This window comes from Octopus bimaculoides, chromosome 15 (genome assembly GCF_046866305.1).
Source record: "Octopus bimaculoides isolate indiv1 chromosome 15, ASM4686630v1, whole genome shotgun sequence".
Taxonomy (NCBI): Eukaryota; Metazoa; Mollusca; class Cephalopoda; order Octopoda; family Octopodidae; genus Octopus; species Octopus bimaculoides.
Window position 1 is genome coordinate 10,004,467 of NC_142942.1, and position 55,000 is coordinate 10,059,466.

General features: G+C 37.3%; 2 protein-coding genes across 4 annotated transcripts in view; both read left to right on the top strand.

The window, feature by feature from the left end:
• The first annotated feature begins 16,056 nt into the window (after nt 1–16,056).
• Nucleotides 16,057–41,049, top strand: LOC106876870 (putative neutral sphingomyelinase). 3 transcript variants are annotated; one of them, XM_089363404.1, is made up of 8 exons: nt 16,057–16,720; nt 21,374–21,476; nt 24,666–24,742; nt 28,370–28,553; nt 30,172–30,375; nt 32,324–32,453; nt 34,911–35,030; nt 36,689–41,049. In XM_089363404.1, the coding sequence occupies exons 1-8, from the start codon at nt 16,686–16,688 to the stop codon at nt 37,021–37,023; spliced, it is 1,188 nt and encodes a 395-aa protein (XP_089219530.1). In that variant the 5' UTR covers nt 16,057–16,685; the 3' UTR covers nt 37,024–41,049. The 3 variants fall into 3 exon arrangements, with proteins under 3 accessions (XP_089219530.1, XP_089219531.1, XP_089219532.1); XM_089363405.1 differs by lacking the exon at nt 16,057–16,720 and adding an exon at nt 17,229–17,820; XM_089363406.1 differs by lacking the exon at nt 16,057–16,720 and adding an exon at nt 17,847–18,401.
• Nucleotides 41,050–49,294: 8,245 nt separating this feature from the next.
• The window catches only part of LOC106876858 (putative neutral sphingomyelinase), a 16,394-nt gene continuing 10,688 nt past the window's right edge, over nt 49,295–55,000 (top strand). The window contains exons 1-3 of the mRNA XM_089363407.1: nt 49,295–49,476; nt 52,355–52,457; nt 54,247–54,323. Of these exons, the coding sequence (XP_089219533.1) occupies nt 49,442–49,476; nt 52,355–52,457; nt 54,247–54,323 (215 nt within the window). The 5' untranslated portion in view covers nt 49,295–49,441. The remainder of the gene's footprint in view (nt 49,477–52,354; nt 52,458–54,246; nt 54,324–55,000) is intronic.

Sequence of the window (55,000 nt, forward strand, 5' to 3'; positions counted from 1 at the left end):
CCAAGTTTCCAGCTTGAGGATGGTTTCTTCCTTTCTTCCTATAAATCTTAAAGGTCCAGAGAAATAAAGGGTCACAGCCAGTGCTCATGGCTTCCTTGATTAAATGGTAAAAATATATAAAGTCTCTTAAAAGTCTAACTGCCATAGGGCTGGTTACCAAGTTTCTCTGATGTATATATTCCTCTGTGGATGAGATGCCAGGCTGTCACAGGTTTACTCATTTTTACCAGTTGAGTGGATCAGATCAATGTGAAATGAAGTGTTTTGCTCATGAACACCATGCATTACTTGGTCCAGGAATCATGAGTCCAACATCCTAACCATTAAGCCATGTGCCTCCACTCTGTTTTGTCTGCTTTACTTAAGAGAGGAAGAGCTGTATCTATGACCTTTGTATGGACTCCAAGATTGAAGAACTAGTCCAAATGCTTGCACCAGAGTAAATACCATTAACATCACAAAGTCCCCTGACCAGCTTTGCTTGGGCTAACCCCTGAAGCTTCCATGCATACCTTGGCACTCTCTTTCTCAACCTGGCACAGAATGTATGTTACTGGATTAGTGCAACATCCAGTTGCAGGCTGTAGATTAAATCTACCCCTAAAAAACAAGTTAATAAATCCCATCAGATGAAATTCCACGTAATTTTCATCTACCTAATGTCACTTGTTCCAAGATTTGGTCCAAGTCTTGGACCAATCCAAAGCTATAGTAGAAGACATGTTCCAAAGGTGCTGCACAGTGGGACTGAACTTGAAACCATATGGTTGGAAAGTGAACCTTTAAGCCTCATGATCATGTGGTCAGGCTTGAACTTAGTTCTTCAAATTTCCCAATTGTTCATCATTTATCTAAACAGTTGGGTGATCTACTTCCACCAACTCCTGTAGTACTTAGCTTATAACCAATTACTGTAGAACATCCCTGGCTGAGAAGAACTATGAGCAAGGACATTCCAGCCATGGCAGTCCTTTCTTTTCAAACTCTTGACATGAATTCCAGCATGTCAGAATTATCACTTGCAAAGAATTTTCTAGATTCAGATTTGTATTTTCCTGTTATTTTCCAAAATGTCACAACGATAATGCTTTAGTAATGGAAAAAAAAAAAAGACATGACGAACAGGAATAATCAGGGAAAAAATATTCCAAGACAAATGGTACTTAATTAATAATCATTAATTGAAATTGTGTGATGGACTCACACAACAAAGGTATCTTTGTTACAAAAACACTGTTTGTATACCAAATTCTGGCGACTGTGCAATATTTATATCCCAAAGCTCAATGAAGTAATCAATTCAACCAGCTTTCTGTTTGAAGGTCACCATATCCAATTTTTACAGCCAATAAAGCGTCATGATGGAATCCAAAAATATTCATGACTGAACCATGAATGCAGCTTTTGATAAACAAATGGAATGGAAGCACAAACTGTTCAACGTAAACGAATTAGCACAAAGGATGTATAAACATTTCAAATGCTTTAGGAGCTACATACACTCATCGTAGATAAAGCCCCTTTGCCCTTCATCTGCTGAGCAATTTTCTTGTACCCACAGCTTGTGTACAAAATGTTGTATCCAATAGATGAAAACTGGCTTGATATATCATTCCTAACAAATAAACACAACGAAACATTAAAATGAATGCAAAGTGTATTTGATCTCTTTTGATTAGCTTTGTCCTTTTGTTTTCATTCATCTGACCACGGAGATGCCAACAGGACAGACCATCTAATTAGAGCTCAAGAAACAAACATAAGTCCAATATCACTAAATGTACCAACAGATTTTGGTACACTATTATTGCACATAGACTAACCTATGGACATTAACTCATTCGTACCAAACACTCCAACAGGTTAAGGAATGTCGATATCAGACACTGATTCACATAAGTCACCAAGCATGTGAAGCATCTGGTCTTATGGCACTTTAACATACATTGTATTGCATATCTCATTAATGTCTCTTTAGGAGATGATGATGATGGGGATAGTGGTAATGAGGATGATAATGAGGACAATGACAATGACGACGATGACAATAATGATGATGACGACGATGATGATGATGATGATGATGATGATGATGATGATGATGATGATGATGTTTGAAGATGACGTTTGAGGATGACGATGATGACGATGACTACATCGACGATGATGATGGCAACAACGATGATGGCGACAACAACGATGACGTTGATGACGATGATGATGATGCCACCGCTGCCTACAGTGATGATGGTGATGGTGATGATAGTGATGTTTGATGATGATGATGATGATGATGACAATAGTGGTGATGAGGATGATGATGATGACAATGGTGATGATGTTTGATAACGACGATGACAACAACAATGATGATGACGACAATGAATTTATTAAAAATTCAAATACCGAAATTGTAAAAAAAACAGAAAAAAATTGTTAAATCAACGTCAAAATAATAAAAGACAGCCTTTAATCGAAGATCAGTGAGAGAACAACATGACTGACTCCTATCAACGGTTACAGTGGTACTGGAATTTCATCAACGACTCCAGTCAATTAATCAATTAATCAATCAATCAATCAATCAATCAATCAATCGACCGATATTTTATTTACCTCACACAAGCGCGATAAATATTGACATTTGTTTGAATTTGATCAATCAGAGAATGGCTTTCCAATACATAATTAACCTCATTAGTTTCTAGAGTGAGATTAATTATTATTAGCCTGTTTTGACGACTTGTTTATGTAAGTGAAGCAATATTTCAATTAAACACTTACATTGAACAGAATGCTGTGAAATCAAGCAGAGGAGATGGAAGGGAGAAGGGTGGAGGTGTGTGTGTGTGTGTGTGTGTGTGTGTGTATGTGAGGGTATTATGTGGTTGCTTGATTTGCTAGAAATGGCAACCAAGATAATTTCACTTAAATTACACTCCTCCCACCGGCCCTCGTGCTGTCTTATAAATGGAGGAAAGGACCATAGGGCAATGTTATAATTATAGGTACACTCATCATCATCATCATGACGACGACTACCACCACCACCACTACGACTACAACGGCCACCACTACCATCATCATCATCATCATCACCACCACCATCACCAGAACCATCACCAGAACCACCACCACCACCACCACCACCACCACCAGCCAGCCAGCCACTGCCACCACAGCCACTGTCACCACCACTACCACTGCTGCCACCACTGCCACTGTCGCCGCCGCCAACACCACCACCACCACCACCACCATGATCATCAGTATCATCATCATCATCATACGTCTACTTTTCCATGCTAGCATGAGTTGGAAAGGTTTTACTGAGCAAATACTTTACAGCCAGACGTCCTTCTTGTTGCCAAAACTTTCATCCCCTTCTTATGACAATGTGGGGGACATACAGGACACACAGTGTACCAACTCTAAGACCAGATACATACAATATAGTCATAGACACCTTTAATCTGAGAAAGGAGGAAAAAAACAAAGGACACTAGGCAAGAATGCGTTTGATCATAAGCCAGCTCAACTGAAAGTGACCGGGGGTCAAGCTGCAATAACAACAACAATGATGTTGTGGAATTTTCTAATAAAAGGTTTTCTTTCTGTTGCTTTTGATAAACTTCAAAATAAGTTTTAAATTGCTTATCGATAATTATTTCTAGAATAGATGCAAGGCTGCGAATTTCGGGGCAAGATTTTGTCAATTAATTGGATGCAGAACTTGATTGGTACTTGTCTTTATCAAACTCATTAGAACAGAAGAGAGAAACATCATCGTCATCGTCATCATTGTCATCGTTGTCGTCGTCGTCGTTGTTGTTGTTGTCATCGTCATCATCGTTGTCGTCATCATCGTCGTCATCATTGTCATCATAATCATTATAGTTATCATCATTATCATCGTCATCATCGTTGTCATTGTCATCATCATCATCATCATCATCATCATCATCATCACCGTTGTCATCATCATCGTCATCATCATCGTCGTCAACATAATCATCATTGTCATCATCATCATCATCATCATCGTCATCATTGTCATCGTCATCATCATCGTCATCATCATCAGATTAATCAACGGAATACAATGTCTGCAAGCTGATGAGTACCTCATATTCCCCTTCATTTTCTTATTGCTATATAAATTTAGAGTAAATAAAACCCCTTTTACCCGCAACCAATTATTGCACTTGGTATAATACTAGTGTAGCAATAATTGGGCACCCTGCCAGCAGTATATTGGATATATATTATCCCTTAGTGGGTTGAACCCTCAACCCCTAACTCTCTTGGATTATATATATATATATATATATATATATATACATATATATACCATTTCATCATTGTTTTAATGTCCACTTTTCCATGCTTGCACGGGTCAGACAGGGGTTACAGAGTCAGATTTTATACAGCCAGATGTCCTTCTTGTCACAAACCCATACCTGATTTCAAGCAAGGTCATTTTTTTCCCCCCGTGGTCAGATGTGCTTTCTCAGAATATTGGAAATGAATGCCATTCATTTAAAACAATCACACAATGTCGAGAAAAAACACACATACACACACACACACACTAGTTTGTATGCTATGGGCTTCCTTCAGGTCCCATCAACCAAATCCACTTACTAGACTTTGGCTGGCTCAAGAGCTGTAGTAGAAGAGACTTGTCAAAGGCACCATACAGTGATACTGAAACCAAAGACATGAGGCTGGAAAGCAAAGTTTTTACCACACAGCCATGCTTGCTCCTATTCATATCTGTGCCAAAACACTCGATAGAATATCACTTGATGAAATGGTAAGCATATAAGTATATGTATATGAGTATATGAAATTCCTATAAGTATATATGAATTTATGTTAAGTTACCTATTGAATTATGTAATGGAGTTGCGTTTGAATTAAACCACTTTTGAAGCATGTGTAGTGATGTTTTAATGTATCCATTTGTGTTTGTTTACTACACACACACACACACAGACACATATTTATTACAATTTAGCAGAAGCAACAGAGTGGCTCAAGGTCCAAGAGTTTCATGCTTTGACACTTTATATCTATCTATCTATCTATCTATCTATCTATCTATCTATCTATCTATCTATCTATCTATCTATCTATCTATATATATATATATATATATATATATATATATATATATATATATATATATATATATACATACATACATATATATACATACATACATATATATATATATACATATATGCACACATATATATACACACACAAATACACACATATATATATGTGTGGTTTTATTGGTTTTGTACATACATACATACATATACATGCATAGACAGACACACACACACACATGCATGCACACACACGCACATGTATGTATATATGTATGTATGTATGTATGTATGCATGTATGTATGTATAGGCAAATCAAAAAGACAAAAACAACAAAAGGACATACACAATATTAGGTTGACGCTCGGTTTAAAATGAAATATGCACACACACACACACACACGCACACACACATACACACATATATCTATATATATATATATATATATATAGAGAGAGAGAGAGAGAGAGAGGGAGAGGTGTGGGAGGAGAAAGAGAGAAGCAGATGATAGATACATAACTAGAGAAACAGAGCAATGCTAGCACATATATATATATATATATATATAATGTAGCTGTCCTTAGAGCTTTATGATTAATTAATTCAATATCAGAACATATTTGGAACATGTATTCTCTGCATGCTGTAAACAGAATTTATTTTAAAGAATCACAGGAAATACATTCTTACTCGAAATTAATTAAATCATACTCTCAATTTAGTTAGTGGTTTTAAAATAATTTATGATTATAACCTTTAGAGAATACATGCTGGAAATATGTACTCTTATAGAATTAATGATATCTTATGGTGTACATTCTACCATACTGTAAGTGTGTGTGTGTGTTATCTCTTTACTACCCACAAGGGGCTACACACAGAGGGTGTGTGTGTGTGTGTGCACGTGTGTGTGTGTGTGTGTGCACGTGCGTGTGTATGCATGTGTGAGTATGCATGTGTGTGCATGTGTGCATGCATGCATGTGTGTGTGTGTGCACACGCATGCGAGTATCTGTGTGCATGTGTGTACGTGAGTGTGTGTGTGAGAATGCATGTGTGTTCGTGCATGTGTGTGCATGCATGTGTATATGTGTGTGCATGTGTGTACGTGTGTGTGCATGTGTGTATGTGTATGTGCATATGTGTGTGAGTATGTATGTATGTGTGTGTTTATGTGTGTGTGTGTCTTTGACTACCATCATTATCATTTTACATCTGTTTTCCTTGCTGACATGTAATATAAATGCATTTATATGCATACATACATACATACATACATACATACATACATACATACATACATACGTACGTACGTACGTACGTACATACATACATACATGTATATTGGGTCATCCCATAAATAATGCAGTTTTTTTTTTACTTCTTTTATTTTTCAAAATTAAGATAAACAAAGTTCTTTTTTAATCTAAAATATACTCTCCTTCATTTTCTACAATGCTCTTCCATCTGTCTGGTAGACTTGCAAGGACCCTCTTCCAAAATTCACTTGTCTGTGATGAAAAATACTCCTCCAGTACTATTCTGGCCTCGTCTATAGAATTCGTATTTTTTCCGTCCAAATGATTTTGAAGGCTGTGGAATAAATGATAATCAGATGGGCAATGTCCAGCGAATATGGTGGGTGGAGCATCATTTCCCATTCAAACTGCTCTAACCTCTGGAATCTCATCCTCACTGTATGTGGCCAAGCATTATCCTGATGGAAGAACAGCTTTCATCTTGAAACCAAAGATGGCCAGTTTCTTCTAACACTGACTTAAGCCACTCAAGCTGCAGTGGATCTCCTTTGTTATCATTTGGTTTGGTTTTAAAAGTTCAAAGTGGACTAAACCTTTCATATCCCACCGAACAACTAACAGCACCTTATGTGGATGATGATCTTCTTTAGCGTGGGGTACCAGTGTTTCTCCTTTCCCTAGCCACTGTCTTCAGTGCTTGACATCTTTATAGAGAACCCATTTCTCATCATGAGTCATTCAGTCCAAAGAAAGTTCATTCAGAGATGTGACAGCAAAGAAGAGCACACATTCACTCTCTGTGATTAAACTCAGAGAGTTTGTGAGGAACCCATTGACCCAATCTGCTGACTTTTCTGATGGCATGCAGGTGTCAATGAATGGTTCAATGACCAAATCCAAGCTTCTCTGCTAGTTCCTCAACAGTTATGATGGGATTTTGTTCCACCAGGGTTTGCAGGACATCCTCATCAAGCTCTACAGATCTTTCAGGATGAAACTCGTCTTCTAGGCTGTAGTCCCCAATTTGGAATTCCTGGAACCACTGTTGACACTAGCTTACACTTAGTGTCCAATTCCCATATAACACAAATATTCCTTGCACTTTCTGTTGCATTGTTGCCTTTATTGAACTCATAAAGCAAAATATGCCGAATATGCTCCTTTGTCACTTCCATTATAACCTTGAAAAAAAAAAGGTGTTCAAATTGAACTGCACTCTTCAAAACCTGCACTAAGAATACAGACAAGGTAAAATTACTACCTGCTTTTATAGCAAGTTGATACAGGTAGTTTATCCCGTCCCCTTCCAACTTTTAGTTCATGCAATTGGAAAAAACCACATTATTTATGGGATGGTCCAATATATATATGTGTGTGTATATATACATATATATATATATATATATATATATATATACACACACACACATATATGTATATATTGTAATTGTCACTAAATGTGACTAGGGTGTTAGGAAACACCTACATTGCTAGAAATAAGAGCTAAACCACTCTAATGTTGTAGTTAGCACATATGAATGAAAACTTATACACTAACTGGGATCATAATCACCTAAAAAGGTGCCAGTTGAGAATTCTTAAGACTGACGTCAGTTTTGGCAATTTCTGTTGCCTCATCTGTTAAGCCAGTTCAATTGTTTGACTTTTTCTAGACTTGTTTCACCATTAGTATTTATGTTTTCACCATCCAAATTATTGAATGATTTAGTAATTTGCTAATGTGTATATATAAAATTAGTATAAACAGCGGTTTGCAGTGTTTCACCAAAATGGAGAATTATAATTATCACTAAACACCACATAAAAAGCATCTGTGCTGGTGTCACATGCTGGTGCCATGCTGGTACCACATAAAAAGCACCCAGTACCCTCTGTGAAGTGACTGGCGTTAGGAAGGGCATCCAGCCATAGAAAGCATGCTAAAAAAAGACAACTGGAGCCTTGGGCAGCTCTCTGGCTTACCTGCTCCTGTCAAACTGTCTAACCCATGCCAGGATGGTAAATGGATGTTAAATGATGATGATGATGATGATGATGATGATAATGATGATGATGATGATGATGATGATAATGATGGTGTTGATGTTGATCATGATGACAATATGCCAAAATAGTTGAGTGGTTGTAGACATGCCTTATGATCTCTCTCTCTGATTTCAACTGAGTTGTTTTGGCGGAATTCTAATGTCTTCCAAGACAGATACAACAGAAATGTTATTGATTCCTATATTGTGAACTTAATTAAGCTAAGCAATTACCTCCATCATTATTAATTACTGCTAAAATCACAAACTTCTTCCTGTTTCTAGAAATCATATATTAATTATTAATATCATTTCAAGGTAGCGAGCTGACAGAATCCTTAGCACAGCAGGTAAAATATTTAGTGGCATTTCATCTGTCTTCATGTTCTGAGTTCAAATTTTGCTGAAGTCGGCTTTGTGTTTTATCCTTTTGGCGTCGATAAAATAAGTACCAGCTGAGCTCTGGGGTCAATGTAATCAATTTATCCTCCACTGAAATTGCTGGGTTTGTGCCAAAATTTGAAACAATATTCTCAGTATCCCCTTAAACCCTAAATTCTGTCCAGTGCAGTACATAACTTCACTTATGTCTGCCATCAGGTTTGTAATGCTTCATAAAGTTTTTTTATATGGCTAGGCACAGGCCTGGCTATGTGGTTAAGAAGCTTGCTTTTCAACCATGGGGCTTCAGGTTCAGTCCCATTGCATGGGTATCATGAAAGACTTGGTTGGAGACCCAACCTTCTTTGTTCCTTTTGCAGGGTTTAGAAAAACTAAAGGACCACTGCAATAGGTGTGTGAATCTGAGAGGAGAATATGTTGAATAAAATCCTAATTAACTGATAAAACTCCTGTATTTTCTTTTACCAAAAGTCAGGAACTTTTCGGCACCCCCCTTGTATACACATATACACACACATATACATATATATACCCTTACATACATACACACACATCCATACTTATGTTCATACATACACATACCTGCATACATACAAACATCCGTCCATCCATCCATCCATACACACATACATCCACCCGTACATACATCAATTAATCCATCCATCCATCCATAATGATTCATTAGTAATCACTCTCCAAATTTTTGAACATCTCCTCATCTCCATCTCATCCAAATGTTCAGCTTAAAAACAACAATAACAATAATAGCAACAACAACAACAACAACAACAACAACAATAACAACAATAATACCAACAACAACAACAAAAATAACAACATCAACGTCAACGTTAATAGCAACAACAACAATTATAATTCTAGTAATTACAGCAATAATTAATTAATTAGTCAGCTTTGTAGTTAATTCTTAATTACTTTTAAAAAATATATAAAAAAAAACAAAAAACAAAATATAAAAATTAAAGCACTTTTACATAGATTATGTGATGATGTTTTAGCACCAGCATGGAAACAGGGACATTAAAGTGATGATGACGATGACGCCAACGATGATGATGATGATGATGAAGACAACGATGATGATGATGATGATGATGAGGGTGATGAGGGTGATGATGATGAAGATAGACTTGATCATGATCATCGTTATTGTGATAATGATAGTGATGGTGATGATGATGATGATGACAGTGGTGGTGGTGGTGATGGTGATGGTGATGATGATGATGATAACGACAATGATAACAGTGATGATGATGATGATGATGATGACAGTTATGATGCTGACACCCTCCTGCCTTTGCTATTGAAGTTGATAACGACCATGATGACGATGATGACAAGGATGGCAGCAATAATGACGACATAGATGATGAGAATAATGATGACAACAAGAATAATGATAATGATGATGATGGTGATGGTGATAGTAGTGATGGTGGTGATGTAACAGTGACGAGGACAACAACAATGATAGTGATGATCATAATGATGATTCCGATAATGAAGATAATCATAAAGATATTATGTGTTGCGTGGGCTGTATTATGTATTTTAGCTCGTTGCTAAAACCGCTTCTAGTTAAATGACCATTGTCATGACGTGGTGATGGAAATATTGTTAAATATTTCTCTGTTGATTAACAGTTTAGACATGCATCTGCTAATGTTGTATATTAGCAGATGTGTTGCATGCTTGTGGACAAGCAGTTGGAGCTCATACTATGTATGTATATATCTATATATATATAAAATTAAGAATGTATATGTGTGTGTGTGTGTGAATCCCTAAAACTCCAGAACTACACAAACAATTTCATTCAAATTTTACACATGCCTTACTTAGGGTCCCGGTTGAGTTTTAGTCAAAAAAAAATTTTAACTTCTTGCATACTTCCAGCCCACAGCAACATCATATCTCCTCCAGTATTTAAGTATTACATGTCAAAAGTGAAACAAAAACACTCATGTCATTCGAACCGGAATCTCAAAAACATTGTCCTCTTACATCTCATTCTCATTTAAGTACCACGACAGGCAGATAAAAATTATTTGTATATATATATCGTTTAACGTCCGCTTTCCATGCTAGCATGGGTTGGATATATATATAATTCCAAGAGAATTAGAGGTTGTGAATCCAACCAACTAAGGGATAATATCTATCTAATATACTGCTAGTAGAATACCCAATTATTAATAGACAAGTGTTTTTTCATTGCGTGGCAATTACACTACTGAATGTAAATAAATGGGTGAGGGTGAAAAGTTGTTTTGCCCTTGGTTTATACGGCAATAAGAAAATGGAGGGGGATCAAGAGGTGGTATTGATCAACTTTTAGACATTATATTATGTCTATTTATTTATTTTTAAAGAAAAACAATTATAACAATATACATACATGTATAACATATTATGCTTTACATATATAAAAATACCAGTAATTATTAAAATATATAATGTAGAACATAGAAAGAATACTATGTTATATCTATATCTATATAGCTGAGTCTGTGAGTGTCTTCAGGTGTCTTGGGGAAATTTCGAACCTGGGTTCTCATTCCTAAGGTATTTTTCGATGTTGTTGTTGGTGTTGTTATTATTATTATTATTGTTATTGTTCATGTCACTAGCGCGGGCTACTAACCCCAAGATTCCAAGTTCGATTCCAAGCAGTGACCTGAACAATAATAATAATAATAATAATAACATCGAAAAATACCTTAGGAATGAGAACCCAGGTTCAAAATTTCCCCAAGACACCTGATGAAGGCTGGAGGGTATATCAGCCGAAATGTTGTGTTAACAACAAAAAAAGATGAGGACAAATATCCGTCAAATGTAAATAATGTTCACTTCACTGAAGTTTTAATAAAATATCTTTTTTGCTTTCTTCATTGATGTTTGAGTGTGTTGTGTCGTTGGTTTTATAGCTTATCGATACGCTCAAAATAGTAACAAAATTGCTTTCAGATCAATCATTAACAGTTTATAAAAAAGGAAGGACACGTCAAGCTAAGTTTCTATATTCTGTGCAAATACTCAATCTGCCTCCAAACAGTAACCAAATCTCCTTCTAATCGCCCTGTGCTGTCGTAAAAAACCAAGGCTCAAGTCTTTAATTTCTAAGTGAATTGTGATCTCTTGAGCCTTGATTCGATTGTAAGTTACAGTTACTTCTCTTTACGCATATCACTAGTGTCATTTAGAAAACCATTTATGTCAAGCATTGTTTAACATTGACTGATCTACTCCCTTACTTTCTCATGAAACCAGTAGGGATATGAATCAACGGGGGAGAGTTCTATGTGGTCTCACTCAGCGCGTTGGAAACAGTAGCTAAACCTCCTTCAAATCATAAAAGGGGAATTAAGTGGATAATTTTGGATAGTCATTAAACTTGAAAGATACTGCAAACGAATTACCCAGAAATCACACAACCTACCGTCTTAAGAATGGGAAAATATATTGAATAATAAATTGATATGAAATACATCCTGTCTAAAATGATGGATGATTACTCAATCTACTAGAAATAGTAGTCAAATCTCTCTCAGATCACACATATTATCTTTAAATAAGGAAGGACACACTAGATAATATAGTCATTTATATATTGATAAACTTGGGCTCAACTACTGGAATGTCTGTGATCATATGAATGCAGGATCAGGGTCAACTTAAAGTTAAACTTTTAGCATTTAAACTGGCCATTTCCAGCCAAAAAAATCCTACCTGTTTTATGTTGGAATCAGCCAGAACCGGCTAGAACCAGCATCTCACACCTACCCAACAATGAATGTCATTGTAAAAATAATAATCACATCATTAACCTCCTGAAGCTACGAGATAATGCATGTAATTATCTCGTAGTAATTTTTATTTTTCAAAATGAAACAAAACTAACTGTAAAATGCAAAATAATGTTTAATTTTGTATACTTCTACTTTATATTTGAAATGTTTTCTCCTACTTTTTTAAATTGCAATGTCTTTGATCAGATCCTCAAAATTAATCTAATGTAACACATCTGCTTTCATACTTAGTTGAGATAAGTTATCCTGAACATTATTTTAGTAAGTTTAAAGTGATTTTCTTTTGTGCTGTAAACCATTTACCATTTCTGTGGTGCCGCCCCCCCCCCCCTGCACTTCCCTTGATGCCCTATGCATACGCTTATTTTGCTTAATGGTTAAGCCAGCACTGCATTCATTTGTGAATGTCACTGGTATCTCTGATTCTTTTGTTACCATATTTCTATTGAGACACAAAACCTTTTATTTCAATTAATCTTGAAAACAATGAAGAGTTCATCAAAATGACTTTGTCATTATATAATACATATTTTTCACCATTTACTTGTTTTGGTTTTTGGACAGGCCATGCTGGAGTACAGTCTCAAAGAGTTTATTCAAACAAATCGACCCCAATATCTATCTGGTACTTATTCTATTGGCTAATTTAACTGTGTATACCTACCTAAATAAGTTACTTTCGAGTTGCGCTTTTTGTCATTGAGTTGGCCGTAGTGATGGATTACGTCAGCTATGTTTACCTTAGTGATGGATTGTGGCAATCGTATACAAAAGTTAAGAACTCACCTCTCTATCTATTATATTTCTGCTGAGTTACTTCAGTCCTTTATATAAAGTAAAAAATATTATTATTATCATTATTATTATTATTATTATTATTATATATATATATATATATATATATATATATATATAGCTGAACAAATCGACCCCAGGATTTATTGTATCAATCTCTTTTTGCCAAACTGCTAAGTTACAGGGATGTAAACAAATCAACAACACCAGTTGTGAAGTGGTGGTGGGGGAGAGGGACAAACACAAACACAAAAGCACACATAGGTATATATATGTATATATATATATATATGTATATATATATATATATATATATATATATAACGTGAGAGAGTTAGGGGTTGGGGGTTCAACCCACTAAGGGATAGTATCTATCCAGTATACTGCTGGGAGGGTACCCAATTATTGCTACACTAGTGCTATACTAGGTGCATATATATATATATATATATATATATAAATATATATATATATATACACATCATCATCATCGTCGTTTAATGTCTGCTTTCCATGCTGGCATGGGTTGGATGGTTTGACTGATCTGGAGAGCCACCAGCTGCACCAGGCTCCAATCTGATCTGGCAATGTTTCTAAAGCTGGATGCCCTTCCTAATGCCAACCACTTTGATAGTGTAGTGGGTGCTTTTTACGTGCCACCAGCACAGGAGCCAGTCAGGCGGGCCTTGCATCAATCACATTCAGATAGTGCTTTTTATGTGCCACCGGCACGTGGGCCAGTTGGGGGTACTGACATCAGCCACGTTCTGTTGATGCTTTTTACATGCTACCAGCACGAGAGCCAATCAAGAGGTACTGGTATTGACTATGTTCGGATGGTGCTTTTTATGTGCCACCTTCATGGGAGCCAGTCAGGGGGTACTAGCATTGACCACATTCAGATGGTGCTTTTTACATGCCACTGGCACAGGAGCCAGTCAGGGGACACTGGCCACAGCAATGATATTGGTTTTACTTGACTCAACAGGTCTTCTCAAGCCTATTATATCGTAGGGCCAAACAAAAATATAGTGTTTTTGACTGGGATCTGTTAACTGCCCATCTAGGTGTCTGCTATTTTCACTATTTTCTTGAAGGACGTACTTTCACACTTTTTAGTAGGCGTAGGAGTGGCTGTGTGGTAAGTAGCTTGCTTACGAACTACATGGTTCCGGGTTCAGTCCCATTACGTGGCACCTTGGGCAAGTGTCTTCTGCTATAGCTTCGGGCCGACCAAAGCCTTGTGAGTGTATATGGTAGTGTATATAGTAGATAGAAAGTGAAAGAAGACCATCGTGTGTGTGTGTGTGTGTGTGTGTGTGTGTGTGTAGATGTAAGCTGCATGGATCAAGGTGTAGAAAGAAAGCAAGCTTCAAGCAATCTGTAGCAAATATAAAAAAGCAACTTTCAGGAACAACAGTGGTTTATTGGTGCAGAAAGTTGTGAATTTTTCCTGTATCGAAGTATGATAAGCTGAAAAATATTATTTTATAGTTCATGGTTGGCAGTCAGGTTTGCTGGGTATGTGAATAAAAATCCAAGAGTTAAGGGATGGAGTGGATAAAATCTGGGCTACATATGTTTCATAGCAAGAGGAACCTCGGAAGTAGTAAATATCCAAGCGAGGTGTATACGACAGGCTACTCTTCAGGCCAAAAGTATCATGGTTAAATGAAGTTTGCATTGTCGTTAGGAAGTCCATATTAACACACGGAGGATTCTATCAGAATGTGTAGAAAGCGCAGTTTGAGTGGAGAATGTAATTGTAGAGAGAAATCAAGAATATAAGAAAAAAAAGAGAAAGTATATAAGGGAGTGGGGAAGTTTACAAGTAAAGAATTTAGGTGGAGTCATTTCACAGATGATTTTCAATAGGGCCATTTAAGCCGAGTCAGAGAGAGAGAGGAATGGGGAGTGGTATCTGAATAGGATAGTGAGGAGGTGAGGGAAGGGGAAGGTGTGGAGGATAATGTACTTGTGGTCGATGGGAAGAAAAATGTATGCTTAAAGTGGTGGTATTAGTAGTAAAATTTAAAATCTTGAGAAGAAGAGGAATGGTAGTAATGGCTAAAAGAGCAGCCTGCAGTATACACCTTGCTTGAATATTTACTACTTCTGAGGTTCTGCTCACTATGAAACATGTAGCCCGGATTTTATTTACTTCATTCCTTAACTTAGGATATATTAACCTCTTAAAGGGATGATTATATCCAAGAAAACATTGGTTCTATACCTTACATATTTAGGAAATAAAATTTCCTTAAATCAATAGGTATATATGTAGTATATAATCCGTATTAAATTTAGAGAAAATGGAAAGTTAGTGGTTAATAATTATTTATTAATAAATTGATAGTCATTTCTTCCTACAGCTGTTTCCATTTATACTCATGGAATAAATTATAAATTTATGAGTATAAATGGAAACAGCTGTAGGAAGAAATGATTATCAATTTATTAATAAATAATTATTAATCACTAACTCACCATTTTCTTCTCTTAAGTTAATATGGATTATATGTATGTATGTATGTGCATGTGTTTGCCTCCCCGTCCGCCATCGCCGCTGGTTTGTATACGTCCCCGTAAGTTAGCGGTTCGGCAAAAATACTTCCCTAAACTGATTACCAGTACTGGAGTCCGTGTGGTTGACTAAAACTGTTCAAAGCGGTGCCCCAGTATGACCGAAACAAGTAAAAGATAGAAGTTACATTTCTTTTCGTTCTCTGTAAATTACCCCCCACCACAGGCTCCCTTACAATTACATAAATTGCTATCTATTAATTGTGTTTAAATTACATATAACCATGAACAATATGCTTATAGATATCTTTCTTTTCTTTAATGCTTCGGGCAATTATTAATAGTTTTATATACGTTGATAAACATGCTAATTTTGAACTTTGAATTAAAAGAAAAATAACTATTGCCATTAGTTATGACTATAAATGTAAAGTGGGTTGGTTGGTCGTTTATTAAACTTGTTGAACTAAATTAGAAGAAGTAAACAGAAACTACTGATCCATCATACAATCGTAGCCATCTTCGAGTTCTGTGAGGCCATAGTGGTAGAGACTAATCAGAGAAGGTGTAGCCTTGTTAAGAAGAATAAAAAAATAGAAAGAAAAGAAAAGCCAGGCTATTTCGCATACACAGCAGCAAATAGCCATCACTCTGTTGCTTCTTTCACTATTTAACTTCAATAATAAGTCACGAATAATCTCGCCTGATGTTTTCACTCAGAATTCTCACTTTAAATTGCTGGTAAATATTCGTTCATTTATTTATACTTATTAAAAAAATGTATTTTGATAACCTATTATTTATAATTAAATATTTTATCAGTTAATAATTGAATCAGTTAAATAATTTGAAAAAGAGACTATTTTTTTCGTCTACGTGTGTATATGTGTGTGTGTGTGCTTTTGATTTTGATTCATCATGGCAATGAAACAGACCATATTAACAGTTTGTTTACTTCCAAGTAACTAAACTAGCTGGATTTATGATCAAATACGTTCCAACCGTGATGATCCTATCTTTCCGTTCACCAGGAACTATATTATTATTTTTGATATATACACCGTGTTCTGTGTTTAAGACAGCTGATTGTGTCTTAAGGAAGATTTGACTGCTATTTTCAGCAATCGGACGTTGTCCTGGTTAGTTACTGATCTAAGAGTAGAACATATGATCTCTGATCAAAGCCGTTCCAGCCGTGGTCATCTATTTAAAAAAATCTTTTTGTTATTGTTTAAACTTGTTTAGACTTCATAATGCAGTGTGCACTTCCTTTTAAATATAATAGGGTATGATTTAAGGAAGATTTGGCTGCTATTTTTCTGACGCTGTACAACTACGCAGAGGCTTGAATCCGTGTTAGCTTAACTATGTTGACGTAAATGTATTTATTATTGCTGCCAGCAACCCCAGTTAGACATTTCTAGTCATACATCAACATTTCATTGATACGAAAAGAAGAGAAAACAACAGCTGATCCAATTTTCATTTCAACTATTGTGTTTGTTTTGTTTAGCAGTACATTAGCATTTATCCGGCTGGCATATGATTAAAAGCATTTCTAACCGTGACCATCCCATGAATTTTTTTTTTTTTTTTGTATATCCATGATTATATCCAAAATGCCTTTTTGAAAAATGGTGGTTGGGAGCGATTCGAAGAGATTTCACTGTTATTTCTAGCGTCTCGATCGATGACGTAGAGGCGCTCTTCGTTGGTTCGGAATCTTTAAATAGCGGGTTGTTGTTGTTTTCAGCCCCAGATCAACCTTGATCGATTTGACTTGTGATCAGAGGCGTTCCAGCCGTGGTCATCTCATCTCTGCACATATCCATGATTATTATGTGTGATATATTCTTCGTTTTTTTTCTATTTCTCTAAAATCAATAACATTGTGGATTTGAAAAGTCTTGGTTGCATTTTCTAGCGTATCGACGACTACGTAGTCTCCTTCGTTGATTCGTTTCAACTGCTTTTGTTGTTGTTGTTTTAACCCCAGGTCAACCTTGATCTAGTCGACATATGACCAAAGGTATTCTAGCCCTGACCATCCTGGCCCTTTACCTACCTGCAGAGTATTCAACGTGTTCTTTTTAAAGACGATAGGTCCGTGGTTTCGAACCCCAGGATTTTGAATGGTCTGGTTACTCAATTTTCGAACTCCGCCCACAGGCCCCTAGTCAGTATTTACTTTTGTATAGGCGTACCTTCAAGTTGGGAACCACAGTGCTTTTTCCAACGTGAACCGAAAAAAAAAAAAAAAAAAACAGTTAGACAGGCGTGAGCGTGGCTGTGTGACAAGAAGTTTGCTTCTCAACTATATGGTTTCCGGCTCAGTTCCACTGCGTGATACCTTGGGCTAGTGTCTTCTGCTGTAACCTCGGGCCAACCTAAGTCTTGTCAGTGGATTTGGTGGACTGGAACTGTAAGAATCTCATCAAATATACATATATATATATATAATCAATAATATCGAAGGGTAATAGAAATATTAGATTTAGTCCATAAACTACATATTTTTCTTCATATAAATACAGTGTACATTTAAACACATAAGAGGTATCCATCATAGAATTTCCTTACGCTAGAAAGAACAGCTAAGTTCCAAACCACTATTAGGGATAAAATTTCGAAAGGAATGAAAAATAAAAACATTCACCATTCAAAATTTTATCCCTAATAGTGGTTTGGAACTTAGCTGTTCTTTCTAGCCTGAGGGAATCCTATGATAGATACCTCTTATGTGTTTAAATGTACACTGTATATATATATATGTGTGTATATATATATATATATATATATATATATATATATATATATATATATATATATATATATATATAAAGATTGCACTGGGCTTCAGTCTGTTTTGGCATAATTTTTACAGCTGGATGCTCTTCCTAATACCAACCACTTTACAGAGTGGACTGGATGCTTTTTACGTGGCACCAGCACTGGCAGGGTCACCAAGATCCTTTGGGAGGGTACGTGACATTGGAGGAGGTGACCTTGTGCCAGGTAATAAAAGGTTAGAGTGCAATAGAGAGACAGAAACAGGTGTCTTGCTGTAGAGGAAATACATGGTTACCTGATCAGAGAGAGAGAGAGAGAATGAGGAAGGAAGGAAGGAATTATTGCTGTAATGGAGATACATGGTTACCCAATCAGAGGGAGAAAGCAAGAGAGAGATGGTGGCAAAGTGCCAGGGCATACCCTCAAAGTACAGGGGTCAGAATATCAATGGTAGGATGGGTCGTTTAAGAATCCATAAGTCAGAAAAAAAATATGCACTTTTGTCAAAAGAGTGGGTATATTAAAGTGTAAAATATTATATACCCATTACAGCCAATCTTATCAATTGGTTTTGCGTTAGGATTTTAATACAGTGTTAAGTAACAGCCGAATTATGTAACCCTGTGCTCTTCAGAGATGGTAGCTATGGAATAAAATAGGACAATTGCTTTCTATTGTTGGAAGTGAACAGACACATCTTGTTTGAGACAACTATAAAAATGACGATGAAATGAACCAAAAGTTATTTTAAGAGTTATGTCCCTTGACACCAAAACACTATCTCTGGGAGTGTTCTGAGGCGATTGGAGTTTTCCAGAAAAGAGTGAATGGGAAATTTGTGCATGTTTTAGGGTTGGTAATCCTGTAGAGATGGGATTTGTACAGCATTTTGCCCCGAAGAATTTAACCGAAGTTTTAACCAAGACGTAAACAATAAGCGTACAAACAAACGCACAGATGCTTACACGACCTTTGAGCACCCCTCCCCCCTTTCTCAAGTTATGACGTTTTGTTTCTATGGTTGGTGCCAAGTTACAAACATATCTAAATACTTTTTCCAATAGATTGTTCCAAGTACCAAGCATGGCACAATATTTACTTCTCATGTGATTTCCATATTATTTTCCGTATAGTGTAGGGTGGGATTGCTGGTATCCACAAAGTGTGTGTGTGTGTGTGTGTTTCTGCTTCTCTGTCACGCTCTACTCTTTCATCATCTGACACAAGATCACCTCCTCCAATGCCCTCTCCCCTCTGAAAGACTCTCTACCTTGCAAAGTCACTTGGTGACCCCTGCCAGTGCAAGTGCCACTTAAAAAGCACCTAGTCCACACTGTAAAGTGGTTAGCATTTGGAAGGGTCAGCTCTCACCTGGTCAGCTCCTGTCAAACTGTCCAGTCCATGCCAGCATGGAAGGAGGATGTTGAATGATAATGATGATGATGAGGAATATAAAATATAATATAAGATATAAGATATAATATAAGTATATGTAATGAGTTATATTATGATTAAATTGTTCAAAGTCTGTGAGACTGTGTAATAATCAACATGGAATAGAGAAGTATTGTTTACAGCCTTTATTTGCACGTAGGATAGGTGTAAAAGGCTATAGTAGTAGCCAGTAGTTTAGTAAGTCAAGCAGAAAGACAAGGATGAATACTTGTACACCCTTAAATGTGTGACTGATAGGAAAAGGTGCTTGCAAAGCTGTACAGTGTGTGAAAGCGAAAGAAAACTGTCCACTGATGTTCTCACAAAGTTCCTATATTCTGTTCAATATCGCAGATTTGCTTATCAGTTGTTTGACCATAACCAGTTGAGTATGTCTCTTAGTGACTGACGATATGTGCATCTCTGATCATGAGCAGAAGTAGTAAGGGAACATCGTAGCCATGTGTTGAGAGGAATTCTTTGGGGTTTGAATAATTCACTTCTAGAAACATAAGTGTCTTGTTTAACATTCTTAAATATCCTTTATTCAAGGACCATTTGAGTGGGATGGGCTTCTCAACCTGAAGAAAATTCTTTCTGAGCTCCACCTGCTCATTACTTTTTCCCAGTTTTTGTCCATCTGGAGGTCTGGACTGAACCAAACTCTGAGTCGTGGAGAGAGGGACAGTCAATCGCATCAACCCCAGTACTCAACTGGTACTTAATTTATCAACCCCGAAAGGATGAAAGGCAAAGTCAACCTTGGAGGAATTTGAACTCAGAACATAAAGATGGACGAAATGCCGCAAAGCATTTTGCTCAGCATGTTAATGATTCTGCCATTTCACTGCCTTTTGATACCAACCCGGCTGAAACTGCCTCTGGCTCTGTACTACAAATGTCTTGTTTTCAAAAGTTCTGAATTAAAACCTACCACCAAACCCTAGTCACAATTTATGTTCTTAACATTATCCCCAAAAGGATAAGAGACAAAGTCCACCTTGTTGATGACTTTGCTTTTAATCTTTTGAGAAATTAATACTTAAAAATTATATTAATGTAGAAATTTGTATATAGTAGTTGATTTGTCTGATGTGTGATGAATACCTTGAAAGCTATTTGTTTAAATTAGTTTGACCTTAATTTCTTCTATTTGCTTTTATTTTCCAGGGGCATTCCCTTCCCAGTGATATGTAAGGACAAGAATTTTAGGGTTAAAAGCCTTGCAAAGGCCCTGTCAGAAAGCGAATATGATATCATTTTACTCCAAGAGGTATTCCTTCCACTTACATCATGATTTCATTATTTCTTTGTAATAATTCGTTTTGATTGTGGGACAAAAAGAAGAGCATATCTGGTAAGGTCACAATCATCAATTCACCACAGAGAAAGTTCACTGTCATCAATTCACCATTTTTTCCCAATAAAATAGTTTTAACTATTAATGGTAACTTACTATACTCTCTTTTCTCTCTTTTACTTGTTTCAGTCTTTTGACTGTGGCCATGCTGGAGCACCGCCTTTAGTCGAGCAACTCAACCCCAGGACTTATTCTTTAGAAGCCTAGTACTTATTCTATCGGTCTCTTTTGCCAAACCGCTAAGTTACGGGGACGTAAACACACCAGCATCGGTTGTCAAGCGATGTTGGGGGACAAACACAGACACACAAACACATACACACATACATACATATATATATATATATATATATATATATATATATATATATATATATATATATATATACATATATACAACGGGCTTCTTTCAGTTTCCGTCTGCCAAATCCACTCACAAGGCTTTGGTCGGCCCGAGGCTATAGTAGAAGACACTTGCCCAAGATGCCACGTAGTGGAACTGAACCCAGAACCATGTGGTTGGTAAGCAAGCTACTTGCCACACAGCCACTTCTACGCCTATAATGAATATATTTTCTTGGTAAACTTTCCTCACAATGAACTTTCCTCATGGTGAGCTTTCTTCACAGTGAATTGATGGTGGTGAACTTTCTTGCGATGAATTGATGGCGATGAACTTACCTGTAATCAGAGGAGAAGGTGGTGAAAAAGCCAAACTCTGCTATCTTCAATTTAGTTTCTGTATCTCTCCTCGCCTATGGTAATGAATGGTGGGTAATGAGTGAAAGAATTTAATTGTGAATACTAGCGGCTGTAATGGGGTTCCTCTGAAGGCTCTCTGGAATGACATTCCTTGACAGGGTGTGTAACTCAGAGATCCATTTCTTTGTGTCTGAAGATCATGAAGAAGCATGGCATTCCCTCAAATGGCTATGTAAACCATGGACAACGGACATTAAATGATGATGATTGGGGCAGAACTGGGGTCGATTTGTTCGACTAGACCCTTCATGGCAGTGTCCCAGCATGGCCACAATCTAATGACAAACAGACAAAAACGATAGAGAATAAAGCATCTTGATATGACAAAGTCAAGACCATGACAAAGTCAAGACCATGACAAAGTCAAGACCATGACAAAGTCAAGACCATGACATGAGGAAGTGTGTCAGTGATAAGGTAATACTGCAGAGTCCTAGTTTTTTTTTTCATCTAGTGTCAATGATAAAGCAACCGCAGTGCCCAGATAGGGTCTTTACTTAGTCTCTCAATGATAAAATAACTTTGACTAAGTCCTGAAAGTGTTGTTGTTGTTGTTGTTGTTGTTGGTGGTGGTGGTGGTTGTGGTGGTGGTAGTGGTGGTAGAGTTGTTCTTGTTTAACCTCGTATCATCCCCAATGAAGAAGACCTATAATAAAAAGTGTTTTGGTTGTCATCAACCCATTCTTTCTCCAGAAAAGTTGCCCCATGGACCACTTTATCCAATGTTTCTCTTCTTTGATGACACTATGTCACAAATTTTTTTGTCTTTGATCAATAAGTGTTATTTCCTATTTGCTTCTATTTAGAAATTGAAGGAGATGACTACGATTCCCTTCAAACTTTGCTTTGCTTTTGTGCACTGGACATCAGTGTTTTGAAACTGACCTATTTTCTGTTACACTTCAGACAAATTCAGTGTTGAGTTTTTGAAGCAGAAATATTGTCGTAGCAAATATTCTGCTCAATACCACAGATTTGTTTGTCAGTTGCTTGACCTTAACCACTTGAACATGTTTCTTAGTGGCTGACAACATGTGCATCTCTGATCATGAACAGGAGCAGTCGGAGAGTACCATAGCCATGTGTTAAGAGGGATTCTTTGGTGCTTTGAATAAATGTAACAAAAGAAAGGTTTGAAGAAGATATTAGCCTCTTTTTATACTTTCTAGGGGTAAGCAAATAGGAAATTACAGTTGCTACCACCCAAAGATAAAAATCATATTACATAGTGTAATAGAGTAGAATGTGATTTGAAGGTTATTTGGCTGCTATTACTAACAGGCCAAATCGAATTTTGTGTTCATGCAATGTGATATTTAGACGGGAGCCATATTGTGTCTTTATGCTTATTAGCCCATAGACAGGACTCTGACAGGTACTACTATTTCAGGTCAATGTAGACCTGGGGGAAATAGTGGCTAAGATGTAGATCCACGCACCTCAAATCCCTGGAACTCGTGGACCTGAGCCCCACTACTAGATGTAGTTTGAAGTCATACCCAAAAGCTTTGGGTCTAAAGAGTGCGATCGGATTACATGAACTGATCCTCACTTTAAAATTACTAAGTGCAGGCAGGAGGAAAAGCCCAACAGTATTAAAGATTGGTTTACATAACCGCTTGAGTGAAGGCCATTCTTCCTTACCATCTTCAGACACAAAGAAATTGATTTTTGAGCTATGCACCCCCACCAAGGAATGTTATTCCAGAGATCCTTCAGAGGATCAGATTCTCACTATGACATCATGAACACATTAGAAATGTATTTCCAATCAAATAAACGACTTTGAATTTTATTTTAGTGACTTTAACCCTTTTGCCTTCAGATTATTCTGTCAAGTGTAAAGCTTATTTATTCACATTGTCTTGAATCAACCATGCGTCACAACACTGCTTTGAGTTTTCAATGATCAGATAGTTTATTTTTAGAATGACATTGTAGAGTAAGTGTGAGAGGCTGGATCTAGAATATTTTAGGCTGGATATGGCTGTTTCAAATGCAAAAGAGTTAAACACGGTAGTTTGTCTTCCTATTTTTCAATCCTCATGGCTCTCCCTCCATGAGAAAAAATTAGTTTGAACAACAACAACAACTACTACTACTACTACTACTACTACTACCACCGCTGCCACCGCTGCTGCTGCTGCTGCTACTACTACTGCACCTGCTGCTGCTACTGCTGCTGCTACTACTACTACTGCTACTACTACTACTACTACTACTACTACTACTACTACTAAATCGTTTTTTGTCCAAATAAAGAAATATTTTCTAATCTTTCTTTCAATTTCTGACAATTCTTTCAATGAATTCTCATTTAACAATGTTTGTTTCTTGTAGATTTGGTGCATATCTGACTTTGAACATTTAAAATCAGTGATTTCAAAGAAATTACCACATTCCCACTATTTTCACAGGTAAGGAAGTTGTTTTGTTTTTGTTGTTTGATGTGGAGGGAAGGTAGTGACCATGGTCCTTTTATGGGTCTTGTAGGAGGGAAGGAGAAAGCTATACTCATCTGGAAGTGATGGTGTTAAACCAAGTGACTTGACCATCTAGTCAGACCCATGTTTCCCAACTATCTCTTACCTATGAGTCCTTAATTCCTGTTTTACTCAGATGAACCCCACTCCCCAGCCATTTGATGTTTAAAGAAAAAACCTATTATATTTATGATTAAATATTATAAGGAATTATATAAAAATAATTTAAAAAATATTTTGTGTACTGTAGAAGCATAACCAATTTATTGCTGATAAATTTTAACAAAAATATATATGGACCCCAGTTGAGGACCACTGTAGTGGACCGTATCTGGAAGGAGGAAGATATCCTCAACCAAAGACCTGTCTGAATGCTTGTAATGGATTGGGTTTTGCCAAAAGATTCAAGGTATAAAATGGTGGTGTTGACACTTTTGTTGCTAGATTTTAGTTCAAATACATTGCTCTTGTTTCAATTAATTTTGAAAACAATAAAGAATTTAATAAAACAACTTTGTCATTATTAAGCTGTTGTATATATATACGATGATGGATTCTCTTATCATGAATGACAAACGAGGGTTGAATAAAATAAAGCATTAATCATGTACTATGGACACAAATGTATCTCTTGAGGCCTGCTGGTGCCTTGCAAATCGTTGGGCAAATGGAACAAGTTGAGGACTCAGTTTGCTTGAGTGCTTGTGGATCATTCACTATGTGTTTTCTTGAGTGAATGGCAAGGCCTGTTTTGCTTTGTATCACAAAACCACAATGACAGGTAAGGTTTCCATTTAGAGGAGCAGTGTTTTGCCAGTGTATCTTTATATATATGTGTGTGTGTGTATGCATACACACACGCATATATGACAGACTTCTTTCAGTTTCTATCCACCAAATCCACTCATGAGGTTTTGGCCAGCCTGTGGATATAGTAGAAGGCACTTACCTAAGGTTCCACACAACAGAAACTGAACCCCAAACCTTCTTGACCTCACTGCAAAGCCTGCATTTATGATATATTTCTGTTCATTTGATAGCCTATTTGGGTCTGTAGTTTCTCACCACTGATGATATCTGGTTCTGCATTTGTCGTATCTCCGTGTTATCATACCTACTTTTGCTATAGATCGAGTAGGGCCCTATTATGCTGCCTTATCTTTGACACACTTACTCTAAGACCCAGTTTATGCTCTCACCATAATAATTGACCCTTTGCCTGGAATCTCAGTCTGGACTCTGTCATGTTGCATTATCCTTGATACATATCTTGCTTTATTTCATATTTGATGGAAAGTATTGTTAGATTCTGCTTCTTCCATTAAAGTATATATACCATTTCCTTACTAATTCCATGTAGAAGGATCACAGTATCTTTTATCTTTTACTTGTTTCAGTCACAGACTGTGGCCATGCTGGGGCACTGCCTTGAAGAATTTTTAGTCAAATGAATCGACCCCAGGACTTATTTTCCTTTCATTTAAGCCTGGCACTTGTTCTAACAGACTCTAAATTACAGGGACGTAAACACACCAGCGCCATTTATCAAGCAGTGGTGTGGAACAGACATGGACACAAAGACATATGCACACACACACACATCACACACACACACACACACACACACACACACACACACACACACACACACACACACACACACACACACACACACACACACACACACACACACACACACACACACACACACACACACACACGGCTTCTTTCAGTTTCTGTCTGCCAAATCCACTCACATGGGCTTTGGTTGACCCAAGGCTATAGTAGAAGACACATGCCCAAGGTGTCACACAGTGGGACTGAACCTGGAACCATGTGGTTTGGAAGCAAGTTCCTTACCACACTGGTATATGCTGGTGCCGATGTTGTTACTTTTTTTTTATGTAGTAGGTCGTCTGCATGCATTAGATTCAAACTGTACATCACTTTACAGCTTCCGTTGAATAGAAATGGTTTAAATAAGATTCACATCTTTCACAGAATCCACTCCACACACACGAATGCATGCATCTGACAATACTTTCCATCAAATATAAAATAAAACATGATAATGTTGAATTAAGGATCACCACAAAGTACTATATATATTGGATAAGGGAGAATGGGATAGGCCAGATGGTTTACAAGTAGTGTACCAAAGATAATGCAATATGCCTGGGTCCAGATTGTGACTCCAGGCAAAGAGTTCAAATCCTACTGATACCAACTTTGCCATTCATCTTATCAGAGTCAATCAAATGATATAAATGTCAAGTACTGGGCTTGTTGGTGTTGACTAACCCCCTCGCTCTCTTTAAAATTACTGGCCATGAGCCGAGTCAAAATTAGAGGCTATCATTGTTGGTGCTGTTGTTGTCAGTGATGATGATGATGGTGGTGGTGGTGGTGGCGATGATGATGGTACACCAGGCACATGCGTCACAACCATATGTGCATGACATGGTAACCTCATATCAAGATAAACGGCGCACAACCTCGCAAGTGGGGCCCAGTTAGAATTTTCTTCAGGTCGAGTAGCCCATCCTGCTCAAAAGTCCCTGAATAAGGTTTGTTTAAGGATGTTGAGCAAAACACCTATGTTTCCAAATGTGAATTATTCAAACCCCAAAGAATTCCTCTCAACACATGGCTATGATGCTCCCCAACTACTTCTGCTCGTGATCAGAGATGCACATATCGTCAGCCACCAAGGGACATACTCAACTGGTTAAGGTCAAACAACTGACAAGCAAATCTGTGGTATTGAGCAGAATATTTGCTGAAGCCCATCTTTTATACCAAGGCAAAACAATGTACATGATAACACTTCCAACCAGTTAATATCGACTGCCATGAGAGCCACTGCCTGGTACTGTATAAGGACATTTATTATTATTATCATTATTATTATTATTATTATTATTATTATTATTATTATTATTATTATTATTATTATTATCATCAGCATCATCATCATCATCATCATCATCATCATCATCATCATTATTAATGCAGTAAGCTGGCAGAATCGTTAGCATGTCAGGCGAAATGCTTTGGTGGTATTTTGTCTGTCTGTACTTTCTGTGTTCAAATTCCACCAAGGTTGACTTTGTGAAGGATAAGAGATGCTACAGTATAACTGGAAACCTGGGGAGGGAAAGTGGCAGGGGCAGTAGCGAAATATCTTCATGTAATACAACACATTTAAATTGATAGGGGTTTTCTAAGGATGTGGGCAGAACTTGTCAGCACAATCTTTTAGATTTCTCTGAGACATGGTTCTCCTGGGATGTTCTCTAGATGTTTCTGACATCCCCCCTTTTTTTTTATCATACCTAGGGTACTTACAATAAGTGGAACAGTTCTTGCTTTAAGATGCCAAATCTTTTGTATTTCAATTTCCAGGTCCTTATATTTACTTAATTTGTAAAATTCTTTTACAGATATATTTTTTATCAGTGGAAACACTTACATCTATTAGTCCTCAAATATTTTCTTCCCTGTCTTTAATAATTATCATCATCATTTCTTATAATGTTGCTTTATGTAATTTATATACAGTGGCAGCATCGGCAGCGGTATGTGTGTCTTTACAAAATACCCAATCAATGATGCTCTCTATTTCAATTATCGTCTAAATGGCTATGCACATAAGATACAACACGGCGACTGGTTTGCTGGCAAAGGAGTTGGCCTTATCAAAGTTGAAGTCAGTGGCATAATGATCAACATCTACACAACACATGTAAGTCTGACTGAAAGTTTCAGAACTTTGTTTGTTTTTTTTTTGTTTTTTCTTTTCTTTTTTTCCCCCTAAAACAATTTTTTGGTTACGAGAGAAAAGACAGCATTTTCGTAACCTTTGGGAGGGAAGTGATTTTGATATTTGATGAGTACGAGATGTTGTGGCGCAGCTGTTGTGGCACCACCTATTTGGCATTGCTGACGCGATGTTGATTTATTTGGCGTCAGATGTTTTAATGCTTTTCTTGTTCTCTCTCTTTCTCTCTCTCTCCCTTCCCCCTTCCCCCCTCTCTCTTCCTGTTTATGTGTATGAGAAGTGGGGAAAGTGTTCATGCCAATCATATTCAATCATCATCATCGTCGTCATCATCATCATCAATATCATCATCATCATCACCGTCATTTTTAATGTCTACTTTTCCATGCTTGTGTGGGTTAGACAGGGCTTTATTGAGGCAGACTTTTCTATGCCCGGATGCTCTTCCTGTCGCCAACCCTCACCTGTTTTGAAGCAAGTTAATATTTACACATGGCTAAATATGATATTAGGGACAGCTAGGATACTTAGGAGGGTTCTTGGCATCTAAGGCTACTTGTAGCCCGATGTTGGGATTCTTTTCTTTTCCAACAGTCTAATCTGTTGAGTGCATAATAATAATAATAATAATAATAATAATAATAATAATAATAATAATAATAATAATAATAATAATAATAAAAGGAATAAAAAAGAAAACATGATAACATAGCCAGGTATGTTCATTGGTGATTGTGTGAGAAGTATGTTCTTGAAAGGACATTGAAATGGTACAAGCATAAACTAGAAGGTGTCACTGAGAATAATGAGTATAAGATCTTGTGGGATTTTACAGTCCATTGTGATGCAGTGATTGCTGCTTAGAGACCAGACATTGTTATTGATAAGATGATGAAGGAAATGAAGATCATAGATATTGCCATATCTGGAGATTTATAAATGGATGATAAAGAACAGGAAAAGAGTGAGAAGAACTAACCACAAGATAAAATTGCATGAATGTGGGCAATGAAGAAAGTAATAACCATTCCAGTAGTTGTAGGGGCAGTGGTAGCATTAACAACCAGATTTGAGAAATTCAATGGAGAAATTAGGATTGACATAAGGGTAGAACATGGTCAGAAAACTGCTTTATTGGGACAGTGAAGATTATGAGACTGGTGCTTGGATGTTAAGTATCATGTGACCTTTGACAACAGGTTGTTGTCTGCCTTTACAGTATCTACTGGAGCAAGTGAAATCAAGGGCTTTGAGAAGTAAAATGTACAACCCCTCGTCCTCGTCGTGATAGATGGAAACAGGTAAAGCTGGCCAAGTTGAATGGGCTAATCACCAGTGCAATGGATTTTCAAATTGATTACGAAAACACTGATAGTTGACAAGTCTTCTCGTATTAATTTACTAACCGAAGGTTTCCAGAGTCAAAGGTGTTTTATGATGCCGAATAGTCAAAGCCCTAGGGAAGCTAGTTGGCCGATACTGCTTTCGACAAAGGATTCCATGAGGTTTGGTGCGTGGAATTATTATAATAATCATTTTTAAAAATAAATATGCTGTCTGATCCCTTTGTATTTTGTTTCAGATCCATGCAGAGTATAGTGATGTTAATGACGAATATTTCACCCATCGCTTGATCCAGTCATTTCAACTTAGCCAGTTTATAAAACAGACTTCAGAGAAATGTGATGTTGTCTTTGTTGGCGGAGACTGTAATATGGAATCAAATTCCCTCAGTTACAAAATCCTTACTACCAATGCCATGTTAAATGATGCGTGGTTGAAAAAGGTCAGTAAAATTTGTGTTTCCATTTGGAATTAGGAAATTTATAACAGTTTGGAAAATTTACTTCTTGGCATCGTTTTTTTCTTCTTTTTCTTCTATTTTTTGTTGCTGTTTTTTTAGATATGAGTGTGCCTGACCTCAAAACCATATGATTGCAGAGCAACCATGTGGTTTTGGGGTCAGTACTAATGCATGATACCTTGGACAAATGTCATCTAGTATAACACGAGACCAACCAATGAATTTGATAGACAGCGATTATGTGGAAACTTGTGTATAGATATATGTGTGTGTGAATATATGTATGTATATGTGTATATATCATCATCATCATCATCATATATGTATGTATATCTATCTATCTATCTATCTATCTATCTCTCTCTCTCTCTCTATATATATATATATATATGGGAGAATATACGAAAAAACAACAACAGACGAGGACAGGTGGTGTAAATAACAAAAGTATATATTAGTATGACGCTCGGGAATACGGAAAGTCTTTGACGTTTCGAGCTACGCTCTTCAACAGAAAGAATACGGAGACAAGGAGAAAAACACGGAGAAAAAAAATTGAATAGTGTTCAGTCAACGGTCAATCGTATGTATGTATGTATGTATGTATGTATATGTATATGATTATATGCACTCCACAGATATGCATACCCTTAATATAGTTCTCAAGGTGATTCAGTATGACTCAGAATCTGACATGGCTGACTCTTTGACTTACGGGTACAAACCATAGTTGTGATCAATGCTGGTGTCACATAACAGGCACCTGTGCTGGTGGCATGTAAAAACCACCCTTTGAACATGGGGCCTCACGGAGGCAATGGTAATCGACAGAGACCTTTGGCAATATGCTGTGCTTGAGAAGACTTGTCAAGCCAAGTGAAAACATAAACTGCTCTTCAAGACTGTAAAGCCATAGCACTGTCTGTTTTTTCTTGTGAACTATACTACCCATATTCATGGAACTCACTTCTAGATAGGAAATGGAATAGAAGAAGGCATCCAAAAATAAATTAGATAATAATGAAAAAAAAATACAGAGTCAGAAAACCCCTCTTTTACTCTTTTACTTGTTTCAGTCATTTGACTGCGGCCATGCTGGAGCACGGCCTTTAGTCGAGCATATCAACCCCAGGACTTATTCTTTGTAAGCCTAGTACTTATTCTATTGGTCTCTTTTGCTGAACCACTAAGTTACGGGGACGTAAACACACCAGCATCGGTTGTCAAGCGATGTTGGGGGGAAAAACACAGACACACAAACATATATATATATATATACATATACATATATACGACGGGCTTCTTTCAGTTTCCGTCTACCAAATCCACTCACAAGGCTTTGGTTGGCCTGAGGCTCTAGTAGAAGACACTTGCCCAAAGTGCCACGCAGTGGGACTGAACCCAGAACCATGTGGTTGGTAAGCAAGCTACTTACCACACAGCCACTCCTGCGTCTTTGTTCAATTTCAGAAAACTTCACTTTATAGCTTTAGGCATATTGGGAATGTAATCTGGATTATGGAGAATACAATTGAGTTGAATATTTTCCAAAACAATCTAGAAATAGATGAAAATGTATTAATGGCTTTATGATTTTGAAGTGTTGATATGCTAGGGAAAATTGGAAAATCAGGTGTTGTAATGTGATAATAAAGATACAAGGTTTACATTTCATAGGTACAGGAGTGGCTGTGTGGTAAGTAGCTAGCTTACCAACCACATGGTTCCAGGTTCAGTCCCACTGCGTGGCATCTTGGGCAAGTGTCTTTTAATATAACCTCGGGCCGATCAAAGTACCTGTTGAGCTCTGGGATTGATGCAATTGACCTGTTCCTCCCTGACTTTTGATGGCCTTGATGGCCAAGATTTGAAACCAATATTATATGTTGTAATGTTGTTTATGTTTATTTTATTTTTTTATCTTTCACAGAAAAATATCGTGGATGATAAATTAGGTAATACCTGTGAATGTCCTGACAACTCTTACACAGATTCTGCGACAAAACTGAAATTTCCAGATGGCAAAAGGATCGATTATCTGTTGTTCAGAGCTAATTCAGGTACTACTACTACTACTACTACTACTACTACTACTACTACTACTACCACCACCACCACCACCACCACCACCACCACCACCACTACTACCACTACTACTGCTACTGCTGCTGCTGCTGCCACCACCACCACCACCACTACCACTACTACTGCATCATCATCATCATCATCATCATCATCATCATCATCATCATCATCACCACCAGTGCCACATAAAAGCACCTGGGATGGTGCCACGTAAAAGCACCCATGTCACTGTCTCTCAAAAGCACCTGTGCTGGTGCCATGTAAAAAGAACCTGGTACATTCTGGTACAAGTGGTTGGTGTTGTGAAAGGAATCCAGCCATAGAAACCATGCCAAAGCAGACAGCCGGAGCCTGGTGCAGCTCTCCGGCTGGCCAACTCTAGTCAAACCATTCAACCCATGACAACATGGAAAACGGATGTTAACCCTTTTGTTACCATATTTCTGTTGAGATGCTCTGTGTTTCTTTTAATTAATTTTAAATCATCATCATCATCATCATCATCGTTTAACGTCCGTTTTCCATTCAGTATGCTAACGTTTCTGCAAGCCCGTCACCTTAGTAATAATAATGATAATAATACTAATCCTTTCTACTATAGGCACGAGGCCTGAAGTTTGGGCGGGTGAGGAGGACAGTTGATTACATGGACCCCAGTATGCAACTGGTACTTAATTTATTGACCCTGAAAGGATGGAAGGCAAAGTCGACATCTGCAGAATTTGAACTCAGGACACTAAGCATTTCATCCAGCGTGCTAACAATTCTGCCAGCTCACCACCTTAATAATAATAATAATAATAATAATAATAATAGTGGCTTTCATGACTTCTGATCTTAACTGATTGGAAGTGTTGTCATGTATATTGTTTTGTCTTGGTATAAAAGATGGGCTACAGAAAATATTCTGCTTAGTACCACATATTTGCTTGTCAGTTGCTTGACCTTAACCAGTTGGGCATGTCCCTTGATGGCTGACGATATGTGCATCTCTGATCATGAGCAGAAGTAGTGGGGGAGCATCATTGCCATGTGTTGAGAGGAATTCTTTGGGGTTTGAATAATTCACATCTGAAAACATGGGTGTTTTGTTCAACATCCTTAAACAACCCTTATTCAGGGACCTTTTGAGCAGAATGGGCTACTCGACCTGAAGAAAATTCTAACTGGGCCCCCTCACCTGCAAGGTCATGTGCAGTTTATCTTGATATGAGATCACCATGTCACACACATGTGGTTGTTGATGCATGTGCCTGGTGTACCCTTATCAGATGGGTAGTCATGATGGGTACACTGGGCTTTGTATATTTTACCCAAGTGTCATTTTGATGGCATGCACTGCTCTTTCACTCAATAATAATGATAATAATAATCATTTCTTATTTTGGCACAAGGCCAGCAATTTTTGAGGGCATTGAGGAAGTTGATTACATCAGCCTCAGTGTTCAAGTGGTACTTGTTTTATTGACTCCAAAATGGATGAACAGCAAAGTTGACCTCAGTAGAATTTGGACTCAGAACCTGAAGATGGACAAAATGCCTTGTGCCTAATTTAGAAAAGTATTATTTTGGGTGGTCCAGTCAATACTGTAAAGTGGTTTGTGTTTGGAAGGGCATCCAGCTGTAAAAACTGTGCCAAAGCAAACCATACCAGTTTTGGTGCCACGTAAAAAACACCCAAGCCATTCTGTAAAGTGGTTAGCATTAGGAAGGGCATCCAGCCATATAACCTATACGAAAACAGACCTCACCTGTGCTGGTAGCACATAAAAAGCACTCAGTCCACTCTGCAAGGTGGTTAGCATTTTGAAGGGCCAAAACCACCCAGTGGAGTTGGCCTGCCAGCTCCTGTTAAACTGTCCAACCCATGTCAGCATGGAAAATGGATGATAAATAATGACGATAATGATGATGATGATGATGATGATGTTTGGTAAAATCCTTAGAACATCAGACAAATTGCCAGACTTTGTTCCAGCTCTTTAGATTCTGAGTTCAAATCTTGCCGTGGTCAACGTTCTTTGCCACTAAATTTCAGACCCTATGCATATGTTAGAAATATAAATTATTATTGTTATTACTATTACTATTTATTTATTTGTTTTACCATTTCATACAATGCTGTTGTCAATTCTTACAACCCAAATGAATTCTTTATTCATTATGATCACTGACCAAGATTTCTGGTACGCATAATAGTGTGATACTTCCTTCCTTCCTTCCTTCCTTCTTTCCTTTCTTTCTTTCTTTTGTTCTTTCTTTCGTTCTTTCTTTCTTTCTTTCTCTCTTTCTTTCTTTTTGTAATTATCCAAACTAGAACTGATAGCAAATTGCTTCTCTCACTCTAGTCTGAACTATAAAAATTAATAAATAAATAATTAAATTTTTTAAAAAAACACAGAAAGCTAACGAGCAATATTACTTTGTTTTAGGTACAAAAGTAACTGTTGATCATTACGAAAGGGTCTTTGGAAAGATTCCCAACGATTCCCGGAGCTACTCTGACCACGAAGGAGTTTCAGCTACCTTTAATTTAATGAGTGCACCTACAGGTGAGAATAATTCAAAAAGCATTTAATTCAGGCAAATTTCATTTTAGTCTAATATCAAAAGAGAAGAAAACAATGTTTTTGCTTTTTAACCGTCACCCCTTAGATCAGCCCTCATCAAACAGACCTTATGATGAAAAGCATTCCAGGCATAACAGTCTCATCTTTTATGGCTACATGTGATTTGTCATCACCTCCCTGAGGCTCAGGATTCTGAGAGCAGCTTTCACTACTTCATCAGATATCTTCCCACTTCTGCAAGCTCCAAACACATTAAGTGATAGGCATTCCTTTGTATAGCTGCCCTCGACCATACACATCACATCACATACCCATATCATGTCCATAAGCTTAGATCATGTCTATAAGCTTAGATGGAATCCAACTCTCTGAATTCCTTACTGAAGTCACTGTTGGCTTTCACTTTACCTACTGCACTTTGTACCTGGCTGGTGCAATCCTCATGAGGCATTCTTTGTAAAATTGCAAAAAATGGCTTCAGTAAGTTGTACTAGTAAATTAATTTCAATTCTTAGAGGAAATTCTACTTACGCTCCTAATGTCCCTTGTGAAAAACATGAATATTTCATTTTGTTTCTCTAATAAATACAGACCCTTTGAGTTTTGCTCAAAACCTGAATGCTTCTATTACCTCATTTTGGCTTTCTAATAAACTTATGACCTGGGGGTCCTACTCAAAACATGATGGTATAAACTCAGCTTTGTCTCTTTAACCCATTGGCATTTAAAGTGGCTATGTCTGGCCTAAATATTCCACCTGTTATATGTTCAAACTGGCTAGATCTAACCTGTCACACCTGCCCTACAATATTATCCTACATATAAACAAAGGCACAGGTGTGGCTGGGTGCTAAGAAGGTTGCTTCCTAACCACATGGTTCCAGATTCAATCCCACTGCATAGCACCTTGAGCAAGTGTCTTCTACTGTAGCCTTGGGCCAACCAAAGCCTTGTGAGTAGATTTGGTAGACGGAAACTGAAAGAAGTCCATCATGTATATATGTGTGTGTATATATATATATATATATACACACACATACACACACACACACACACACGCACACACACATACACACATATATATATATATATATATATATATATACATACATACATACATATATACACATATATATTTATGTGTGTGTGACTTTGTGTCTGTGTTTGCCTTCCCCACCACCATTGCTTGACAACCCATGTTGGTGTGTTTATGTCCCCCGTAACTTAGCGGAATGGCAAAATAGACTGATAGAATAAGTACTAGGCTTACAAAGAATAAGTCCTGGGGTAGATTTCTTCAACTAAAAAACCCTTTAAGGCGGTGCCCCAGCATGGCTGCAGTCAAATGACTGAAACAAGTAAAAGATTAAAAGAATAGAAGAATGGCCACATCATTGAAATCTTGAAGCTACGAGATAATGCAGGATTAATTCAAAGTGTGAATAAATAAGCTTTATATTTGACAGGATAATCCGAATGCTAAAGAGCTAAAAGCCTTTGAGTTTTACCTAAAACAGAAACATTGCAAATGTTGCAACACTCCATTTTGTCTTTCCAATAAGCCTAGAACCTGGTTGTTATACTTAAATGTAACCCTCTTATCTTCATTCAAAATTTAACATAATTCTTTTCATTTTCAGCTCAAGCATGTCCAGCCAGAGATGCTGCACTTCTTTCAGACCATCTTCAGACAATGATCAACGAAATGGACAAAAATGCATCCAAATTGTTTTCAGACAGAATAATTTGGATTTTATTGGCAATATTCAGTACTGTCTTCTTGTTCTTAATGAATTGCTTCAGTGTAGGAGGGACATTTATTCCTTTTTTCGTGACTCTATTGATGGTATTTCTTGTTGTTTTCATAGCCTTCTGCATATGGAATGGTGTTGTGATAAATAACATCGATTCCAAGGCATCTACAGCAACGAAAGAAGAGGCCAAATACCTTTTGAACAGCAAAAAGGATAACTGAAATTGTTTCCATTTTCTCTTTAAATGTAACATAATTTTATATACATATCAGTTACATTTTTATATTATATCTTCCAATTTCTTGTTGTGTGCATGTATGTATATGCATGTGTGCATATGTGCATCTGTGTGTGTGTGTGTGTGTGTTTAAGGTCCATTTTTCCATGCTAGCATGGATTGAACAGGAATTGATTTCAAGGCAACATTTAACACCTGGAAGGCTTTTCCTGTTGCTGGCTCTCACCTGTTTTTTCAGTTAAGGGTTTTTTAAAGAAATATATTTCACACATACACACACACAGACACTTACACACATACACACACATACACTTACACACAGATGTAGACATGCACGCACACACACATACACAAATGTGTGCATGCACACACACACACACACACATGCACACAAGCACACACACACACATGCACACATACACACACATACATACATACACACACACACACACACACACAATAGGCTTTTTACAGTTTCTGTCTATTAAATTCATTCACAAAGCCTTGGTTGACCTGACACTATGTCAGAAGCCATTTTCTCGAGGTGGCACACAGGGAGACTGAACCCAAAGCCCATATGGTTGCGAAACAAACTTCTTAACCACAGAGTAAAGCCTGTGCCTTCTGTGTGTGTGTGTGTGTGTGTGTGTGTGTGTGTGTGCAGAGTGTGTTGAGAATACAGTTAGAAGGTCAGGACTTCCTCTGTGGTCAATGATATTGTATCCAGTTCACCTCTGTTGCAGTAGTTACTATGGAGATGTTATTGTTAGATCACTGCCAAAAGCAGCACCTTCTGTTGTTGTTATTTGTTATCATTGTTGTTTACCTCTGATGAAAATTAATCTAGCCATGACCACCAAGACTGTTTCTTAGGTAAAATGAACAATGAACCACATTATTCAATATGCTCCCCATCACACTGTTTTTTTTATATATGTAAGATGCTATCATGTAATTTGAGGGCTATTTGGTAACTATTTCTAGCAGGTTGAATGACCACTATAGGCTCCTTTGTTGACTTGGAAGCTGCATTCATTTTAAAATTAACTGTGATAAACTGGAATCATATCTGAAAAGAAATATGTCCCTCATCTAATCAATGCTAAAGAGGATAGGAGATAATCACTAACCAGCATTAAAGAAGTTTATAAAAGAAAATTAACCCTTTAGCATTTAAACTGGCCATATTTGGCCCAAATGTTCTACTTGTTTTATGTTGAAACTGGCCAGATCCAACCTCTCACACATACCCTATAATATCATTCTAGATATAAACAATCACCTCATCAAAATCTCAAAGCTACAAGATAATGCATGATTAATTCAGAAGAATGTGATTAAATAGGCATTACATTTGACAGAGTAATCTGAAGGCTAAAGGGTGAATAGGTCAATAAAGGGTCAATATTCAAACACTTTCATATTCACATGTTATTACTGAGTCCATTCTTTATGTTTGAGTTAAATGACGAACCTTATTAAGTGTAGGCCAATAGGTAAATAGTATATTAAATACATTGTGCAGGAAATTTGGATCAAAAGCTCTATTTTGGATATATGTTTATCTTGTGTTTTTTATTTGTTTCAGTCATTAGACTGCGGCCATGCTGGGGCACCACCTTGAAGAGTCTTTTCAGTTGAATGAATCGACCCCAGTACTTATTTTTTTAATAAGCCTGGTACTTATTCCATTGAGCTCTTTTGTCAAAACTGCTAAGTCACGGGGACATAAATACATCAACACTGGTTGTTGAGCGGTCATTGTGGACTAACATAGACACAAAGACGTGTGTGCACGCACACACGCACGCACACACACACACACACACACACATGCACACACACACACACACACATATATATATATATATATATAACAGGCTTCTTTCAGTTTCCAGTTACCAAATCCACTCACAATTGATCAGCCCGAAGCTATAACAGAAGACACTTGCCCAAGGTACCACACAGTGGGACTGAACTCAGAACCATGTGGTTGGGAAGCAAGCTTCTCACCACACAGTCATGCCTGTGCCTATATGTGGTCTGATCAATAAGTATCCAGACTGCTGCCATAGGAGAAAGGTGGTGGAAATAAGGGAAGAAGCAAAAGAAAATTTAGGGGCCAGGTTGAAATGCACTTCTATGGGGAAGAATTAGGGGAGATAAGAGGTGAAATACTGCATGTATGTATAAGAGGGTGTGTCTGTGAAGGGATACTCTCCTTTCCATGCAGTATATAATAATAATAATACTATGATTCCTTGGGGACAGTATCTGAAGGCATCAAAAACTGAACCTGTACCCCTTATGGAATAATGTAGACTAATCTACTAAGGAAAGTTTTGACTCTTGGCTGAAGTCACTTTTCTTCATGTATTCCACCCTCACTCCTCTGGAGAAAGGCTTCAATATGACATAATCTTTTTGTCCCCCTTACTTATTGTTAATTCTGCTTTGAAGAAAAGTCTCATACTTCAACCTAATTTAACCCTTTTGGTTTGAACCTGCATGAAACTGACCCCAGTTCTGTGATATAAACCTCCCCTTTTAAAGTGATCTAAATTTTAACCTTTCATCAAAATTTCACGTAAATTTGTTTCAAGCACCAGCTTAATAATTTTTTTATTTTTAATTTTGACTCAAGGTCAGTAATTCTGAGGGAAGGGGTAAGTCAAATCATATTGACCCCAGTATTTAACTGATATTTTATTTTATCAACCCAGAAAGGATGAAAGAGAAACTCAACCTTAGCAGAATTTGAACTCCGAGCTGAAAGATAAGAAATGTTGTTAAGTATTTTGCTTGGTGTGTTTATAAATTCTGTCAGTTCACACAAACTTAACAACGACTAAGTTATTTCTTCATTATTTTGACAATTATTTGCAATAAAGACAGTGTATTTCTACAGATATATGGTAACAAAAAAATTAACCCTTGATTCTGAAGGTGAATTATTAAATTTGGAAACAATTTGTGACCAGATTATATGATGATAGAAGTCAGTAAGGAGCATAGAGCTGGTTTGTTTGGCGTATGTATTCCTACCTGGACAGGATGCCAGTCCATCACAGGATTACTCGTTTTGGCCAGCTGAATGGACTGGAGTGATGTGAAATGAAGTGTTTTGCTCAAGAACACAATGCATTGCCTGGTTCAGGAATCGAAACCACAATTTTACAATCATGAGTTCAACACCCTAACCACTAAGCCATGCACCTCCACATAGCATAATACTGCAACAGCATAATTACTGGGTTGTGAGATAAATTCATTCATTCTTTTTTCTTTCTAGTTGGCATTCCATCGTCATGTGTCTCAAAAGAGGTAAATTGTATTCAAATCTCAAAAACAATAAACAAAAGTCATAGAGGAGGAATAAAGCTACAAAAAGAAAACAAAAAAAAACACTATGATTAAAATATTTTTCGTGTTAATTCAAATATTGGGAAAATTTAAAATATATGGTGAAAGAAAAAAGAACTGAATTTATTTGACAACCCTATATTATAAATAAAATCACTTTTAGTTAGTTGAGTTTTAAATTAATTTATACATCCAGCATGGCCACGGCCTTAGAGTTGAAACATGTAAAAGAATAAAAGAATGTATTTCACTATGAAAACAAATGCAAGATATGTGCTTGTGTAATGACACTGACCACCTCCAGTCTATATTTTTCTTTTATTCCCATTATCTCACCAGTTTTTATCATAAGACTAGCTGTTGCAAACTATTGTAATATTTCTCTGCAGAGGACAGAAAAATTCAGTTCCCTTTATGATGCATGCTTTGGTAAATTTACCATTTCCAGTAATATCTACCTCTGGTCATAACACCTTTTGGAAATTTCCTGCAAAATATGTTATCAATATTTACAGTCTTTCAAAATGTTTTTTTTTTGACTCATAAACAACGATTACAGATTCCTAAACCCTTTGTTGTTGAATGATTCAAGAGATAATGTCATGATTTGATATAGACATGAATTAATAAATAGAGCAAAAACAAATGAGTATTTCATTTTTTTTTTTTTCTGTGTTTATTTTGCAAGATTTTTGGTGTGAAATCATTTGTTGAAACATATTTTTTTATACTTTAGGAGGGTCATGATGACACACTGGTTTTATTTCACTTCAGTTTAATTATCAATTAATTTGATAATTTGTTAATCATCATCATCATCGTTTAACATCCGCTTTCCATGCTAGCATGGGTTGGACGATTTGACTGAGGACTGGCGAACCAGATGGCTGCACCAGGTTCCAATCTGATCTGGCAGAGTTTCTACAGCTGGATGCCCTTCCTAATGCCAACCACTCCGAGAGTGTAGTGGGTGCTTTTACTTGCCACCGGCACGAGGGCCAGTCAGGCAGTACTGGCAACGGCCATGCTCAAATGGTGTTTTTTACGTGCCACCTGCACAGGAGTCAGTCCAGCAGCACTGGCAATGACCTCGCTCAAATGTTTTGTTCACATGCCACCGGCACAAGTGCCAATAATGCAACACTGGTAACGATCATGCTCAAATGGTGCTTTTTCCGTGCCACCAGCATGGAAGCCAGACAACTGCTCTGGCAATGATCCTGCTTGGATGGTGCTGCTAGTGCTCCACTGGCACGGGTGCCAGTCATCGAATTTGGTTCAAATGTTAATATATCAATTAATTTGCTAGAGTTCTTTTGTCATAGCCTGTGACTTTATCAATAGTAATTGTTTCAAGTTTTAACTCAAGGCCAGCAATTTTAGTGGTAGATGTTTGTCAATTATATTGACCCCTTGTACTGAACTTGCATCTTATTTAATCAACCCTGAAAGGATGACCTTGATGAAACTTGAACTCATAATGTAAAGAGCCAAGAAATATAACAAATGCTCAAACATTTCTAGACAATGTTCTATCAATTCTGTTAGCTCACATTATAGTGAGCTAACAAAAATAATCATGTGACTCATTTACATCTTCTCTGTGTTGGCAGCCACTCCTTGTTCTTTGCTTTAGGTTGGAATCTAATCTGCTGCAGAGCAAACAGGAAAGAGAAACAAGTGTGTACTAGCACAGAGAAAGTGCACGAGACATGTTGTCATTGAGAAGGTCACAGGCTGTGATGAATGAGCTTCATCAAACTAATTAAGCAATTTATATATTAACTAATTATCTAATTAATTGATAATTGAACTGGTGTGAAATGCAATCAAGATGTTTGTTTTAAATGGGAGCATGATCTCAAAGTACAGTAAATGAATATTTTACATTATTAGAAAGAAAATGGGAACTTCACATTTCACTGGATGGCTTCCATTCATTCAGAGACAATAAAATAAGTTCATTTTTGCATCTGTTTTTCCATGCTAGTATGGGTTAAATAAATATATATTACTCGACTGATACAATGAAAGCCAAAAATCTTTTCAGATGAAAATATCTTTACCATTGATGCTGTTTTAAAACATCGCAATGATCGATACATTGCTACGTCAGCTTCTGAAGTAAAGGGCGTCTTTAGAACCAAGCCCCCAGCTCAAGTCATGATACTGAGAGTCGTGGCATCTGACGGAAAAAAAGATGTCTCTCCACTTTTTTTAAGTCTGGGGAAAGGTGGGGGCTGTATGTATGTGTGTGTGTATATATATATATATATATATATATATATATAAATATAAATAAAACATCCTGCAGTAGAAGGTTTTGCCTTGGCTGAAGTCTAACTACCCCAACGGTACTTATGTGTGGACCTAAGATGGTTCTCCTGTTCACACGGCGAAGAAACTGTAGAAATTCTGCGAGACAACTTCGCCGATTTTTGGCCTGTCAACTTCTAGCTTTCTTCCAGCGCAGACTTAAATTTCCTGAACTATGCCTTATCGGGCAAATTGGAGCACTCTACCAACAGAACTGTACATCCAAGTTTTGATCATTTCAAGCAAATCCTGAGGGAAGAGTGAGACAATATGTCTGAGTACTTCATCATGAAGAGTTGTGACGCCTTCAGGCGGCGTGTGAAGGCTGTGGTGGACAATGAAAGCAGACATATTGAATAAATTATCTCTTTATACCCCTATAATTTTGTGTTAAAATTATATTTATATCAGGTAGCTGATTGTAATATAAATAAATTTGGTGAATTAGCTATTATTTTTCAAGTTTTGCTTCCCCACCCTGCAACAAAGAACTAACCATTACACACACACACACACACACACACACACACATGCTTACGTAATCTTTTGCAGTAAAATATAATGCACAATCTCTGTTTCAAAACCATGTCATGCTGAATGCTGTTTTCACCATGCAAAATTCACGGGGACATCTTTTATGTGAATGACTGTAAAAATACAATTGTTAACCTCCTGCACGACACCTCATTTTTGGTCTGATGATTCACTTATCGACTGCCAGCCTACACACCCATTCGTTATGCATATATATATCACACAGTCTCTTGTTTTAACAGTGGTTTCTATTTTGGCACGAATTTCTAAGGGCACTGAAATTTTTCCTGCATTTTTTTTGTGACTCAAGCAACGTTGCAACAAACAAGCATGCATCACATGTGCACAGTGGTATTTGTGCTTGCAGCGATTGTTTCCATGTGCATGTGTGTTTGTGTGTTTGTGTGTGCGTGTGTGTGTGTATCTGTGCAGGCTTAAAACTGTATGCTACTTTGCGGCAGTGAGACATGGAGCCTCTATTCCAGACAAGAGCGGCGTCTCAACGTCCTCCACCTGCGTAATTTGAGACGCATTCTTGGATATCAAGTGGACGGACGACATCAGCAACACCGAAGTCCTCAACCGCGCCAGGATACTCAGCATACACACCCTGCTCCAGTAGCATCGTCTGCGCTGCCTCGGTCATGTAGGGGAAGACGGGGCAACATGGACCGCCTAGAGAAAAAAATCGAGATTTCCGTCTAACATGCACACGTCTTAATGTAAATTGCTATGTGCATAGAGAATAGCCATTCTCATGTTTCTGTGTAGTATGATTAATTGGAAAAAAATCTTGGATAGATATGTGCAAAAGAAATTTTTATCAGACATGGTCCATTATGCCCCAGCACTGGAGCAAAAGGGTCCAGGTTGTACCGCTTTGCCCCATAAGAATGTTTAATATATTTTGCCATGTTCAATTACATACTCGTGTGTATTATACTGGAATATATCTTTTATTTATAAAACAACTAAAAATGGCATAAATGAACATAAACTATGATCATGAGAAATATTGTTTCCTGCTCTCAGTTTGCAGATCGATCTCACCCCTGAAGGTTCATGTTTTTTTCCCCTAAAGACACAGAAATACTGCTCAGTGTGACTGGTCAGCAAGGTAACTGATTAGGGGACACGAAGTTCACAAATGAATGTAACGTCATCAATTTCAATCCCATTACACTTTTCATGTGCCCATTCCCTGCACAGCTGGCGTTCAATCCAATTTCCTGTTAGGGGTTCTTGATAAAGTTCGTCACAGAAAATGCAATGGAACTCCTTGTCTGTTTTTTTTTTTTTTTTTTTTTTTTGATGTTCAGGCTGGTGTCTTCATCACACTTCCAGGGGTCTTGAGTTTGCAAGCATTTCTCCTTGCTGTTGGTTTAGTTGTTAGTTTTTTCATGGCTTTCGCTGAGAGAGAGTCTTTAAAGGGTGAACTGCTGAGGCACTCTGAAGTCTAAGCTCTTCGTTTTCTTGCTGTAGCCTGAGTTCGTGGAACAGACGACAAGGAAACGACAGAGATTCTTTGTTGTGAATTGTGTAGGCCTACCTCTGTGTCTTCTTGACTTTTGCATCCATCTGCACCTTTGACAGATGGATCATAAGACTGGATGGGTGCAGGATCTACTTGTGGCTGTTCCTGTAATGGTGCTGGACTTTCCTTAGAATCAGCAATTTCAGTGACTTCTGTCGAAATGAAATCGACATCACCAAACACATCCAGATTGTATGGCCAGATCCCGGTGCAACGAAATCCACTGCAGGCATTCTGAACTGTTGCAGCTCGTATGAAGGCCTGCCCCCAAAAAGGCAGTAACTTTGAAGTCATCTACCCGCTGACTTTGGTGATTGATGATCCACTTGTCAACTTCCTGGTGATAAAAGGGTTTGAGGGGCACAAAAAAGGTCCTGTCTAAGGGCTGAAGCTTGTGGCTGGTATGAGGTGGAATTGATACCATGACTACACCATGCTTGCGAACAAGCTCAATTGCATCCAATTTAATGTGGCTGATGTGATTGTCCAAAAGGAAGAGCACTTTTCTTTCAACTGATGGATTTGTATGCTGAATGAAATGGCGTAGCCACTTAAAAAATGTTTCCCGATCAATCCATCCATTTTCACTTCCATAAGCAACTGAACCATCTGGTGCTCCATGAAGCAGTGGGTCGGCTATGCGTTTCCTCTTGAAGATTAATGCAGGCAGTGTGCAATGAGCATCACCGGGCATTTCTTTTTGGCTCAAGCAACGTTGCAACAAACAAGCACGCAAACACTCCATCACAAGTGCACAGTGGTATTTGTGCTTTCCACGATTGCCTCCGTGTGTATGTGTGTGTGTGTGTTTGTGTGCACGTGCGCGCGTCTGTGCAGGCTTAAAACTGTATACTACTTTGCGGCAGTGAGACATAGGGCCTCTATTCCAGACAGGAGCTACGTCTCAACGTCTTCCGCCTTCGTAATTTAAAACGCATCTTAGACATCAAGTGGACCGACGACATCACCAACACCGAAGTCCTCAACCGCGCCAAGATACACAACATACACACCCTGCTCCAGCAGCATCGTCTGTGCTGGCTCGGTCATGTAGGGGAAGACGGGGCAAACACACTCACATACACACACATGCACACGCATGTGCATGCATACACGCACACACACAAATAACATACACACATATGGGGCAAAACGGGACAGTGGAGAGTTTTGCCCCAACACCCTTTGGTCCGTTTTGCCCCATTCAGGTTACAACAAAAAATGTCTGCTCTGCATCCAAACCTAGGGGAAAAATTCAAGGTTGTTGCCCCTTAAACATTGACATTTGAAATGCTTTAAAACATGATAGGCCATACTTACCTAAGGTGTTGGTATTTATTTCATTAATATGATATATTTGAAAGCATTACTTACATTGAAGACTTGAATTTCAGTATTTTTCTTCCTGTGTCATGAAAACAGCCGCCAAAACGAAACTTTTCGGGATGTGAGATCGAAGGTAAGTAACTTTGAATTAGAAAGCATTCACGACGGTTAAGTCCTATTTAGATGTCTAAAATGGGGCTGGTCCGTTTTACCCCAGTGATCCATCTTGCCCCTGTTTCCTCTACATCACATGCCGGACGGAAGGATCCCAAAAGACCTGTATGGAGAATTGGACTCTGGCACAAGAGCACGAGGACGAGCTTATCTTCGTTTCAAGGACGTCTGTAAGAGAGATATGAAGTCGCTTGATCTGGACATCCTAAGATGGAAGGAGGTCACAAAATGATCGCCCATACTGGAGACATATACTGCAAAAGGGGATGAAGCGAGCGGAAGAAAAACAGGAACTCGTCATCAAAGAAAAACGCACTCGACGGAAGGAAGAACCAGTAGCGCTGGCAGAGATCTCTTTCAAATGCAGTCGCTACTACTTCTAGTGAATCATAAATCCGAAAAAGAAGCACTCTCCAACCCAGAGAGCAGCAGAGTACATAGATAAAGATACCCTGGATTTTCACGTCCATAAAGCGCATAGGTTTACAACGTTTCTACAGACCCTAGGCCTATGGCCTCTCTAGCAAGTGGCTTCTAGAAAGGCCATATGCCTAGGGTCTGAAGGAACGCTGTAAAACTAAGAGCTTTATGGACGTGAAACCCAGGGTAATCCCGTAAACCGACCATATCTGTCTGTCTGTCTGTCTGTCTCTCTCTCTCTCTCTCTCTCTCTCTCTCTCTCTCTCTCTCTCTCTCTCTCTCTCTATATATATATATATATATATATATATATATATATAAACAATATATGAGTATATGTATATATATGTACATGTATATACATACCTTCATCTACATGTACATATAGATACATAACTGGGTACATGACGTGGCAAAAGAACATGGACAAAATGATAAACAAGGTACAACAAACAATATACATGTATGTATGTATACATACATACAGAGCTGGGCGTAAGTTCATTAATCCGTTAATCGCTAATTAACGAAGTTAACATTTTCGTTAACGATTTAACTTTTAATTTTTCTATTATTTTCAGATTGTCAGCGGCCAAACCTTTCCTTTTCTGGAAAAAGGAGCCGTTTACTCGTGATTTCAAAGTCACATTCGTCGAAAGCTTGCAAAATAACCCGAAAAGAAAGAAAAAAAAAACTCGCGAAACAAAACTCTCTTGGTGGGAAACATTGAGGTCCCCTCCCAGCTTTCTTTTCCGAAAAAAAAGTGACTTGCGGTGGGTTTGGAGGTCAGATACGATGAGTGCACCCGAAAAAACTGTAGAAAAAATTATCCCACACCGAGGTACGAAATATTTACTGAAAGAATAAAATCTTGTACCGATTATACCTGTATTTAAATTAATTCAAATTTTTGTACTTCATCTTGAAAAGTGGCAAATTTTTTGTCGGTTGCCATCTGGGATAATTTTAGTAAGAAATCAAACAGATAAGATGCATTAAGAATTTCAATTTTGGTGTTTATCTATAATGTTATTGCTTTTACACCTGTTAATCAAATTTACCTGTCCATAAAAGTCAAATTTACTCAGCAAGACCAGCTAAAATTACATAACTATAAACTAGTGGTATATTAAGATCCACTAACAACATTTCAAATGTGTTTGCAAAAAGTTTACAAAGTTACAATCAAATATAATGGACACCTCTCTTGAATCATACCAGATCGTACTGGAGTCTGGTGCAGCCTTCCAGCGTGCCAGACCAGTCAGACCATCCAACCCATTCCAGCATGGACAACGGACGTTAAATGATGATGATGATGATGATGATGATGATGATGATGATGATGATGATGATGATGATAACTATGAACAATGTTAACAAAACAATATTTGATAATAGATATCGTTTATTTTTCTTAATGCTTCCGGCAATTATTAATAGTTTTATACGCGAACAAACAGGTTCATTTAGAACTTTGAATTAAAAGAAAAATACTATTGACGTTAGTTAGTATTGACTATAAATGTAAATTTGGTTAGTCGTTTGTATAGATTAAGTGGAGTAGGAGCATATACGATGATGTTTATCCGTACTTATTAGGTCAGCCTATAAATAATGTGGTTTTTTATACTCCTTTTATCTTTCAAAATTTCTTTTTAAATCTAAAATATACTCTCCTTCATTTTCTACAATGCTCTCCCATCAAACTGGTAGACTTGCAAAGCCCCTTTTCCAAAATTCACTTGTCCGTGACGTAAAAACTCCTCCAGCGCTGTTCTGACCGCGTCTACAGAATTCATATTTTTTCCGTTCAATTGATTTTGAAAACTGAAATAAATGAAGAGTTAGATGGAGCAATGCCTGACAAATATGGTGGATGGAGCATCGTTTCCCATTCAAATTGTTCCAACCTCTGGAATGTCATCCTCGCTGTATGTGGCCGAGCATTATCCTGATGGAAGAACACCTTTCATCTACAAACCAAAGATGATCGTATTCTGATGGCAAGTAGGTGTCGCTGAATGGTTGAATGACCAAGTCCAAGCTTCTCTGCTAGTTCCTCAACAGTTACGATTGGATTTTGTTCCACCAGGGTTTGCAGGATGTTCTCGTCGAGCTCTACAGAGCTTACAGGACGAGGCTTGTCTTCTAGGCTGTAGTTTCCGTCTCGGAATTTCTGGAACCACCGTCGACCCTGACTTACGCTTATTGTCCGATCCCCATATATTACATTAATACTCCTCGCACTTTCCGTTGCGTTGTTCCCTTTATCGAACTCATAAAGCAAAATATGCCGAATATGCTCCTTTGTCACTTCCATTATAGCTTTGAAAAAATAACTGTTAAAGTCGAACTGTACTCTTCAAAACTTGCTCTATGAATAAGTACAAGATAAACTTACTACCTGCTTTTATAGCAAGTTGATACAGGTAGTTTATCCCGCCCCCTTCCGACTTTTAGTTCATGCAATTGGAAAAAACACACATTATTTATGGGATGGTCCAACATATATATATAACCTTGAACTAAATTTGATACATCATACAACCGTAGAGATCTTCAAGTTCTTCATAAGGCCATAGTGGTAGGGACTTATTTGCGAGGGCGTGGGCTTGCTTAAAAACAACAACAAAAGAACAAAAGGAAAGTCAGTCTATCTCGCATAAGCAACAGGAAATAGCCGTCAGTGTTGCTCCATTTACTGTCGTTAAGTCACAAATAATTTTGCCCGATGTTTTCACTCAAAATCCTCACTTTGAATTGCTGGTAAATATTCGTTCATTTATTTATACTTATTTTAAAAAAATGTATTTTGATAACCTATTATAAATAATTAAATATCTTATCAAGTTAATAATTGAATTAGTTAAATAATTTGAAAAAGAAACTTTCGCGTACGTGTGGTCTATATGTGTGTGTTTTTGATTTTGATTCATCATAGCAGCGAAAGAAACCGTATTAACGTAGTTTATCTACCCCCCAAGTAACTAAACTTGCTGGATTTACGATCAAATGCGTTCCAATCGTGATGATCCTATCTTTTCGTTCACCAGGAACTATAATGTGTTCTGTTTTTAAGACAGCTGATTGTGTCTCGAAGAAGATTTGACTGCTATTTTCAGCAATCGAACATTGTCCTGGTTAGCTACTGATCTAAGAGTACGATCAGAGCCATTCCAGCCGTGACCATCTATTTAAAAAATCTTTTCATTGTTGTTTGAACTTGTTTAGACTTCATAATGCAGAATGCCCACTAGCGTAGCTAGAGTGTGTGCAGCTCGGGGTGCTCCTACCGTTTGTCGCCCCGCAAAAAAACACATATTGCCTACAGCAGACCCAAAAGTGCCGCCAGGGGCAGACCGCCCCTACGCCCCCCACCCCCAGGGTATGGTTTAAGGAAAATCTGGCTGTACGACCACATAGAGGCTTGAATCTGTGTTGGCTTAACTATGTTATCTTAAATGTATGTTATTGTTGTCAACAATCCCAGTTTGACATTTCTAGTCATATATCAACGTTTCATTCATACGAAAAGAAGAGAAGACGACAGCGTACACAGCTCATCCAATTTTCATTTCAGCTAGTATTTGTTTCATTCAGCGGTACGTTAGCATTTATCCGGCTGGCATATGATTAAAAGCATTTCCAACCGTGACCATCCCTTAATTTTTTTCGTTTATCCGTGATTATATTAACCAAAACATTACTTTCATTTTGTTTAAAACATCGATTTCTAATGTTTACTTCCATTTTATGACAGCTGTCACGTACAAATCGCGTTTTCCGATTGAGTAAAAATAAAACTTTAAACCTTTGTAACATTTTTATAAAAATTTACTGCATTCAGCATGAAAAAGTACATTAATATACAAAATTTGAAAAGTTTCACTTCATTTAAAATTTTTTTAATCTGTGACAGCAATAGAAAAAAATTTTTTTTCTTTTTCTTTTTGTTTATCCTTTTCATTTTCTCATGGTGAAATTTTCTTACACTCTGTGATAGTATATTGCTCACACTCAGTGTGTGTGTGTGTGTGTGTGCATGCATGCATGCTTGTAAGGAATTTCATTAGGGCGACAGAGTGATTTAAGAAAGGTATGTAAAAGATAATTTATTGGTAAGCAATCGTTTTTGGTCTCAGATTAGTCAATGTTTACAGCTGGTTGTTCGTTAATTTACGTCAGATTTATTTATTTACTTTTGTTTTCATGATGTGGCGAAAGCAACATTTGCCTAGAAGTCAGTGGAAAATGAAAGAGATGGGCGCGTTCGCCCCCACCCACAACCATTATGTTTATATACATATTCACACATAAATCATACATACAAACATACATTGTGTGAATGTATTTCACTATTCAAGTCAGGAATAAGATAGTCAATGGATGCGTATGTGAGTGTGTGCGCTTGCGTGCCTGCTAGTCTTTTTCACTTTCTACTGACTTCAAAGCAAATGTTGCTTTAGCACTCAGTATTAAAAGAATTTGATTATAAATCTTCAACAATCAGATACCAATAAATGTAGTAGAATACATATCCCAGGTAAATCCCCAGGCATGACAGGTAAATCTAACAATCCTTTTGCAGACTTTCAAGAAATTCAGAGTATTTAAGAACAAAAAAAAAAAGATATGTACAGAGAAAATTGTATCTTTATTTTAGATCTCACCTCAGAGGAATTTCAACCATGTTTCGTGGTCTGCTACCACAACAGCTCCTTTATAGGATCCAGTTAGCTCAAGACATCATCAGAGCTAACTGGATCCTATAAAGGAGCTCCCCATGCATGACAGGTGAATCCAACAATCCTTTTGCAGACTTTCAAGAAATTCAGAGTATTTAACCCTTTCGTTACTGTATTTATTTTGAGATGCTCTGTATTTCTTTCAATTAATTTAAAATATAACAAAGAATTTAGTAAAATAACTTAGTTATCATTCAGCTAGTGTTAGGAACATAAATTATGACTAAGGTTTGGTGGAAGATTTTGATTCAAAACTTATGAAAACAAGACATTTGTACTACAGGTTGGTAACGAAAGGGTTAAGAACAAAAAAAAAGAAAAAGATATGTACAGAGAAAATTGTATCTTTATTTTAGATCTCACCTCATAAATCTGATAAATTTATTTCAATTGCATTAACATATATGTACAAGGATCACCATAAGTCGCTTTATCCATTTCTAATAATAAGAAACACAAATTTCCAAATGATTTAAAGACAGAAACATGGTAACAATTATATTTTGTCTTCAAATTAAATCTTATCTTCTAACAGAATGATGTTTGTGCTATTTTTATCCATTACGTGGTGATGATGATCCTTTCTACTGAAGGTACAAGACTTGAAATTTTGGGGAGGGGACTAGTCGATTACATTGAGCCCCAGTGTTTCACTGGTATTTAATTTATCAACCCTGAAAGGATGAAAGACAAAGTCGACCTCACCAGAATTTGAACTCAGTATGTAATGATGGGTGAAATACCGCTAAGCATTTCATCTAGAGTGCTAACAATTCTGCCAGCTCACGATTTGCTTTGCTATTGATTTCACCTTAATAATAATAATAATAATAATAATAATAATGATAATAATAACCTTAGTTTGACCTTAATTTCTTCTCTTTGCTTTTATTTTCCAGGGCCTTCCCCTTCCCATGGATGTGTAAGGACAAGGAGTTTAGGATTAAAAGCCTTGCGAAAGCCCTGTCAGAAAGTGAATATGATATCATTTTACTCCAAGAGGTATTCCTTACACTTACAACATATGATTTCATTATTTTTTTGTAATAATTTTAATTTTTTGTGGTATAAAGAGAAGTTGGTAAAAAAGTAAAACTATACTATCCTCAATTTAGTTTTCATATCTGTCCTCAGCTATGATCGTGAATGGTAGGTAATGACTAAAAGAATTTAATCAGAAATACTAGTGGCCAAAATGGGATTCCTCTGAAGGATCTCTAGAATAACATTCCTTGGTGGGATGTGTAGCTCAGAAATCAGTTTCTTTGTCTGAAGATCATAAGGGAGAATGGCGTTCCCTCAAGTGGTTATGTAAACCAATCTTTAATACTGTTGGGCTTTTCCTCCTGCCTGCACTTAGTAATTTTAAAGTGAGGATCAGTTCATGTAATCCGATTCCACTCTTTAGACCCAAAGCTTTTGGGTATGACTTCAAACTACATCTAGTAGTGGGGCTCAGGTCCACAAGTTCCAGGGATTTGAGGTGCGTGGATCTACATCTTAGCCACTATTTCCCCCAGGTCTACATTGACCTGAAATAGTAGTACCTGTCAGAGTCCTAGCTATGGGCTAATAAGCATGTTACGGAAGAAACACCAAGCACAAGTCATCACTGCCTTGTGAGTGTCATGGAAAAGGAAAAGACTAGAGGAGTCAACCTCAACAGCTAATCAAGCAGTGGAGTCTCTCAAGCAGTTCAGTGCTCTCTTCCACACTCTTCTGTCAACTCCAGGTTAGGTAGAGCTCTCCAGCCTTGTAAGGCAATTCACTGACAAGAAGGCCACTCCAATGTAAAACCTTCCGCTTGCAGGTCACCATAGCTGTTTTAGCCAACTGAGCCTCAGCTAACACCAGGCCCTGCACAAACACAAATCACTTCTCCCAGTCCCTCCTCACCTGAGCATCACCCCTGCACTGTCTTGTTTCCTTGTACATGAAACACTTTCTAACGACACAATATGGCTCCCGTCTTATACATGACAAAGACAATCTAAAGATGATTTCAAACCCTGTCATATTCCTTATTCATATCACATTGCATGAACACAAAATTCAATGAGTCAGGAAAGAAATTCTATGAAGTCACTTGGCCTGTTAGAAATAGCAGCCAAATAACTTTCACATTGTATTCTACTCTATTACACAATGTAACATGATTTTTATCTTTGGGTGGTAGCAACTGTAATTGCCTATTTGTTTACCCCTAGAAAGTATGAAAAATGGCTAATATTTTCTTCAAACTTTGCTTTTGTTACATTTATTCAAAGCACCAAAGAATCCCTCTTAACACATGGCTATGGTACTCTCCGACTGCTCCTGTTCATGATCAGAGATGCACATGTTGTCAGCCACTAAGAAACATGTTCAAGTGGTTAAGGTCAAGCAACTGACAAACAAATCTGTGGTATTGAGCAGAATATTTGCTACGACAATATTTCTGCTTCAAAAACTCAACACTGAATTTGTCTGAAGTGTAACAGAAAATAGGTCAGTTTCAAAACACTGATGTCCAGTGCACAAAAGCAAAGCAAAGTTTGAAGGGAATAGTAGTCATTTCCTTCGATTTCTAAATAGAAGCAAATAGGAAATAACACTTATTGATCGCTTACTGGTCATTATCTTCTTACTTTTCAATCCTCATGGCTCTCCCTCCATGAGAAAAAATTAAGCTCAACAACAACAACATTTAAATCGTTTTATATGCAAATAAAGTAAATATTTTCTAATTTTTCTTTCAATTTCTGACAATTCTTTCAATGAATTCTAGTTTAACAATGTTTGTTTCTTGCAGATTTGGTGCACGTCTGACTTTGAATATTTACAGTTAATTATTTCAAATAAATTACCATATTCCCACTATTTTTACAGGTAAGGAAGTAGTTTTGTTTTTGTTGTTTGATGTGGAGGGAAGGCAGTGACCATGGTCCTTTTATAGCTCTTGTAGGAGGGAAGGAGGAATCTATCCTCATCTGGAGGTGGTAGTGTTAAACCAAGTGACTTGACCATCTAGTCAGTCTCATGTTTCTCAACCATTTTTGTTATGGGAGTATCCTGAACACCCCCCACATGGCTGAAGGTGGATTAACCGATTACAATAAATAAGAACTGAGAGAACTGTCAGCAGACAGTTGACGGTGTTAGATCGGCCATGTTGGTTTACCATTTTAGTTGAACAGTTGGTGGTTGAACAGTGAATACTGAGTATTGTACCTAGATTCGAGTAGTACATATATTTTAAATTTCTTTTTCTGCTTGCAACACTGCAATCAAGATATCCTCAAACAGTTCAGTATTTTTTGGTGTCAATCTTGATAAACAATCAGCATGTCCTAATTTCTTAAACAGTATAAACTCCATCTTAAAATTGTAATTTAGTAATACAGTACCCCAGCATTGCAATCTAATAGTAGTGTGGGTAAGGATCCCTTTCTTCTACCCATATATAGATAATAACAGATGATGGTCTGATGGTCACTCTGCAGTCGAAAACTTCTACTCTCTAAGAATCTGTGAAATTTTCTTACGGCAAACATAATTACTAAAAC

Bases quoted from the DNA above. Each gene is read 5' to 3' on its own strand.
- LOC106876870 (XM_089363404.1), top strand. From the start codon at position 16,686: ATGTTTTCACTCAGAATTCTCACTTTAAATTGCTG. The intron at 21,477-24,665 runs GTATTCCTTCCA...TGTTTCTTGTAG, and splicing joins ATATCATTTTACTCCAAGAG to ATTTGGTGCATATCTGACTT. The intron at 28,554-30,171 runs GTAAGTCTGACT...ATTTTGTTTCAG, and splicing joins TCAACATCTACACAACACAT to ATCCATGCAGAGTATAGTGA.